General features: G+C 56.3%; 2 protein-coding genes across 2 annotated transcripts; one reads left to right on the plus strand and one right to left on the minus strand.

The window, feature by feature from the left end:
• Positions 1 to 1,345: 1,345 nt before the first annotated feature.
• Positions 1,346 to 8,087, minus strand: ESM1 (endothelial cell specific molecule 1). The gene is made up of 3 exons (XM_054575292.1): positions 7,763 to 8,087; positions 4,353 to 4,502; positions 1,346 to 1,425 (listed from the first exon to the last, which is right to left on the minus strand). Exons 1-3 carry the CDS (start codon positions 8,085 to 8,087, stop codon positions 1,346 to 1,348), a joined length of 555 nt encoding a protein of 184 aa, XP_054431267.1.
• Positions 8,088 to 31,680: 23,593 nt separating this feature from the next.
• GZMK (granzyme K) lies at positions 31,681 to 40,307 on the plus strand. Its single transcript, XM_054575293.1, has 5 exons — positions 31,681 to 31,744; positions 32,064 to 32,211; positions 37,252 to 37,402; positions 38,143 to 38,412; positions 40,146 to 40,307. Exons 1-5 carry the CDS (start codon positions 31,681 to 31,683, stop codon positions 40,305 to 40,307), a joined length of 795 nt encoding a protein of 264 aa, XP_054431268.1.
• The last annotated feature ends 29,931 nt before the right edge of the window (positions 40,308 to 70,238 follow it).

Raw genomic sequence — 70,238 nt, forward strand, 5'->3', positions numbered from 1 at the left:
TCTTGTTTTTTTATTGAACAATCATAAATTTGTCCTTTTAAAACAAATCATAACAGTGTATGCAGTTTACATTCAAAGACCCTTCAATACACATGTTCAAACTTTGAGAATAAAATATAGGTAAATATTGAAATAGATCTTAAATAAGTCTTTATTCCAAATAAAATACTTCGGCAACTACATCCTAACAAAACCCGGGACAACAGCGCTGTCCACACAAAGGCCCTCCCAAGTGCAGCAGAGCTCCACTTATCGGCTCGTTTTAAAGGGAAAAATACAAAACTGAACTGTAAGTTAAAGCGGACACTTCCTGCCGAAAATGGACTCTTTCCCAAACCTCCCCAAGAGCAATTCCCCCCATTACGTTTAAAACTCATCGAAGTCACTCCACGTACTTTAAAGTAAATTCCTTCTGCTGCTTATTTTTGGGCATTTTATAAACCCAAACACTAAATTCTTCTCGGGTTCTCCTCTGCCTGTCGCAATTAACGTCCCCGTAATTGTTAATGACAAGTTTCCGCGCCTGGAATCTCTGAACATCTCGCACAGCTACACCTCTGTGCTCACCAGTCTACACAAGCAGTGTTGATGCCCTGTTCTCCAGAGGGTGATAAATACAGGCACAGAGGAATTGTTTACAAAAATATATAAATATTCCCTTCGCACCCCTCCCAAGGGGGCAAAGCCCCCTCAGTCCGAGGCGGCCTCCTCGAGAGCCACCGCGGCCGAGAGCCGCCCTCCGACACCTCGACCGTGCAGCTCCGGGAGCCGGCCTTCGGCACCTGCCTCCCCTCACGGCTGCCACGCGGGCTCCTGCCAGCTCCAGGCGTGCCCTTCCTGCGGGGGTGGTTTTGATTTTTCCCAAGGTAAAAAAAAAAAAAGGTAAATCCCACTGATGCTATGAGAAGACCTAGATCCCGTGCTCCCCGCCCCAGCCCGACTTCCTCGGCCCGGCACCTCTTCCACGCGGGCCCCGGGCGGGTGGGCCTCCGAGCCCCGGACGCGGACACGCTGCGGCCTCGGCGGGGCTCTCTCCCTAGCTGAGCGGTCTGCCTTCCCTCAACTGCGTTTTTGTTCTTCAGTGTTACTATAAACAGCTATTTAACAAATCTAGATGCACTGAAATGTGTAAGAGCTATCTAAGCGTTCAGTCATATGCATTTTATGGATTGTTAGTAGCCCACTTTTTTTTCTGGACCCACCCCGAATCGTACTTGGTCTCCAAAGATTACGTGTCCATATGCTATAATCTAAACAGTTCCCACAATGTTGGCTGTGTGCGCTGGACGGTCCTTCAGACGGTCTTCGCCCGGGAGCCCCCAGGGTCAGCGTGGGTTTAACCGTTTCACCGCAGGCGTCCGCGCGGCGTTCTCCTTCCCTTGTCCCGGGTCACAGCGTTGCCGTCTCCCGACGCCAGGTCGTGCTCTGAAACAGAAGGCGTTTGTAACTCCGAAGTCACGTGAGCGGCGTCTGTGTTTGCATCTCAGTGGGTTACCATGTCACCTTGGACAGACTCGAGTCCGTGCTGACTGCACCCCCCCACCCTTAGCACCTCCCGCATAAGAGAGCAGGCCCTGAACTGTTTCCCCTCGCCCACCTGCCCCACCTACCGTCACCTGACCGTCACCTGACCGTCACCTGACAGTATCTTACGCATGCACTTTTCTCTCCCTTTTTTTCCCTGTATCATCTCACGCCAACCGCTGGAACACCAGCTCCCGGAGGGCAGGGGCGGGCTTCGTGCCGGCTGCCCCGGTGCGGGACACAGCAGGGGCTTCCCCAGCGCGCTGTGGGCTCAGCCAACGCCGTAAGAAAGGACCTGCGAGCAGGACTTTCACACTGTCTGCAAGGAGGAGCGGTTAGCCTCTCCGTGCGGCTCCAAAAAGCAGAAGGCAGGCACAGGGCGAGCTTTTATAAAGGCAGCTAGCTCTTGCTCTCCGTAAGGAAAAGTTTGCAACGGTTAGAATTTTCTGAAATGAACCTGGTCTGCTCCTAAGAGGGGTGAGGTGTGTTTGCCCCGGCAGCGCAACCTGCAGTGGAAGGCGGTGAGCTGAGCGTCGCCCGGCCTGTGAATGCGTGAAACCTTGCAGGCGCTGCCCGCCCCCACCACCCCCCGCTGCATCCACCACCAACAGAGAAAAAGCTCCTGGGAAGCCCCAGTCTTGGAAAATTGGAAAGCTCCTGACCAGAGAGAGCGCACGCACGCGCGAGCGGAGGCCCACTTGCCAAGAGCGTAGCAGCAGGCGGCGCGTCGGAGAAGCCTGCCTCCCGAGAAGGGCCCCGGGCGCCCAGGCAGGGGCTCCAAGGCTGGGCCCCCGCACGTCTGCACGGAGGGACTGAGCAGCCCAGGCGGTCGGCGGCCCCGCACACCGCACCCCCACACCGTGAACCACAGCACCTGAGCCCCGAGAGACCCCGCAGGGCCGTGCAGCCGGATCCCAGGCTCCTGGGCATCTGTCCCCGGGGCCTCGTCATGAACCAAGACGACGCAGCTGGTCGTCTTTGTTGCTCCTTTTAGCTGATGCAAGGAAACACCTTAGGTCAGCTAACGCTCGTTTTCATAAATGTCTAATAAGAATCTTGATGTCTAATTTGGGAAAAGAAATAGCTTTTGTTGTAACCCATGTTTTCCCGCGGTATCCATCTATAGAGCAGCCATGGTACTCGCAGAACCTGTCCACGAAGGCGCGGAGGAGACCACTCGCGGTCCCGCAGGGCGAGCACAGGCCCTGAGCGCGGACGGAGTGCGGACCGACCGGGGCCCCAGGGGCGTCCAGGCCGAGGCCGCTCCAAGGGCGCTGGCCGCCTCCCGCCGCACCCGAGCACCATCGAACACCCGGAGGGGCTCGTTTCTCCTGGTGGAAGAAGATCAGCGTGAAGAGGGATATCCACCTTGTTTCTTCAGCTTTTAGCCTGTGGGTGTGGGGCACCTAAATAAGATAAAAGAAGGCGCAGGCGCCTGCGGCAGCCACAGCTGGGCCAACACCGTGGGTGTGAGACCCGCAGCGAGTGCGGCCGAGTCTTCGGAAACCCCAGGTCCCAGGACGGGCACCGGTGGTCGTGGGGTCTGCAGGGATGTGAGGAAGCGGGGAACTGGGGTTTTACTTGGGGCTGAGGAGAACGTTCTGGAACTATTTGGAGGTGGTAGCCACTCAACGTTGTGAACATACTAAATGCCACTGCACTATTCGCTTTAAAATGGTTAATTTAATGTGACTGTCACCTCAATTAAAAAAAAAAAAAAAAGTCTTAAAATGCAATCTTCCATTTTGCTTTTCAAGGACTATAGGGACAATTCATAAGTATTTAAAATGTTAATAATGATCCCAATTTCCAGATCAAATATTCACAAAGTTACTCCCCTAATAGGTTAAAAAGGGTTTTCACATAAAATTGATATTTAAGGCAGGGCATAGTCACACTTAAAAATAATAACTCACTAAAAGCTCGGTATTTCCCCTTTATCTTTAGGCACCTAACTGTGTTCCTGTGGTAGGAGGAGGCAGCGCTGGGGGAAACGCACATTTGCCAGATAAATCAAATCTTCATTAATGTGAATGGTAAAGAACCAGAAAAAGAAAACTAAATAAAATGAATTTGGATCATCACGTATTTATATACAAGGGGGGAAACGTGTGTCATTTATTGATGCTAGACGTTGCTGTGGCTATACGTTGTTTTAGATGGTCTACTTTCAGTTTAATGATGCTTTACTGTGCCGGCCATTCATTCAGCAGGACAACCGCAGGCGCGCACAGGGCCTTCTGCTAGACCATGTGTCCCCACCCGCTGACCCCCCGGGGAAGAAACGCTCGTGCACTAGCGAGGGGCGCACGAGTATCGCTCCCTCTTCACTCAAAGGGGCAGAGACAACTCCCAAATTTCAGTCTGATACTGCCTCCTGTCCGCTCCAAAATCCATAAAAAAAAAAAAGCTTGAAATTGTTCCATTTCAATGCTTTCATTTGGTTAAAAATAAGTTTTGTATTTTCTACCTTGACTCTTAAACCTTATCCAATCTCTAAATTCCTCGAAGCACTTTTCAGCGTGAGGGTGGGAGGCGAGAAGCAGCTCCGTGTGGTACGTGTATGAAGCAGATCACTGAAAAATGGAAAGGACTTTGGATATCGTAGTCGGGTTTTGTTAATTACAGATTTTCTTGGCAATCGACCTTATGCATCTTCCATAAAAATTGGGTAAATTTTATGAGAAATTATATAATCTTCAAAATTATTAATAAGATCTTTTTAAAAAACAGCCACAGCACCCCACCTCCCTACCACCCACCTCCCCCTGAAACAAAATCATTCAAACCAACGTCTTAGCCTAGTGTTTCCCTGGGTCAACTCTTACCTGTGTGAGAAACGAGTCTGTTGGGGGACTTGGTCGCCGCGTACTGGAAGAAGGGGAGTTTCAGGCACTTGCCGGTCACCCTGTCACATATGCCCAGCTGACAGTGGCAGGTCCCCTTGCATTCCATGCCGAAGGTGCCGTAGGGACAGTCTGTGGGCAGAAGAAGGCAGGCCCACACAGGCGTCCCTGTGAGCGAAGCTCGGGAACCTTGGCGGTCAGTTAAAACCCGACTCTCCAAACACAGCCGGACTTTGAAAGTGGAAACTTTAAGTCACAAATGTGGAATCCAATGAACAAAAACGAGCGACAGGAAGACTCATGCACACAGAGAGCAGGCAGACAGCTGTCAGAGGGCGGCGAGGCCGTGGGCTGGGTGAGAAGGGCGAGGGGCCTAAACAAGCACGCAAACAAACTCATAGACGCAGGCAGCAGCGTGGCAGGCGGGGGGCGCGGGGGGCAGGGAGGGTAAAGAGGGGGAGATGGTGACGGAAGGAGACTTGACTTGGGGTGGTGAACGCGCAGTAGATGATGTATTATAGAACTGGACACCTGAAACCTATATAATGTTATTAACCAAAGTCACCCGAATAAATTCAATAAAAATATTATTTTAAATGTGGAATCACAGACTGAGACCAGAGAGAGGACGCCTCATGTATTGAGTCCTGCGGAGAGGTTTCGCTGAACACAGCTGCTCATAACTGAGACCCTGGACCAGCCTTAGTTCTGCCTACTTTCTGCGTGGCCTCCTGGAGACAGTGTCTCACAGGCTGCGTCTCTGACGGCTCAGTGACGGTCGGTGACTGAGCAGCCAGGGGCCTCAGCCCCAATTGTTGAACGGAGCGGGTGCTCTCTGCACCCACCGCATCCGCGCACGGCTGACTGTCTCCAAGGCACAGGGAAGGGCTCCGCCGGCCCGGGGCCCCAAGGGCTGCCGCCCTGGCCCTCCACACAGAGCTCCACCCTCGGTCTGCGCCAGTGCGGGTCAAGTTCACTGTCGACACGGCAGGGCACGGGGCCCAACTCCCCCCGGTGCTAAGAGGCTTCACGAGCAACGCCCTCTGCGGAGCCGAGCCCCAAACACCACACGTGCCGGCAGGCCGAGAGGTTGCTCGTCCACCTACCAGACCCAGAGCGCTTTTAGAGCTTCGGGGATCTCACACTTAGGCTGCAGCGCACAAAATTGAGAAAAAGAGGACAAATTCATTTATTAAGAGCACGCAGTTCTTAGGAGACGAACAGCATCTAATAGAGCCGAGCACAACAGATGCCGAATACTTATTCTCTTGGCATGAGACCAGCCTTGTTAAAGGCGCCATCACATACAGGCAGAGCACAAGCTGTGGGCCTTCCAGGTCTTTAATAATCTACTGTTCCACGGAACGGGGTGCGAATAAAGTGTATTTTTAAGAGACCAAGGATTGCGCCCTGCAGCACCGGTCAGCTTGCGGCGGGGCCCGGTGCTCAGCAGGCGGCTCTGCGGGGAAGAACAGTCCCTCCCGCGGTTGCTGAAGAGGCGGCTGTGGGGGAGCACGCAGGGCTGGGGTTTGCCTGTGTCCCCAGTGACACTGAGGACTAAAACTTTAGCCAAATTCTCAGCAACGCTCCTATCGTGTCCCCTGGGCAGATACAGTGGACGTTCAATAAATACGCGTTGGCTGGCTGGCTGTGAGCTGGGCAAGAATCCCAATGCCAGCGTACGAGGGTTTAGAAAACCCCTGCGATGCAGCTGACCGTGCAGGGTTCACATGAGCGGTCTGTGCAAGGGCCGGAGGTGGGAGCTGGCCTCTGGCGAAATCCCAGCCTCTCTCCAGAGTTGCTGAGGCTCACCCAGGCTCCCTAGTTCCGGCAGAGAGAAGGTCGTTCTGAACGAGGCTGGCTTCCAATCTGAAGGGTGCCAAAAAGAGCAATCCTGAGTATCTTTTGCGTACCTTTTTAAACTATATGTCTCGTCCCAGGGAGGACAAGAGCGCCCTAGATGCGGTGCCTAACAGCTCGGTCCCACCCGCACGCGGAGGCTCACTCGCCGTCCGCGGGCAGGAGAGTGATGAGTGCCGAGGAGGAGCGACCCACTGTGGGCCCGCGCCCTGCCCCAAGGGGGACCGTGCTGACCGCTTCCTCCCTAAGTTCCTTATGCAGAGCACTGTGCTCTTGGCCAAGAAGCCCTATAATTTCCAGAAAACACAGACCCTCTCCAGCTGAAAGGAATGTTTGTGGATGTTCACCAAAGAAAATGTTTCCTCAATATCCTATCTCCTACTGGTTATAAACAAAAACAAACTAAGCAAAAAAAAAAAAAAAATCTCCTATTAGTTCACGCCTATGTTTCTCAACCTGGGGCATGGTTTGTGGATTAAACGGTGATGGCTTTGTAAAGTATTTGTCTAAAAGGTAGGAGAATCAATGAGTTAGCTCTTCGTGCAAGACCATCAGTCACAAAAGCATACAGTTGGAGCAAATATATAAAATATAAGAATTATTTAGAAATTTCCCAGTTCCTTTAATAATTTAAAAGCTCCCTGTGTTATAAAACTGGTGAACGAGGCTAGAGTGTATGTTACATTTAATAATAGCTCTTCATGATGAGATCATGCGGTGTCCGCAGACGGCATTTTTAAATAAATCATCATCCTTTTGATTCTCAACATTTTAAACATGTTAAACATTTTTAAACTATAATCACAGAGCTTGACATCAATTCTACGAATGCTTAACGAGACTGCCTGGCTATGATGCCCACCTCATGAACTTCTTCCCTGAGCCTGCGAGACTGCCCCCTCATTCTTTACAGAGGTCCAATTTTTATTTTCCTTTCCCATTATGTCTACGTGTTTCGCGCCATCTGCTGCTTTCCTAGGTGACCAAGAACCTGAGCAAGGTGGAGTGGGCTTGCCTCCTGGCCCCGGGCGCCCTCTTGGCCGAGCCTGAGTCCTTTCGTTAGACGCCCTGAGCCCACCCAGCTTCACAAGGGCCTCCAGGTTCCGGAGAAGAACTGGACCTCGAGAGCTGCCCTCCATCCTGGGGACCCTTTCGGAGTCAAAGACGCCGTAAACCCCAGGCTGGACAGCCACCCAAGAGCTTTCTAGCGCGTGGCCGGTAGTCACGGCTTGCGGGAGAGAGAGCCCCAAGCCCCCCGGGACCAGTCGCCGGCCCAGCACCTGAAGTTTTCTGCAGAAGAAGGCAGCGCAGCCTTCCGCTGTGACTTTGTGAAAAACTCTCCCCGCAGGGTGCGTGGCATGCTGTGCGCTTTCTGTGCTCCCGGGACACGGGGGTCAGCCGCCCCCTGCAGAGCCATCCTCTCTCCCTGTGACAGCACCTGCCTGTGCCGCATCCCCAACCCACCTGCCTTTCCCTGCTACCAAACGCCCCCAGGGCGCCCCGGGGCGGGGAGAAGCCAGGTCACTCTTTACCTTTGCAGATACCAAACTCGTCTCCAAAATCGTCCTCCTCACTGTAAAAATGACAGCGCAGCCCGGGGCCGCACTTGAAGCCGTCCATGCCCGAGACGGTGCGGTAGCAGGTCTCCCCGCGCCGGGCGGCGCACACGCGGCAGCAGCCGCAGTCGTCCAGCACGGTCCCCTCGCAGCGCGGGGGGCTCCTGCACGCGTCCCTGTTGCAGCCCTCGGGGCAGTCCACCGCGTACTTGGGGCTCCAGGCCGCCGCAGCCCGGGGCGCGGGGCCGCGGGGCGCGGGGACCAGGAGCGCGGCCAGCAGCAGCGGCAGGCCGGCCCGCATGCTTCCCGAGGCGCGGCGCGGCTCCTCCGGCGGCCTGCGCGGCGGGGCGGCAGCCGTCCCAAGCGGCGGCGGAGCCTGTGCTCGCAGGGCCGCGAGCTTTACGCACGGGATGCGCTCGGGCCTCCTGCCGGCCGGCGGCCCGTCACCAGTGTCCTCCGGCCGGGAGCAGCTCCGGCCGCTGTCAGGCTCTCTTGTGCTAGTTCACGAAATCCAGGAGGAAGGCTGGATCAGCCGCTGCTGCCATCCAGGAATTGAAAAGCACAAGCTGATGTCATTTGTTATGTTTAGACGGTTGTTTTGCCTGAGGAGCGAAGACCTCGCTCACATCCTTCTGCAGAGCTCAAGGACGTCTGCGAGGGAATAAAGGAGGTCGCCAGCCCTCCTTCAGGACAGGGATTGTTCTGACACCCGCCTGTCCCCCGGGGTGTGCCGGGGGAAAATGATAGCGCCTTGAGTCATCCGGCCGAAGAAGCGCCTTCTGAAAACCAAACAAACATTTGGTATTTCCCCTCAATAAATAGCTATGAGGTCACTTGGGAAAAGCAAGGGTTATATGGTGCCTTTGCAATACTTAGAAGAAAGAAAATATTTTGAAAGGGATTTTTTTAAAGACCCTCTCTTCCTTCCTCCCTCCCCCACCCCTCAAATGTCATGTGTAAAACAATTCCCTTCACATATATCTGAGTTTTTTTATGGATGGAAATGTCTTTCTAGTAAGATGTGCGTCACGGCTGAGTACGTCCTTGAAAATCAGCAGAGAAGCCGCGGGAGAGGTGGGGTGCCAGCCCTGTCCCTGGGCTGCCCAACTCTGGAAGACCTGCCGGCCAGCCTTTTGCTGCCCTACACCTCCCCGGGGAGCAGGCCGTCCACCGCCGGGCCTGCCCGGCCAATGGCCGAGCCCCTGCGGAGCCCCTCCCCTCCCCTCTGGCACCCGCCAGGGCCCTCCCCAAAAACCACCCCACGAGGCAGCCAGCCCAGGGAAACGGGCGGGCCCGCCGGGAAGTCGGAGCGTGGCCCAGAGAGGCGAGCCACGGCGAAGGGAAACATGACCCATCGGGACACTGGTCTCCCTGCCACGGGGGCCGCAGGGCCTGGGTCCCGCCGGGGAAGGCAGAGCCGCCCCCTGAAGGTTAAGCAAGGCTTGTGGGGCAGACAAAGTAAGGCAAGGAAGGAGCAAGGAGCGTCCTGTGCCAGCCCCACGCTGGACTCCGAGAGCCTTCCCCCTCCCCTGTTCACCGCACCTGTCAAGTTCAATATACGCTCACTGCCGCGGAGTAAATAGCAGCCCAGGCAGGCAGGCAGCCCTTGGTCTGTCGCAGGCTTGCGGGGGCGGCCGCGGGCTCCTCGGGGCCTCAGCCTCCCCTCTGCGAACTGCGGTAACAGGCCAGTTGACTCCCAAATTCTCGTGCCCCTGGAAGACACCGCAGAGACTTCTGCATGTGCCTCGGGGGTTAGGTCAGCCTTGGAAGGTGTGATTTTAGGAGGATGGGGGGCGGGGGACAGAATCCGGACCACAGGGGACTGAGCTCCCGCACCTGGGAAGTGGAGGCGAGGCCTTTATCTTCCAGGTGTCCCCCAGGCACCGTGACAGTCCAACTTGGAACAGTCTGTCTGCATCTCCCCAGACGCGAACACACACTTCGCAAACGGCACACCGATGCGCTGTTTCCGACGGCGGGTGAGCCGCACTGAGCACGTAACGCCGGCCCCGCCGTCCTGGCGCACCTGGCGTGTGTCAGTGCCCCTCGCCCCAGCCGCGGGAGGTAGGTGCGGGTATCAGACCCGCTTTAGAAATGAGCGCTGAGCCGGGAAGAGGTGGAACCCCCGGCCCAAGGCCCACGCCGTCACAGCGAGCAGGGGCCGTGGCCGGATCACGGCAAAGCCACGCACTCTGTCGGCCAGGACAGCGCGATCCTGCTTCCTAGGCGGTCCAGGAAGAGGTTCCTGCCGAACACCACTTCGGAGGAGAGAGTGGTGAACCGGAATGGTGGCTAATCATAACACCTAACCGTCATAAATCTTACCAAGCGTCTGGTACCTTCCTACGTAGTTCGTCTGCGTTACCGCTTTGAACTTTCTAGACAACTCCGTGAGCTCAGCGGCACTACCCCTTCTTCATTTTTCAACTACGGTCGCCGTTCAATATCGTCTCGCATCCGTTTCGGGCATGGAGCACGGGGGTTAGGCGAGGCGGCCCCCAATACTGCAGCCGCCCACCCGGCGGCACGCGCAGCTGTCGCAGTGTATCGGCCGTCTCCCCTGCGCTGTGCCCGCGCCCCCGCGGCTGCCCGGCAGCTGCCCGTCTGTGCCCCTCGGCCCTTGGCCCTTTTCGCCCAGCCCCCACCCCAGCCCTCTGGCGGCTGTCACGGTGCCCTCTGCGTCCACAAGTCTGTCTCCGTCTCGTTTGCTTGTGTATTCTGTTCCTTAGATTCCGCGTATAAGTGAAACCATGTGGTATTTGCGGTTCTCCAACTGACTTATTTCATTTAGCATAATGCCTTCTAGGTCCACCCATGTTGTCACAAATGGTGAGAATTCCTTCTTTTTTAGGGCCCTGTAGTATTCCATCGTGCAAATGTACCACCGCCTTTTTATCCGCTCATCTACTGATGGGCACTCGGCTGTTTCCAGATCTTGGCTATTGTAAATAACGCTGCTATGAACATAGGGGCGCATGTATTCTTTCATATTGGTATTTCGGGATTCTTAGGGTACATTCCCAGAAGTGGGCTCACTGGGTCTAAAAGCAGCTGTAGGTCCTTGCTTTCTGTCACTTTAAATATTTCTTGCCAGTCCCTTCAGAACTGAAAGGTTTCTGTTGAGAACTCAGCTGACAGTCTCCCGGGAGCTTGTCTTCTCATTGGTGCTCCGTTCGTCTTTAACCTTTATCGTCTTGACAATGATGCACCTTGTTGTTGGCCATTTTGGGTCCACCTTGTCTGGGGCTCCTTGAGCCCCCTGGACTGATGCCTCGGTCCTTCACCAGGTTAGGAAAGTTTCTAGTCATTAGTCCTTCCCATCAGCTTTCAATCCTTCGCTCTCTCTCTTCTCATTCTGGCACCGCTATGATGGGAATATTGTTATGCTTGATGTTGTCCCCAAGCTCCCTTAAACTTTCCTCATCTTCTTTTTTTCTTTTTCTTTTTGCTGTTTCAATTGAGTGTTTTCCGCTCCTTTGTCTTCCAAAGTGTTGATTTGATCCTTCACTTCATCTACTCTGTTGCTGATTCCTTCTAGTGTATTCTTCACCTCAGACATTATGTTATTCATTTCTGACTTGTTTTTTATTTCCTGGTTTCTATGTCCTTTGTTATATTTACTCTCTCCTTGTTGAAGTTCTCAGGCAGTTCTTTGAGCATTCTCGACTAATGTTTTGAACTTTGTATCTGGCAGATTGCTTGCCTCCATTTCATGTAGCTCTTTTTCTGTAGATTTCCCCTGCACTTTCCTTTGCTCTGTCTCATCATTCTGGCTGCCTCTCTGTTTGTTTCCGTATATCAGGTAGGTCTGCTGTGCCCCCCGTCTGGGCAGGGCTGCCGTACGCAGTAGGTTTCCTGTGGGGCCCCGTGGTGCAGGCTCCCTGGTCACCTGAGCCGAGCCCTCCCGGAGGGGCCCACGCGTGGGCGGTGCGCTCCGTTCTGTTGTAGGTGACCCTTGATTGCTGCTGGCACGCCAGTGGGTGGGACCGACCCACGGACTGATGGCTGGGAGGACGGGCCAGGCCCGCAGCCTGTGAGCGGCTCTGCAGGGGCCGCCCCCACGGAGCTGGTGCACCCGGCGGGGCGGAGCCTGCTGGGACCGCCCTTCGGGGGTGCTGCTTATGGAGCTGGTCGGGCAGTGCTCTGTTCCGGTCTGAGACCAGCCACTGGGTGTGTTGGCTCTGGGGCCTCCAGGGACGGGCTCCAGAGCAGGTCAAGGGCAGAGGCGGCCTGTGGCCAGCCGGGACCCCCGTTAGAGCTACAGAGTGATCCGTGGTTGTAGCTGCCTGTGCCGGACCTGGGTGGGTGTGCGAGAGGCCACGCTGTGAACCGAGGTCAACTGCCACCAGTACCAGGCCCAGACAGGTCAGCAAAAGGCACATGGCACCTGAGACCTTCCAGAAGCCTCAGCCCCTGGAAAAGCCTCAGACGGCACATGAGTTGGGTGAGACAGGGCCTCAGGTAGTTACCAGGGTTGGACGGGGCAAGTGGTGTTCACCAGGTTGGTAGAGATTCATCCTAAGTGTCAGCGCTGTGTCTGAGGCCACTCAGCAAAGGGCTCGGGGCACCCCCGACCGGCAGCCGCCCTCCTGGGGCCTGCAGGCCTTTGCGGCGGGGCAGGGCTTTGGGGAGTCGTCAGGTGGGGCTGCAGACGGCACCCGGCAACTGCGGACTCGGGTGTGGCAGTGTGGGCGAAGGGCTCGGCACAGGAGCGCTGCCCTCGCCTACCTGCTGCCAGAGGCTCAACCCGGGGCAATGGCCCCTGTCCCTCCAGCCCTCGCCCTGAAGCCGCCCGACTCCGTCTCTCCCTGTGTGTCTCCGGTGCCGCGCGAGCCGCTGCCCCGCGGTGAGTGAGTCGGGGCCGGGCCTGGGCCCTCACGGCCTTCTGCCTCGCCCGCACTGGCAGAGCCCTGCTGGTTCTCACAGCCGGACGTCACGCGGGCTCCTCTTCCCAGCTCCAGGGCTCTGGGCGGGCCCCTCCCTGCTCGGGACGCCCCCGCCCACCCTCCTGAGCCTCAGCCTCCGCGGGTGCGGGGCCAGCCCGGTCCGAGTCGCCGCCCGCCCCCCGCCCGCCGCCAGTCTGGACCTGGTCTCTCCCATAACATCCTTCGTTACAGGCCCTGCGCTCAGCGGGCGTTTGGGGGGCTCTCCAGGTTGCCTGCCCCATCGCGTCGCTATAATTGTGATGTGGTCCTGGGAGGAGGTGGGCACGGGTTCTACCTCCTTCGCCACCTTGACCGAAGTCTCCAGAAGCGGGCCTTCTGGGAAGAAGTTGCCACCAGGTTCCCGGACGGTCCCTGTGCCCTCATAGAGATAAGGGCCTGAGCCGATGCCTCCGGGGCGAGGTAGCTTGTCCCAGGGCACACAGTGAGCAAACGGGGAAGCCGCATCTGCAGCCCGGAGACAGGCCATCCCTGGAGCCGGGAACGGAGCTTGCACAGTCACGCGCCTGCGGGCACCTCACCGGCGACCCTGGGGGACGAGGGGACACGCCGTTCCAGGCGCCGTGCGCCCTGCATGTTTAAAATGCCATCCCAGTTTGTTTTTTTTAAACTTGAGACCGTGCCAAGCAAGAAAACAAACTCAGGTGACGTGCACTGAGTATTCTGAGCTTTATTTTGCACACTGCAATTGCTTGTAGCTGAACCCCGAGCGTATTTCTTTGGACTCGCAAAGCGGGGCGGCTCCGGGAAGGGCGAACCCTCGCCGTCGGTCCCGCTGAGCCGGGCTTGCCCCTCCTTCCCCGCCAAGCTCCTCGCCAGGGACGCGCGGTTCGGGCTGGGGGCAGAGGGAGCCGGGAAGGCGGAGATCCCCGAGGGGCAAATGGGGGCATGTGGGTGTGTTTCCAGGTTAGTTCTCTTTGTTTGGCATCACCTGAGAGCCCTCCTGCTGTGCAACCAGCTAATGGCGATCTTGCTGGGCCGAGCACAGGGCCTCGCATACGGTAGGAGCTTCATACTTAATGAACAGGTAAACATCGTCAACCAGGATCATTTTCTGAGAGCTGTAAGTTCAGGTGGGCCCCAGCAGGGTCCCTCGCCCCTCTCTCTCTCGACCGGGAGGAGCCACGAGAGGCCCGGGGTCTTGGGCAGCGTGAGCCACAGCCTGTGAGGCTTCCTTGTGGGAGCGAAGGAGAAGTTTCCAGAGGCAGCAGAAGCAGCGGAGGACATAATGGGGCCCGAGCAGAGACTGAGCCCCACCACGTCAGCCACGGCCCAGCCGACCCGCTTCGCGCCCTTAACCTTCAGCCGTGGGCGTGGCGGCACCCCGCCCACCCTGGGAAGAAGTTCACGAAGCGGCCATGGCTGATGTGCCCTGATGAAACATACCTGCCAAACTGACTGGTCATAGGTCACAGGCAGTGTCACAGGCCCCGGGGGCAGCCCCGGAGCCTGCTGCTGTGGGGACGGCTCACAGGCGTCGCTCGGGGATTTTAAACAAGTCCTGCGACACGTAGCTCAGGCGCCGTCCCTCCTCTGCACCTGAACGGTGGGTCTAGGGAGCCAAAGGAGCCTCGTGACGACTACCATCAGGGGTCTAACTTTGCGAGGGTCGGCTTCATTCTTTAGAAACGATCTTGTGTCTTGGGGCAAATGCTTTCCCATAAAAACTCCCCCCAGTTCTCTAAGTTTCGATTTGATTCTTTCTTTTGTCTTTCAATTACACTTGACTTTCAATATTATTTTAGATTAGTTTCAGGAGCACAGCACAGCGGTTAGATATCTGCATAGTTTATGAGGTGGCTCCCCCGTCGGCCGGGTGCCCGCCTGGCACCCCGGGCGGCTCTCGCCCCGACGGGCGACGTTCCCTGTGCTGCCCTTCACGCCCCCCGACGATGCAGTAACTGCCACGCTCCCTCCCCTCGGGCAGCCATTAGTCCGTCCTCTCTATCTGTGAGTCTGTGTCAGCTTTGTTTAATAAACTATTAAAAATTAAACACAATTTTCAAAGTGATGTTAGAAGTTATTGCTAGGACAGTTGGAACTTTCTCTGGGAATGTTGGGAGGACTGGGATTTCTGACTGACACACGAGTCCTGGGACACGATTCCGCTCCCACTCCCTTTGTCCAGGCATGGCCGCCCTTCGCCCTGCCCTTAAACTGACCCCTCTTATCCTGAAATTAAATAGGAAGCAGGACCCCTCGCCACTCGCCAACTCGCCAGTCTGCCGGTGCCGGGGCCTCCGCCCGCCCCCACCGCCCCGGGACCCGTGGGCTGCGGCCGTGATGGCGTGTTTTCTTTTTTAAAATTAAAGGTAAGCACTTGAAAGAAGAGAAATAAGCATAACTCTCAGGCCCCTTATTTAGGACTTTTTAAGGAATCGGCAGTTTCAGACTCACTCTCTAATCTGGTGTCAAAATATCTTGGCTCTTTTATTCCTGGGATGGTCCCAATGAAGGGCCACACTGTGACCTTTATTTAAAAAATAAAATCCAAGTGTCTCGCTTTATTTTGGCGGCCAGGCACTTCATGCCGTCTCCAAGGCGACGGTCTGCGGGCTCGCCGCGCACGGAGGGGCCTCGGCAGGGGCTCGGACCGCCTGCGGCAGAGCGGCCCGGGAGCCAGTCCCAGTGCCGCGCCGGCCATTCCAGTTGGATGGGTCTGCGCTGGCCCGGGAATCGCCACGTCGAACAGCTCAGCCGCTGCCTTCCAACGAACCCCAACATGAGGGAAACTGCTGGGCCAACGGTTTTCTCAGTCACATCTCTTCACCTTAGCAGAATTAGTATTTAATCCTTTATTTTTTTTACTTTTTAATATGTTTATTGATTTCAGAGAAAGAAGAAGGGAGAGAGAGAAACATCAACGTGAGGGAGAAACATCAATTGGTTACCTCCCACACTTGCCCCCATCGGGGATAAAACCTACAACCTAGGCATGTGCCCTGACCAGGAATCGAACTCCCAACCTTTCGGTGGCTGGGGTGACGCTCCAACCCACTGGGACACCCGGCCAGGACAGCACTGAACGTTCACTCTGGAGATTTCAGACAGGAAAAGCCTGTCTTTGAGGGCCTGTTAACTGTATTAGACGCGCCCCGTTTTTGGCAGCCTCCACCCCTGACTCTAACACCCACGCCCTCACACGTTCGCACCACTGACGTCTGGGAGGGACCGCTGCGGTGCAATTGTCACTGTCTCATCCAAATGTGCAGGGGGAGTGCCTGCCGGTCCCTGGGTGAGACTCTCAAAGGCACAAGCAGAGCGAGGTTTTTAGAAATTTGTGCTACTCATGACCTTGAGGGCCCAGGGGCCTCTGCTCTGTGAGAGAGACACGGCGTGGCCACGGCACCCAGCAAGGTCAGACCCGAATGTGAAGCCGTTCAGGGACATTTCCTCTAGTTTATTGAATTTCTGGTCTCCTTCCCATGAATGTCCCAAGTTCTGAATCAGAGAAATCTATACCCTAAAAGAGCGCTTTTGATAAGTGTAAGTAAAAATTCTAGTGATGTAAAAGTATTATGTCAGAGCTTAATTGAAAGAATTCTTTTTCTTCCTTAGTGATACATAAAATAATGGCACACATCACAGTGACAACGTCGTAGAGTCGATGAAATACCGGAGTCGTCTGAATAAATAGACCTGCTTTTAATTCTGTTGACCCACCGTCAACAGTCTGCTTGGATGTAGCATGGAGTATTTTACCAACCCTTGATTTTCTGCAGAACGTTACATGATGAAATCAAAGACTTTACTCGTGCCAGCTGCCTGATGATCTCCTAGCCTGATCTGACAGGAGGGATTTTAGGGTGAGATACGTGTGCGCTGTAGAGCCCGGGCTCGGTATCTGCAGCCACGACACACACGCACACACACGCGCACACACACACACACACCCCAGCTTACAGTTCTAACACCGGATCCGGAGCTGTGTGCACGCCACGCTTCCAGGCCACATGCTGTGCCTGTCTCCTTTGTAAGTATATTTAGGAAGTACTCACTGAATAAAACACCAAACAATATCTCCACGAATGAAAGCAAGCCAGCATCCTTCGGCTCTCTGTATGCAAAGTGTTCTCAAAAGGGCAAATCAGAATATCAACCTTCGCGTGGTCCAGCCTGGATGAGACCCACAGTTCCTACCGTGGATCCGCTGGTGCACGGGGGCCCAGGTCGTCCTAGAAGTGTGAGTGCCTTCACCTCACTAACTTCACGTAACGGACTCAAATACGGCCACGAATGACACCCGCACCCTGAGTACCCGCATCCAGCCGGGACCCTGCACCGAGCACAAGAGGATGTAGGGTACCTGGTCCTGCAGGGGACCCCGGGGCGCCCTGTGGAAGGGACCTGAGAGGAAAGCACTGAACTGTCTGGAGAACACATGTGGCATGTTTGCCGCGATCGCATCTTCCAAAGCTGAGAGGCCTCCCGGGGCACACAGTCCCGCCCGGTGAGCTTTCCAAACCCTTCCCCGCCGGCTGGAAAGCCACACACCTGTGGCCAGAAGACGCGCCTCTCCTTACAGGTAGGATACAGGGCCCAAGCCCCTCCCATTTATTCAAGAGAGTCCAGGACTTCACAGCCAAAGAGGTGCCTTCCGCCACAGGCAGCGCCCTCGCTGGGGCAGTTGGAACCAATAGGCCATCAAAAGCCTTTAGTCCCTGAAGAGAGGACACCTGGGCTGGAGCGATATGCGCGGCCCCTTCCAAGGCGGAAATGCACCAGGGCTCGGGGTTCAGAGCCAGAAAAAGTCCATTTAAAGAATGGTTCAGGGACAGTCGTTTATTCAATGGCCAAAGAATCCAGGATTAGGAAATGTTGGAGAGGCTGAAATTTTACAATTTCGTTAATTTTTTAAAAAAGATTTTATCTATTTACTTTTAGAGAGAGGGGAAAGGACGGAGAGAAACATCAATGTGTGAGACATACATCAATCTGTTGCCTCTTGCGCCCCCTACTGGGGACCTGGCCCCCAACCCAGGCACGTGTCCTGCCTGGGAATCGAACCAGGTCCTTTTAGGTTCGCTGGCCGGTGCTCAGCCCAATGAGCCACACCAGCCAGGGCATGTAATTTATTTTAACTAATTATGTTTGATTTTTGTTTTCTTTAATCTTGTCTTTTAGTCATTATACAACATTGGTACTGACAGTTGAGTAAGTTACTAAATATGTTTCTTCTTAAAAAACAAACACAGCCGGGCTTCAGGCAACCCCGTCTGCGCCGCATGCCCGCCCGGCCTGCTCCCGTGAGCACCGCCCGAGCCCTCCTCCCCGCCTGTCGGCGCGCCTGCCGGGAGGCTGGAACGCCAGGGGCCTCGCAATGCCTGCCTGACCCCCAGGCCAGGGTTAACCCCGCCCCCACCACCACCAACTGCATCTCTGGGCCCCCCCCCCGGCACCCCTCCCCCACGCCGCTTTCCTCCCGGGCCGGGGGTGCCTCTGACTCCCGCAGCAGGAGCCAGTTCCCCGCTGCTGGCAAGGTGCTCACAGCACACCTCTCAGGCCTCCAGAAATGGCCTCGCCTCTAAGTTGAAGAAAATAGCAACTTCCCAGGCAGCCCCCAACCCCAGGCCTCTGGGCGAGGCGAAGGGAGCCATCCCAGCGCCCCCCTTCCCGCTCCCCCGCCCGCCCACCTGCGGTGCCAGGTCTCAGGTTGCATCCGGAGCCCCTTGGTGGGAAAGCCGATGGGATCCCTCCCCTTCCCCCAACCCCGTGCCTGGGCCCCCTGACCGTCCGCCAGGCCCGCCAGGCCCGCCAGGCCCGCGGACCCCAGCCCCGCGGTCGGGAAGGGACAGGAGGTGGAGGCCGCGGAGGGGCCGCTGTCTAGAGCGCGCCCCGCCCCCCCACGCCCGGAAGTGCAATTTGTTAACAGAGGCAGCTGGACACCACATTTACATCTGTGAGCTTTGATGTCCCCCTTGGGGGGACTCGAAGCCAGCGCACTGCAGGAAGGGAGCGCTCCGAGGGGCGGGGCGGATCAGCCTGGGCCCTCGCTGGGCGCCCCTATGCCCCGGCCACCCCTCCCCGAAGACTCCCCGCTCGCCTGGTTCTACGTGCGCCCGACCCTGGCCTCCACACCGCGCCCGAATTCCTGACCACAACGAGAAAAGGGAGACAGAAGGTCCCCGTGAAGCGAGGGAAGCTCAGGCTGTATCTCCACCCACAAAAGCCTTTGATCCCATTTACGAATGGGGGCGGGGCGGGGGGGCAGGTGTGGATCAAGCTCAATTCCTGCAGTAGAAAGCCCATTGAACCCCAGACTGTCGAGCGGCTCTGTCTTCATTGACTGGCCATGCGCAGGCAAAAAGCGCACTGGGGCCTGGCCCAGGGTGCAGGGGGTTCTGGGGGCCCCGGGACTGCGGAATCCAGACACAGCCTGAAGTTCAGGGCGCCAGGGCCTGGCCGTTCCGGAGGCCGTGGAACAGCAAGACCTCGCTCGGGAGAGTCACCACGACCAGGAGACCGGAGAAGAGATGGTGGGCCCAGGAGCCACGAGCCTCGGGCGACCGGCTCCCGGCACTGTGGCGCGCTCACGGGCGCGCTGGCGCCTGCCGCCTGGTTTTGCGCGGCTGAGGCCAGAGCAGGGGGCAACCTCTGATGAAATAGGGCGTCTGTGGGCGATAAAAAGCCTCATGCCCCGCGATCCTCTTCCCAGTAGAATGAATGGGAGTCCAAGCGCTTCCTCACGATAAAGCTATTAAAGACGTCACCGAGCGACTTCGAAGTCAAAAATAAATATGGGCACAATGGAGCAACTCAGAGTGGGCCACAAATAACCGTTGCTAATGTATTCAAGAACACGCGCGTCGCTGTTCCGTTGCTGCTGTTCGTTTGGCGAACAGATCTGTTTTGCTCTCCCTGTGGAATTCTTCGTCCTGTTGTGACGTCTGCCTACCAGCTCCAGGGGAGCGGTCCCACCATGTCACACGTGCTGGGTCCCGACCCCCAGCACTCAGCCTGGGGACATCTCACTGGAGAGCCCCGCGGGTGAGCACTGCACCGTGTCCAGGCTGAGGAGGCGGCTCGCAGTTGGTTGAAGGACACGCTGGCTGGAGGCTGGGGACCGGGGGCTCCCGATGTCTGCCGCAGCCTGTCGGTTCCTGCCTGGGTCTCTTGTACAAGGGCAACCAGCAAAGTGGCCGATGCACGGGATCCAACAGGGCAGGGCGGGGCAGGAGGAGCGGCGTGGGGCGGTCTCCTCTTGGCCCATCCCAGGGCAGCGCACCGGGGGTCAAAGGGAGCAGACCTGGGCTGGCTGCTTAGGAAGCACTGGCTCCCTACCTGGAGCTCCCAGAGGCAGGACAGGGGACAGTCAGAGCCCCATCTCAGCCCCACCCACCAGTTCAGCCTTCAGTGCGGGGACAGGCCGTCCTCTCCCTGCAGGACAGGGGCTGAGGCCTGAGTCAGATGCCATGCGCTCACTGCAGCCGCTGAACGAGCACACGTGGTCGGCGAGGCCACCAGTGCCTCTGCCAGCCAGACCCTGGGCTGACCGGGACTCTGCTGTTCCACGGTGGCATCAGTGATGCAGAGAGATCTGATCGGATCCCTGGGGAGGGGCCGTGGGAGGAGGCTGCCCTGCGACGTTAGATATGCAGGATCAGCCATGGGGAAGGTGAACGCCGCCTCCAGGGTGCATGGAATTATGGGCCACAAGATTTAAAATTAAAGGAGGGCAGAGAATGGCTCTCCAGCCCTCTTCCTGGGGGCGCTGGATGGTCTTGCTGCAGCTGCCCACGTTCCCCAAAGGACGGTGTTTTGGATGGGAAGGACCTCTGGGTGCAGCCTAGGGTCGGCTGGCCTGGCAGAGGGGGCGGGGTTGTTCTTCGCGGTTCTAGAGGGGACAGGACGGGCTCTGAGGCAGAAGCCTGCCATTCTGCCAGAACTGTGTAGCTTTTGTATCTTTAGTCTGTAAACTAACGCTACAGAAATAAGATAATTAAAAACTAACGGGAATGATTGGGGAACTCAGGAGTTAAAGAGCTTAGCCTTAACGGATAGGCCTAAGTGATTAAAGCTGTAAGAAAGAGTTAAAGAGCTTAGCCTTAACAGAACGGCTTCAGGACTAATGCCTGTAGAAAGCTGTCATTCCAAAATTGCGTAGCCTTTGAATAAGGACTCCCTTTATCACCACACCTTTGCCGCAGAATTTTGCCCAGAGGGTGGCGGCAGGCAGCGGGACCTAGCCTGCAGGTCTCTATGGAGAGGCCACTTCTTCTCAGGTGGGGGGACAGCCTGCTCCCATTTAATAAACACTTAACTCTGCCAGCTGTAAGCTGCTTCAGACAGTCACACACCTGACACCCACCCGGCCCCCTCCCCCCCGCCCCCCGGGCCCTGCCTGCGACCAACGAAAGGACGTGGAGCATCCCATCTGAGCACCGAGCACCTGTTCCTAGGTGCTGCGCGTTCGCGCCGTTTGCCCCGCCCACCCCTCCTCCGCCCTTCCGCGCCCTCTGCGTACCGCCCCGCCCAGGCTCCCCGGCCTTCCGGCTTCGCGTCTCGGAGCCCGGGTGCCTCCTACCGGAATCAGAGGAGGGGAGAAGGGCCGCGGCGTGTCTGCCCCGCTCTCCTGCTTTGCCTGCGCTGAGGGCAGGGCGCTGATGGCAGAGGGGGGCATCCCTCCGCGCTGAGGGTCCCCTGGCGCCCTCCTAACCACCCGAGTCAGGTCCTATGCCCTGACGAGGGCTGACCGAAGCAGGCATCCTTCCGCAGCAGCATCGTGTGATTTCAAAACCTCTGGTCCGAGCCGCTGTGCATACGCTTTGCTGAAACGACGTCCTGAAAGACACTCGTGTGGGTGCCGGGGCGGCCGCCCCGGTGCCGGCGGCTGCTGCTGTTCCGCGTCAGCCAGCAGCCCCGCCCGGGCTCTGCTCCGGCCCAGGACCTGGGGCGGGAAAAGGGGGTGTCGATAATGATTGAGCCCAGCCATAGCAGGTTTGCTCCGCGGTCACCACGCAGAACACGCATACACACACACAGACACGGGCTGTGGCCGAGAGCCCGGGGAGGGCTCCGGGACGTGCGGGCGAGGCGGAGGGTCCTTGGATCGGCAGGCGCGCGGCGCTGCCTCGTGGCTCCGCCGCGCGCCGGCCACGCCCCGGCGGCCCTTCTCTGTGGGTTTCGTGTGGATCTTGTTCCGTGTCCAGGACTGGATGCGCCGTCTGAGCGACGCGTTCAGCAGGGACCGAGCCCTCTCCGCTGCCCTGCCGGGGAGCCGTGGCTGCGCTCTGCTGCGCTTGGCGGGACGCCCTCTGCCGGCCCCTTCCCGTCCGTGCTTTCCCACAGGAAGAGGCATCTTTGTTTAATAACTTGAAAATACAGCTGGAAATGCCAATGGTTGTTATTACTACGTCCCAACTTGAGAATGAAGAGATTTCCTCCAGAAAATGATCTTTGACATAAAATACGGGGTTACCATGTGTTGGTTTTGAGTCACAGGTTTTACACCGATTTTCCGGACCCTTGTCTCCAGGAGGACCGGTCATGGGTGCACATAGCGCTCTCATCACGGGCTCCGGTCCCTCTGGGTCTCTTCTGACACTTTCACAGAACATTCTGGGCTCGAAAGCCTGAAGAGCGAGCAGCGGGGCTGGGCTGGGCTGGGCGTCTGGGTGGGGGCGGGCTGGGCGGAGGGGTGCCCCTCCCTCCCTGCAGGAGGAGCTATTCAAAGCCCCCCCTCTCGGAGACCGCCCTGAGCGCTCTGACTTGGATCCCGCAGCGCGTCCTTGGCGTTGCGTGGGCTGGGTGGCCCCTGCATAGTGTCACCCGGAACTGCCACGTGCCAGCTTGGGTCCTGTCACGAGGACACTTTCCTCAGACTTCTGACCACAGGGACTCTGTTCCTACCGCAGAGACTCTGTAGTTCCTAGCGAAGGGAGAGTCACCCAGAGAAGACTCTTATTCCCGAACGTCACACTACCCACTGCCTGGCTTCCCAGGGTCTCGCTATGTGTCGCCTGGGCGTGGCCTCTGTGAGCACGCGCATGTGTGCATACGTGCGTGTGTGCACGTACTGTGACCGGGAGCACGTGTGCTTTGGGGCCCTCGCCCTGTGTGTTCTTTGTTTCCTCCGGGAAATGTTTAAAGCTCATTCTACCAAGAAGAGACTTCTCTGCTTGAAATCCAAACTTTAAAATCTCTCTGGCCACCGCTCCACACACATTAGGCAGAAATGCCTGTGCCTCAACGCGTCCAGCGTTTGACCGCCCCCGCCCCGCCCACAGCAGCAGGTGAGGGACTCCTGGCTTGTCGATTACCCAACCACAGCAAAAACGAAACGTCAGTCCCCGAGGCAGCCTGTCTGTACTCAGAGTGGGGGCCGGCCATAGGGAGTGGCCGATCGGAAGGAGAACAGCCTCCGCCCGCGCCCTCTCCCCGCCTGCTCCAGACCTGAGAGCTCGTCATGAGACTCTCCCTCGGAATCTTTAGGTTTTTATTATTTAATTTTCATTTAAAAACATACAAATGAGAATACACAGTGAAGTGGCCCCACTTTCATACGTTCTCGAGCTCTGAGACATTGGCGGGTATTTGCTGACCATCAGGCCTTGCAGATGAGGGCCCTCGAGAGGAACCGGAACGGCGAGAGCAGGGACGCCAGGGCCCACGGTGCGCTTGACCTGCTTCAGGATTCGGCCTCGAGCAACTCTGACTGTTGGGGGGGGGGGGTGGCTTTGTTTTTTATTTTGTTTTGTTTTGTTTTTGTTTTTGCAAATCACAGAAAGCATCGGGAGATCTAAAAGACATGTCGACTTCATTTTATCTGTTAAGAGAGAAATGGGCAGAAGTGGAGTTCGAAATATGTCCTTTCCTGTTGACACATGTTTAAAGAATGTCTGCAGGAAATACTGAAATAAAGTACAGACTGATTCAACTATTGGCATCAAATCACTTCCAATGAAATATGGTCACTCTCTTGAATACAAGGGAAAAGAAAAAGAAGCTTCCCCACATTCAAATTCTGGTGATGAAAACAATAAAAACCTTAATTTAGACTCTACTTAATGTTATTTTGACTTTATCATGGCGAATTCCCCTGACATCTACTGAAAACGGCGCCATATCCCCCAGCTCCTGATATTTATTACTGGTGGAAGGAGCGGATGGTGGAGCGGGGGGAGCCTTGATATTCCAAATATAGAATTAGCAAGTCTGAGTGTTCCCCTATGAATATTCTTTTTCATAAAGTGAATTTTGAATCGCCTTCCTGGACCGTCAGGAAAGGCAGTGAATGGGTCACAAGTTATGGAATGTTGACCCGACACACTATCTGGCGCAGGCCCTCTCCACCCTTTCCCTCCCTTAGCCAAGCCGTGGACCGGGGCGCAGCGCGCTCCGTGGGGGGCTGAGTGGGACGGCGACATACGAAGCCACGTCTGCCCGTTCCCACCTGGCTAACGGAGGCCCTACTCTGTTCAGGTGTCTGTGTCTCATCAAAAGGGATCAAACCCCAGCTCCGCAGAGGCGGCCGAGCCAGTCCAATGCCAGTGACTGGCGGCAGGAAGTCACGTGATCTCGTTCCGTCCAATGAGATGTGGGAGGGCGGAGGGTCGGCACGTTTCTGGAGAAGGGGTTGGAGCCTGAAACGCACCTGCAGGAAGCGCGCGCGCCTTACCCTCCCCTTTAATCTTGTAAGCAGGCGTGACACCGGGGGCCCAGCCGTCGGGGCGTAGGGCCGTGGTGCGCGCCCCACAGCGGCGGTGGCCCCTCGGTGAATCGCCCCGGTGCCGCCGCGCCCGCGCGCCTTGTCCGATGAGGCAGAGAACCTCCCTGTGTCCGGGTCCTTTGGGCTGGGTTTTCCGTTGCAGCGCTTCCAGTTCAAAGGGCTCAGACAGGGTCCTCAAGCCGCTGAGGGTCTCAGAGCATAATAGGCTAAAGACGGAAAACAGCGCCATAACATCGAGCAAGACGTTCACTGTTACTTCTGAAGGTTGCTTTTGCTCTGGGGAGGGAGGAAAAAGTGCATCCCCCTGGAACGAGGAGGGAACGATTCTTGGAGAAGGTGGCATCTCCGACAGGACGTGAATAACAGGGCGAGTGCTTGAAAGGCAGAGAGGCAGGAGGTAGAAAAGAAGCTACTTCCTCTCTCTCGATAGGGGCCAGAGGAGGGGAGTGGGCCAAAAAGTTGCTGGAGCAACGTTCCGGAGAGAGGTCAGGGTGGCAAACTGGAAAATGTACAGTCTTCCCACCGTGGGGTCCGGGGATCCAGGTCCCTGGACGTGCCCTATGGAGAGGAAGGCGTTGCGGCCCCACACGGCTGAGCACAGAGCGCCCTATGACCCCTCACGTCCCCTTCGGGGTTAGCCGTGCACATGAGCATTTAAAGGCTCGGAGAGGCCCTGGAGGCGAGAACTGCACTTAACACCTCGTCTGATGGCCTACATGTTCCTGAACTTCTTGAAAAACGCAAGTCTTTTCCCCCGCTCAGGACAACTGTGACATCACTCCTGTGGCTGGTGCTGGGTGGTACCCACTTCGGAAAAGGCTGGGCTAAAGCGAGCAGAAGAGACCGACAGCACGTGGAGAAAGGACGGGGAGGCGGCCGTAGCAACAACCCAGGGGCTGCTGAAGGGGTGAAGGCTGCCAGGCCGGGGGGCGACCGGCATCGGGGCAGAGGGCGCTTTCCGAAGAGCAGGCCCGCGGAGCGAAGGGACGCAACGCTACCAAAGACGAGGAGGTCTGAGAAAAGCCCCACGTGTCGCCGCTGTGTCTTGTCAATTCGGTAAAAAATGCAAACGCTTGGTCAGGATGACGAGAGAGAGCAAGAAACAGGTTACAAAAGAAAAACACTGATTGTGGAAGAAACCAAAGGAACGGTAATGTGAGAGACATCCCCGGTCATGGAAGCACCTGCCAGGACGAGACAGTCTGCCCCGCTCGCTCACACAGCGGGGGCGGGGGCGGGGGGGGGGGCGCGGAGGGGCGGGCAACGCTGCGGGGGTGGGCTAGTGAGCGTGGAGAAATTCAGGCGGCTATACAAAAGAGTATTAAAAGATCAGGTCTCCTGCAGACGAGGAAGAAGCAGAGGTCACCCTCTCTGAAGGGGTTTCCGCTTGCCCAGGAAGAGAAGACGGGCAGCTAGATAAACAGACGGCGTTCGCCTTCAGCCTCGGGCGTAGAAGGTGAGGTGGTGCCGCCGGGTACGGCGGGCAGCCAGGGCCTGGGAAAGACGGAGAGAGTCTGGAAAGGCCACTGTGGTCCGGAGAATGACCAGGAGGTGAGAGGGCGCATTTCTAGGGTTCAGGGGACACCCTCCCCTTGAGCCGCAGGGCGGGCCCCTGGGTTCTGTCCAGCAGGACCCTTTAAGCTGGAACCTGAGAAGGCAGTTGATGAGGGCCCGGCAGGGCTGGGCAGCCCCGCAGCAGCAGGTAGGGGAGCGGGGGGTCCCGGCGGGCGCGTGGGGGCCTCGTTCCCACGACTGGCTCGTCGAGGCCGAGGAGCGGTCAGGCGTGGCCAGAAGAGAGCGAGCGCATGTGGCCTAGCGGCCGGAAAGCCGGCGACTGGAAATTCCATGTGAACACAGAAAGTGTGCGTTTCAGATTTGGGAAAGAGAGAGAGGTGGATTGAGTTGTAGAAGGAAAGAGGAATTGCAAAATTCACATCTGACAGAAAGCACAGTAACTCCATTGCTGCCAAAGCCCAACAGCGGAGTCCCTGACTGATAGTAAGAATTGGGGCGTGCGGGGCGGGCGCTGGCTGGGGGGCAAAGGAGGGAACACGGGGGCGCCTGCCACAGCGGCGACGATAAGCAAAAGAATTCAGATTACGCTTTGGTTGATTTATCTCGTCTCGACGTGGTGGTCTTTTTATCAGTACTTCCTATGCTCGTGCTATTAGTGTATCAAACTTACTAAGACTTACAAAAATGTGCAGTGTGCTTTATGTTTAGGCTATCATCACCAAGACTTTTTATTTCTATGCTAGGTTCCTAATCAGAAATTTAACTACAGTATTATTTTTCTTGTATTTATGTTGATTTGTTGACTATCAAGCCCATTTATTATTCTTAACTTATTGATTGATCTGCAAGAGCCCTTCATATGTTAAAGATACTGCCTTTTGGGGAAAACGTTCTTCAATACAAATGACAAACATTTCCTCACACGTCTGGCTATTGCCCATGGCCCTTTTGCCTTACAAAAGTCAAAGTTTTACACACTCTCACCGGTGGGCGGTTTTCCTTCTGCTTCTCTCTCAAACATTTTTAATTTCCCATTTCATTTAGTGTTTCTACTGATTTTATTTTTTCGTAGAGAATCTCTGATCCACCTGGAAGTTGTTTCTGATAAATTGTAGGATAGGCTTCCAGGAATCAGTGGATTTGGGGCGGGGGGATATGCAAGTATGTGTGTGCGTGATATGTTTGATCAGCCATTGGCCTTTGCACAAAGTATTGCTATCATACTTAGAAGTGTGTGACAATTTCAGCTTGAATCTGTTGTAAGGGAAAAATTAAGGAATACTGAATCAGCCAACGTACTGAGCTCCAGCTTGGCCATAGCATTTCCTGCGTTTCCCTCAGTAAAGAATCTGCCCCCCTGACTTTGTTATGTGAAGCCGTTCTGACTAGTTTGCACAACTGAATTGCTTTCAATATGACCAGATTATTCCGTTTAACAGATCTGTTTCTATTTAAGAAGATGATGTCTTTGGCTCGGGACATGTGGTATCAGAGATGTTCAAGTATAAATGGCAACGTTCCATTAGAGGGCCTCCCATCCGCGATTGATTGCTTCCTTTTCTCCTCTGCAATATTTCACTCCTTCCTCCCCTTCCTACTTCACCTTTCTTCTGGCCTTGACCACCGGGTTCTTTCCCGGGCATCTTCCCCTTAACGTGACCCCCTGACATTGACCGCGGTTTTCTCCCTAAAACCGCACGAAGTCCGCCCAAGTCCTCCATTCCTCAGAGCAAGGCCAGGGTCCCGCAAGCTGCTGCCTGGGAGGGAGATCGGGGCTCAAACCTTCCTTTGGCGGCCATCCCTGGTGGGAAGGGTTCTCACATGTGTAAATCTTCTAGGACAAACATTGCAGACAGGGCGAGTGACCTGCCTTGGGCCCCGCGACACCACGGGGACCACCCCGTAGAACTTTCCCATCCCTCCCATACCATTTCAGCTCGGTGAGAGGGAACAGCGAGAGCCACCCGGAAGAAGCAGACAGAAAGAGGGCATGTCACAGGGAGCAGGGCGTCTGAGCCGGCAGCTGGCGCCGGCAGCCCCGGGGCACCCCCTTGGCCGGCGTCTCGCGCTGCCTCCCCGTGGTTAGTCCTCCGCCAGCACCTGGGCTCGGCCCCCCCTTCCCGCCCGCCGGCTGCCGCCGCTGGGCTGGCTCCCTTGGACAGGACCCGGGGCTGCTGTGTTCTTTACCGCACAACGTGGGCAGGCAACACACCCATATCTAACCAAGGAGGAGAATTCATACGGAAAATATGTCCTGGTCAAAAGTTACGGTGGAAGCAGATAAAACAAATTTCCCTCCATCCCGTTGTCGCCACCATCTCCCCTCCGAAGGTCATGGGGTGGCTCCCTGAAGTGCTTAAACTTGAGCAGGTAAAGCAAAGCCCCAGCCCAGCCTCCCGCGTCGAGGTGAAGGCCACAGCCCCCGGTCCAAGCCCGGGGGCACTTAGCTTTCCTCTGCAATGCGCTCTCCGGCTCATCCGTCTTCAGGCGTCTCCTGGGAGGGACGGCTGCCACCCGAGGTAAGATTTCTATGTTCTCGGTACCGTCGGACATAATGCCGCCACCGAGCACCCAGTACAACAGCCCTCCTCACTCCAATTTTCAAAGCTGCCATAGTTTCGCCATAACTGTTAGCAGATTCATCTATCAAGTCGGCTGCATCATCGCTGGACAGAAACCAAGGCTCAGAAGTGGCCGGCCGCAAAGGAGGGACCCGGGGGGATTCTGCCAAACCCTGATCTCAGGTGTCTGGGGCTGGCGCGGCTGGGACGCTGTCAAGGTCTCGGAGACGCTGACAGTGGGAAGCGCTGTCCAAGGAGCCGACGGGGAGAGAGGCGAGGGCCCGAGAGAGGCGCGCTCCGCTGTGGGGCCCACAGGCCCCCGCCGGCTCCCTGTGGGGACGCGGTGTGCTCGGGGATTTTGTTAATTTAGTTGATACTTTCATACACTGCAACACAAGTGAAGGGAAAAGTTAGATTAAAAACAGAGGCCTATGAAATACATACCCCATTTTATGATTAGCTCGAATAGACATGACCTTTCCCTGAGGAAAATACACGCGCATAGAGCTGCGCCGGCTCCCACAGCGCGACTGCCACCCTCAGCCCTCGCCTCGCCCCAGACGGGCGGGGAGCAGGTCACAGACGGGCACAGGGCTGGCGCCGCGCTCTGAGTGACAGGGCTCTGGAGGGCGTAGCGGCCCCCCACGGGGAAGCGGGCGTCAGGCTGGGAAAGAAAGGCCGCCCCCGGGACAGACTGCGCGTGGCCTTCGGAGGCTCCGAACGTCTCCTCTCTCCGGGGCTCCTGTAACACAGCAGGGTCAAGAGAGGCGGGGACGGAGGGAAACGAAGCGCCAAAGCAGCCTCGCCAAGAGCAGCGGAAAGGGACGGCGGAACGCAGCGCGGCAAAGGCCGCGGCGGAACGCGGGGGCCAGTCCCGCCCGACGCGGGCGGCCGCGCTCGCTCCGCCTGGCCGCTGCTGCCCCGCCCGCCCGGGCAAACACGGCCCCCCCGCAGCAGACTCGACAGGGACCGGGGAGGCCCTCCCGCTCATCGGGTCACACGGCCCCGTTCTCCGTCCGGGGTCCTCAGCAGAATAACAGAGGAGGGTACGTGTCCGTCTACAGCAAAACCAAAGAGCTTGGACCCAGAAACCAATGCGGTTCTCAGCATTTTTCCAGGTCAGGTGCGAGGAAGAGCGGCGAGGCTGCCCGCCCCAGCGAACTAAGCCTCACCCGCGTGTGACTGCAGGGTGGACGGCTCTGTCCTTGCCCCTGGCCCGGCCGGCAGCCTCTGTCTGAGCCCAGGGACGGCTCTGGGCAAGGCAGTCTAGGCGCGGCTCCGGGAGCCCGGAGCCGGCGCACAGCGCGACCGCCACCTGCATGGCCGGCCGGCCCCAGGAGCCTGCCCCACGCAGCGAGACTCATGACGGCCACCTCCCCGAGAACATGGTGAAGATGCTGCGCAATGCGTACAAAGCCATGTGATGTCGGTCCTTACTACTCAGAAGTAACGCACTGAAAAGCACTTTAAACCGCTTCCCCCCCAACCCCCGCCAGAAAGGCAGCTTTGTCTTGCACAGCTGTCTCCCCCCCTTGGTTCAGATCACCTCCCTCTTTATCTCCCTCATCATCCTGACTGGGTCACGGCAAGGAGCTGGCCTCTTCCTGCCCCTTTGCAGCACGGAGAAGTGGCACATCAACTGTGACCAAGATGACTCGAAAATTCACAGGGATGTTTGGCTGCAACTAGCACATTGGGTTAAGTTTGTGGCTTTTCTTAATCGAGACCCTCCTCGTCCCAGCTGCAGGCCTCTGTGGCAGGAAGTCCTGCTAGTTCTGCTGACTTACTGTGCAGGGAGGCGTTGCTCTTGCCACATCCCTGCAAAGTGACAACAGGATGTTTTCTCCGATTCTGTGCCCTGGCCATGGATTTATTAGCGGGCAAGGCGTCGGGCCCAGGGTGTGTGCTGCGTGGCGCTGCGTGCGTTGCTGGCCTTCTCTGAGCCTTTTCTCATTTGTAACGCGGACGTGATAGCTGTTTCTCCTTCCTCACAGATGTCAGATGTGAAAACACAGGCGCGATTCTGTAAAAAAGAATGTTGGAAGTAACTTAAGGCACTTATTAAATCGTAGTGTATAAAATATAATACTAGCCAGCAACGATTTGGTAGGCGTCTCTTGCAATCTGGCAAACATAATAGCCCTGGATTTTGATTCTCCTTTACAAAAAGAAAGCAGAAGATAGGACGCATGTGTCTTAGAAAAAAGAAAGGAAGGTTGTTCATTGAAGGTGATTTGGTCAGTGTTTCTGGACAGCAGTTAACCCTAACTGGTGCTTGGTGCGTGGGTTGTCTGTCTGCACTCATCTTACGGCGCTCGTGACAGGAGCCTGCACCCAGGGGAAATCGAGTCTCGCGGAGCCTCAAGTGCGGTGCCTTGTGCAGTGAAGGAGCAAGGCTGGAGCCGCCCGGCAAGGCATGGCTTTCTGCTCCTGCGGAGAATGTGGGCACCGAACTGAGCCCCTGATTTTTAAAATATAGTATTATTAAAGCCCTAGATAAACACATGATCATTTTCAATTAAAAATGAGTAAAAGAGAGATTTAGAGTTAAAAAATAATGTTGCCAATGTTCTCCTTTAATAACATTATGAAATCTTCCAAAAATGTAACTGAAATTTAACCACATTTGGTCAAACACGGAGAAAATGGCAAGAGTAGGAATAAGTTTGCTACGAAGCCACGGGTCTCCCTGGAAGAGGCTCAGGCTGCAGTGAAGGCTTAGTGTGACACAGCGGTGACTCGCACGAGGTTCCGTGTGTCTCCAGGCCATAAATCGGTGTCCACGTGAGAAAGAGAGAGAAACCAAATACGGCAGGCACCCTTTCCTGCCAGGAGAAATAGTAAGCATTGCTTGCGAGCAGCGAACAGCTCTGAACTCTCTCTGCAGCGTCATTAAGTTCCTATGGCTCGGCTCTTTCTCCTTTCACCCTTTAGGACACGAGGACTCACAGAGACGTTGAACGTGGCTGAGGCCAGGGACAAACTCGTTATTGCAGACAGGACTCCCCCCCAGGAGTGCCAAAAGCACAGGTCTGAAACAGCCCATGCTGACACACCCCTCCCGAGTCAGGTGTGAAACTGTCGCTCCAGCGCGCTCGCTGCAAGCAAGCCAAAGCTTGCCAGACCCAGACTTAGCCTCAGACTCTTCCTCCTTCACCGATTTGGTCAGACTATTGCGTCTGGGCTTCTTAAATCAAAGCCATTAGAATGACTAAGTTTTCATCCTTGTCTCTCTTTTTCCTGGTAGCTGGAGCGCATATGACTCTGAAGTGTAAGTATCTCCTGTACCTCCCACCTGGGAGTGTTAAATGAATTTCTAGTGACTGTATTGTCACATTGGGAACAGTAATTATTTTTCACAACCATGTCTATGGCTCTGAACTGTAATATGTTATGCAATTGTTTGTATACAATTACATACTATTGTTTATAAGGACGATTATGCATCTTAGGCGACTGTAGGGTTTTTTTAAATCTTTGAAAAAGAGTGCCTGTCAAAAGAAGTACATGAACTCTCCTGCTTAGGCCTTTCGCATTCAACCTGTCGGTCTTCCTCGCAGGCTTCGGCGTGGAGGGCTTCGGCGTGGAGGGCTTCGGCGTGGAGGTCATCGGCGGGGAGGAAGTGCCACCGCACTCCCGGCCGTTCATGGCCTCCCTGCAGTACAAGGGCACCCACATCTGCGGAGGGGTCCTGATCCACCCGCAGTGGGTGCTGACTGCAGCCCACTGCCACCGCCGGTGAGTCCCCACGCTGCCTCCCCCGTGGGCGAGGGCGGCAGCGGGCCCCTCCCAGGAGGGTGTCTGTCCCCGCTTCGCTCCCTTGGCCGCAGGCCAGCTGGGGATGGTCACTCGCCCTCACACGCACCCACGCTTCCTGCCCTGCGGGTCCATTTTCAAGCCAGGCTGGCCCACCTTTCCCACCAAGCCCTCAGACACGGTCAAGGCCTCAGGGAAGGCGGCCGCTGCCGAAGGGACCCGGAGGCCCGAGCTTGTGCCTCCCGTCCCCCTGACAGAAGGACCTGCTTCGTGGGATTTTGAGGGTTAAATAATATGTGTGTAAATATTTGAGTATGCTGAGCACGTAGTAAGCGCAGACAAAGAGCAGGCAGGAGCAGTAGGCGCAGCAGGCGCAGCAGTACGAGGAGCCCGCCTTGCTCTTGGACTTCAGACCCAACATCAACGCCCAGACCCCGCCCTGGGGGGGCCGCAGCTTGGGAATTACAGCTGCAGGGCAAACGTCTTCCCGGGTGGGAAAAAGGCCGTAGATGGTTTATGTAGATGGTTTATTGAGAGAGGGGGAGAGAGAGGGAGGGGGAGAGAGCGAGCAAGAGAGGGTTCTCTCTCTGGGACCCTCGGAATGAAAGCTTCCCTGCAGACAGACCACAACCCTCAAAGCCCGTTTCAGCCTGAGCCCCTCTGCCTCCAGCTGAAACCGTCCAGACCCTTCCTGGGGTTCCCACCACCAAAGGGGAGCAACAGAAAGCAGAGCCGGTGTTGTCTGGCTTGTTTGCAGGGGTGGGTTTCTTCTTCGCCGAGTGGTTTTGTTTGTACGCTTTCTCCCTCACGCTCCTGACCTGAGCGCGCGGAGACGGGGCCTTCGTTCCGTACTCGACAGCCAGGGTTTCCCTCAGGGACCCCAGCCCCTGACGCTTTGCTCTCCAGGCACCCGCTGTATCCACACGAGCAACTGAACGGACTGTTCCGTGTTCTGGGGGTTTGGTGCGATTGTTCCATTGATGAGACTGTGTGACCACAAAGTAGAAACTTTGAAGCCCAGAAACAGGGCGCACTTCTGTTTGATTCCTGCCCAGCCAGCCCCTCATTTCCCACTGGATACGGCTACTCCACTCCAACGAGCTGCTCGCCGTCATGGACACCGCCCTGCGCCCGCCCTTCCGCCCTTTCGGGGGACCGGGCCCCGGGGGCCGGCTAGGCCGAGGGCGGCTGTCAACCAATGCTCATTCCGTTCAAAACATGCACCTCCTCAAAGAGGCTTTGGGGCATGTAAACGGACTCAAATCTTCCCAGACTCAGAGCTTGACGTCTTATAAATGTTCAGGAACTGCTGAGTAGAAAAAAAGAAAAGAAATTGGAGGACTTTTATTTATTTTTATTTATTTATTTATTTATTTATTTTTGCTGAGCTGTAAACACAGGGTGTAACGTCCTTCACAAGCCACAAAGCGCAATCAACAGTAAACAGTATTATTAAGTTGAATTTTAAATTTTGTCCAGTGACCTTGACTCAGTAGGGGTGGATTGCCAAATTGCCAAATTAGGGAAAAGAAGTCTTGGCTTTTTTTAGAAAAAATAGCTAAATATCCTTTTAAATGGCTGGAGTTTAGAGAACTGCAGAATATGTGGATCGAATTTCGTCTATGGGACACTGGGGTGTAAAACTGTAGGTGGATTGGTGCTTGGAAAAATATCAAGCTTTATGAAATCTCAAGTATTTATGAAATAGCTCAGTGGTGGCTTCCCACAAACGCATTCCCGCGCACCCTGCGGGGTCGGCTCGCTGCCGAACGGCGGCCCCTCTCGGCCAGCGCTGGGGGCAGCCAGACCTGGGCGCCCCTGCCCGCCACCCGTCCCCGTGGCTCCTCACAGAGTCTCCTCGCTTCTTTCTTAGTCACCATAGCAGTTACAAAAGGAAACTGGTAAAAAGAAAAAAGAAAAGGCTTTCTGTATAATCTTATGTCCAGCCTTTTAACTTCTCAGAAGCACAACCCTTACCAAGCCTTGCCCACGCCTTCCCGAGCCTCCTCCAACACCGTTCTTCGTGGGCACGCTCCCTCCTCGCCTCAGCCGAAGCCCCCGCCACCCTTCCACGTGGCCTCACGCCGTCCTGAGTCCCCCGGGCTCCCTGGGAGGGAACTTCAGGCCCAGATCCAAACCCACGGAGCTTTCGTGCCTCCGCAGCCGCATCCTTACGCTCCGTGGGACAGTCTCAAGTCTGTCCCTTCACCTGAGCCTCAGCGTCCTCATCCGCAGAATGGGAATGATCATAACACCGCCCTCACAGGGCTGCTGTGAGGTTTAAATGAGAGAGAGTGTGTCAAAGGCCCAGCACAAGCCCCGGCCTACCCAGGGATTTAGTAACAGCGACCTGGTGTTATGTCGCTCTCTGCACCTGCCATGGCAGTCGCTGAGGAGCAAAGCCAACGGCCTCACCACGCTGATAGGACGCAGCTGTGCCAGCCCCCCTCTGGCAGGCAAGTCACTTCCTCCGCTCATATGCGGAAGAGACCACCAAGAAACAGGGACGCTGCCTCCCCAGTCGGAGCTGGGGGCATAGGTCCCAGTGGAACCCTGCTCGGTGCCCAGGCAGACGGCAGACGGACAGAGGACACGGGAGGCCTGAGAGGGCTGGGCTCAGGGCTCCCGGACCTGCGGTGGACAAAGCACTGGACAGAGCCACAGAAGCTGCGTTTGGGTCCTGATTCGCCAATGCAGACAGGGACTTGGGCCAAAGAACCGTTTCGTGGGTAAGGCACACACCGCCCGCTGGCGTTAGCAACACCGAGGGGGGCCACCGGGAGGCTCAGGGGCCGCCGTGTCTGTGGGCACCTTCGCCGGGGGCAGGGGGCCGGGAAGCCACACACCAGCACCGCTCTGCAGGCGGTTCTGTCCCGGGCGTGTCCAGGGGGCGGCGGCGACACAGAAAGCTGAGCTCCAAAGGAACATCTCCAGAAGATTCCCGAGCAGGCAGTCCAGAGACCAGGCTGGAGAAACCCGAGGCTGTACAGCTGTACAGATGGGTGTCATCGCTCCTCCTCTGTGCGAGCTCAGGCCCAGCTTTAGCGAAGGAGCGGGGATCCTGGAGCTCAGGTCATTGCAGGTGGCCCGTGAGCAGAGAAACTGACGTTTGTGCACAGATTACAGCTGCAGTGTGTCCAGAAATGGGCAGTTCAGAGAGCATTCACAGTCTGCTTGCCTTGTTTTTCATTTTTTTTTTTAAAGATTGTATTTATTTAAAAGAGAGGGAAACGTGGGGAGAGAGGGAGAGAAGCGCCAATCAGTTGCCCGTTGTGCGCTCCCAGCCGGGGACCAGGCCTGCGGCCCAGCCACAGGCTCTGACCTTTGGCTTTGCAGGACCACGCCCAACTCACTGAGCCACGGCAGTCAGGGGCTGTTCGCATCGTTTTCAGTATTAACATGTCCCAATGGAGATGAAAATAATCAAAACACTTCAAAGGCATTAACTGACCAAGGAAATTGGTAAAAATGAAGGCAACCCAGAAATCTCTGCAGCGCCGTTCCCCTCGTTAGAAATCATCGTCCGCAGCCTCACCGCCTTCCTCTGGCCGGTCATTCGCGCGCGCGCGTCTCGTCCGTCAGAACGAGGCCCCGGGGGTTCCAATGGCCCCCCAGCGTTGGGTGCAGGGGCCAGGCTGAATTTGAGTTCGAGGCAATCCTAGGAAGCCCAACCCACGTCGTTTGAGAAATTTCACCCTAAGCCTTATTGTGCAATAGACAGACTTTTCGACAAATAGAGCTGGAATCCCAAAAATAAACTCTTTTGGTAGAAATCTAAAAGGGGTGATTCCTGGCAGTCCCAGCCTCCTGTCAGGCACTCGGCCCCCGGACCTGAGGCCGCCCCCGCGCCTTCTCTGCGTTCCTGTGCTCTTCGGAATTTGTATTCATCTTTATTGATCTGTACGTAGGGGCCTGGGGGGCTTCGTAATCTGCCTTGATCCCTTTTCGAGGGCCAATGACCTATTTCTATGTAAACAAACAAATATAATTCTTTGCGTCCAATTTTTTGTTCCAAAAAAGGATGTGAAGAGTCGCACATTAAAATGGAGTGTTTTGCAGCGCGCGCCTGGCTCTGGGGCATGGGCGGGGCCCCCAAAGTATCCTTTCTATTTTCATGGCTGGATGTGAGTGAAATGTTGTTCAACACACAGTAAATCAAACCAGTGTGGTGCTAGAACTCTCTATGGCAAGGGATACAGAAACAACAACAACAACAACAAACCACCTGGTGCCTCTTCCAAGGGCTCCCCGTGGATACCCTCTGAGGGTCCACAGTGGAGCTTCCAGTGGCACCAGCCCCACGCAGCCTTGCCCCAAATCAGCAGCAGTTTTTCGCCTGGGGGACAGCTTGCCTTTGCCGTCCAAACCCGCTTCCTGATGGGGGGACAGAGCGCAGGAGCCCGTGCGGCAGCCCCGTGACAGGCCTCGCTTCCGCGCACGGCCTGAGAGCGCGTCTCGGCGCACCCGATGGGCAAGGGTTAGCGGTACTGCCCTGAGCCCTGGGGAGCTGAGGAACTCGAGCGACAGATGGTAGCGAGGGGTGAACAACGTAAGTGAGTGACTGCCACAGGCTGTACATTTGCAATGGTTAAAAAGGTGAAGTTTGTGTCATGTATATTTTACCTCAATTAATAAAAAAACTTAACCATGGTGGCTATCGATTTCAACCCACAGCCTCAAGAAACATCATTTCTTCTGTTTTGACCTGAATTAACAGTTTTGTTATAAACTTGAGGTCGCTGGATTAGGCTGTCACGCCTCACCCGCAGCAGGGCACAAGCTCGGACAGGCCGTTGCAGTGAGGGGAGCGGAAGGGGGTGGGCCGGAGGCGGGCCAACGGGCCCTTGGTGGCCCCCATCCCTGCTTGCGTCCACGGAGACCCCCATCACACCACCTCATCCCAGACCGGTGGCCTGGGAGACGGTCCTTGTCCCTGTGTGTGTCTGACCTTCGCCATTTCATCTCTCCACTGGGGGAGCTGGGAATCAGCTTGTTGATTCTATATGCTTTGCTTTTTTTTAGGTTTACCAGATGCCAGTCTTTCAAAGTAGTTTTAGGAGCGCACTCTCTCTCTAAGCACGAGGCCTCCAAACAGACCTTTGAGGTTATAAAGTTCGTCCCACACCCAGGATATGCGTCAGCTCCCGACTCGAAAGATATCATGCTGGTTCAGGTATGCAGCCTTGCCTCCCTTCGGTTTCCCCGACGCTCTTACGTAACACAATTCGGTCGTGAAGTCACCCCTACAAAGGCATTTTGTTGGCACCGCCTTCATGCTGCGGTCACGGGGACCTGCTCTGTAGGAGCCCATTTTACTCCGTTTACCGCCTTGAAGGAAACAAGAATCAGTCACACAACCCATCAGGGCCGCGTTCGCACAAACAGAAGCAACACGGATGCCCACACACGTGGGAGGGGACAACCCAACAGGCCCAGGGGTTTTTCATTAGCAAATGAAAAATCCAAGTCGTTTATCCAACAGAGCCAGCCACGTGACTTCAGGGACACAGAAGTGAGTTGCGACTTGGTCTAGACCCCACTTAGTCTGGTCCAAACGTCCTCAAGGATCCTCTCCAACAGGAAACAGCCCAGCCCTCCAAGCCACGACCCGGGGGCGTTATTCCACAGAAAACCACCGAGTGCAGGCGGAGGCCAGTGCACCGGAGCTGGGGCCACGTTCTTGCTCTGTGTCGGCCCCCACCCCCTCACCCCTGCGCGTGGCTGAGCTCTCTCTGCGGGGCATGCGGAGCAGGCTCCGAAAAGCAGCAGCCACCAACACAGCTGCAGGCTCCCCCCAGAGTAGATTCAAGAAGAGGGCTGCCCCGAGAACGGGGACCACACATAGGCCGCTCAGGCTGATAGCGGAACACGACTGGGGACCAACGGCCCTTTACTCTTTTTTCAATCTGTCAGCTTCACACGGCCGCAAAACTCGACCAGAGTGTCCAGCTGCTCCAACCAAGCACCAAAAATGATATCAGAGCCGGAACAAAATGCCAGGTCACTGGCTGGGGCGCCACCGACCCAGTGCTCCTGAGCCTCTCTGATACCCTGCGAGAAGTCACGGTCACTACCATCAGTCCAAAGCTGTGCAACAGCCCAAGCTATTACAACCACCACCCCGTCATAGTTAAAGGCATGGTGTGCGCAGGCGACGCCAGAGGCCACAAGGACTCCTGCCAGGTAAGTGCCTGGCTCAGCGCGCCGGTCCAGGCCGAGGCTCCGTGTCCTCGCCGGCACGGGGGACGAGAGGCGTGGAGAGCATAGGACCGCAGTCCCCAGGGCTCCTCTCCCCTCCCGCACAGCGTCCTCCGTGTTTCTCACCCCCCTCCCCGCCCCCGTGAGAAGGCAGCTGAAGGACAGCCCAGCACAGGGCACGTGCCCAGTGCCCGCGTGTCCCCCAGATGGCGGACCGCGTCCGACGGTTCCCCCAGGCGTCCTCCTGGGGGTCTTACCATCCTGGGGAAGCCGGCACCGCCGCGCTCACTGCTGGCGGTTAGCAGACAGCTTCTCCCAGAACAGGGCCTCCCCTGAGACTAGTTAACTTGTAGACTTGAGGTCTGACAAGACTCAAATGCAAAAAACTCAAATATATAGTATGTGTTTCTTAACTCATGTAGACTGACTAACGAAAAGGAACAACAGTCGAACTTTTCAAAATCTTGTTTCCTGAGGCACTGGGAAAAAAAATAGGCGGGTGGTTACAGGTGACGCGTGGGCAGCACAGGTGGATTCCCAGCTGTTTTTTACCCTCGCCCGAGGACGTTTTTCATTGCTTCAGGGAAAGAGAAGGAGAAACATTGGCATGAGAAAGAGTGATCGGTTGTCTCCCACACGTGCCCCAGGAATCAAACCAGCACCCTAGGCACGTGCCCTGACTGGGAACCGAACCCTCAGCCCTTCAGTGACAGGACAACACTCCAACCACCGAGCCGCACCAGCCAGGGCACGATACCCGTTTTTAAAAAACTAGGACACAGCCCTGACTAGCGTGGCTCAGTGGGTTGGGAGTCATCCTGCAAAACAAAAGGTGGCCGGTTCGATTCCCAGTCAGGGCACATGCCTGTGTTGCGGGCCAGAGCCCCAGCTGTGGACCTGCAGGAGGCAACTGATGTACGTCTCTCTCTCACATCGATGTTTCTCTCCCTCTTTCTCCCTTCCTTTCCCTCTCTCTAAAAATAAATAAAATCTTTTTAAGAATTAGAATACAATGTTCATATCACAGTGTGTGTGTGCGGTTACGGGGCGGAGGGTACGGTGAGCGCCAGGATCGTGTGCACGCGCAGTGCCCCAACGCGGCCGCTCCCTGACCCCCCGGGTCCGGCGGGGGCGGCCACCCCGTCGCTTTCCGCGGCAGACCTGAGTGACGCGTTCTGTGGTCTCAGGGAGTCCTCAAGAACCGGCTCGCCGAGCAGGATTTGCTGAGTGTGGTGTGTGTGCAGGGCGCTCTTTTCAGCCCCATGAGGGCACCAAGCAGGAAAAAAAATAACCCAGGAGACAGAGGCGCTGCCACGGAGACCTTTACCGCAGCGCTGTCCTCTGCCCCTGGCTTGGACCCCTGACCGCCGAGATGAAATCCACCGCTTAAAATCCTTCCTTTGTTTCAGTGAGTCATTTCAGACTTTGGGTCTACCCATTCCTTGATGAATAGAGTTCAGGGCCACTGACGGCCACAGGATGTGTATAGACGTAGCCCTAGTCCATGACGGGGACATGGGCAGACAGACAGATGGCACTGCGGCCTTGGGCAGACAGAGGCACAGACGCCCTGCACCGAGTAAGGGGCCGAGCCTGCCTGTCTTCAGGACACCAAGGGACCGAGGACCCCGATAATCATTTTTTGAATCACCGGCCGTGGGCGGTAGGAAAAGCTCATGAGCTTCTCACCAAGTCTCTGTCCCTTTCCTTGTTTTCAGGGTGACTCGGGTGGCCCCCTGGTCTGCAGCGGCGCCTTCTATGGCCTGGTATCTGCAGGTCATAAGTGCGGCAAAGCCAGGAAGCCTGGAATCTACATCCTCCTCACCAAAAACTTCCAGGCCTGGATCAAACGCAGGCTGTCCCCGCCTCCCGCGCACTAGCACAGCCGCGAAGGCCTCAGGTCCGCCCAGCGCTTGTCCGTGCGGTTGGTCATCTGCCCACTGTAGTGCTCCAGGCCGCGTCCGGCTGCAGAGGCCGCCGGGTGCAGCTGAGGTGGGGCGCGCCCGGGGCCCCTCCTGCCCCCTTAAGACTGATTTTTTTTGACGGAATCGAGTCCTGTTTCACAAGTCTCACAGATGTGTTTCTGCTATGTTTGTTTCATTCTTAATAAAATGTAGAAGAGCATCTGTTTGTCCGTTATGGAAATCACTACAGCAAATGATACATCCCCCCTGCCTCACCCACAGCCCCCACCAGGACGGAAGGTGGTTAGACCAGTCACCCTGCCGCCTTCCCCCAGCTTCACGGTGTGACTCCTGCCGGGCCAGCCTACACTGTCTTTCCAAAACAAGAGACAGTAAATTCAAATACCCCCCGGCAAGTTAAGAAAGAATGATCAGAGTCCATACAAATATTTACAACAGTGCTTATTATTTACTTATTCATACTTCCTCCCAGACTGGATTTAAAACAATGTACAAAAATACCTGCAATAAAACAAAATCTGAAATTGAAAATAATTTCTCCTCCAAAAATTGAAAATAGAAATCCTGTACAACCCAGTGATTCCAATTTTGGTATTTATCGGAAGAAAGTGAAAACACTAACTCGAAATGATGGCTGCACCCCGGTGTCTACTGCTGCGTTGCTCCCAGGACCTAAGGCGCGGAAACAGCGTGCGTGCCCATCCATGGATTAACGGGACGAAGCCCGTGATGCACGCACAGGCTGGCATGTTGTTCAGCCATGAAGAAGAATGGAGCTTCACAATTGGTGGCAACGCGAACGGACCTCCAGGGCGTTATGCCCAGTGACACGCGTCAGACAGAGAAAGGCCAGTATCACATGGTCTGTTTGAGATGGGGAGACGCAAAAAGAACAGTAAGTTCATGGACACAGAGAACAGACTGGTGGTTGGCAGGGATCGGGGCGGAGGGATGGGAAAAACAGGCGGAGGGGGTCAATAGGTTAAAAAGCATTTTAATTAATTAAATTCTTAAAATAACAATTTGGGGAAGAAATCGAGACGCATCCCTCCCGACAGCCTCAGGGTCGCGGGAGGGGATTGTCTGATGGGCCGACTACCCTGACTCTGCCCAGAAGTTCAAACGGAACAGGCCTGCGGTGGGCCTGGCCGCCCACATGGTTTACGAGCAAATCAGCTGATTCTGAAAAGGGGGCAAATCCGAAGTCCACTGCGGAAGAGCGTCCCTCATGCCATCTTACCGAAGGGGCGGGGAGCAATCGGTGTCGTGGGATTTTTTTCTGTGTAAGCCCTTCAGGGGGGCTGACGTCGGGAGACCGGCTGCCGGCCGGCAGCGCAGGGGGCATTGGCTCTGCAGGGCGTTTGGTCTGCGGTCTCCATGGCGACAGCCTCCGACGTGGGTGGGCAGCTTCTCTGTCAAGAGGCAGCGGCCGCAGGGCCGCCTGGGCCTTGGCGTCCGCAGGCTGAGGGCAAACAGCGCTCATTCCCAGGCGGTAGCACCGAGCCTTCCTGCGTTCATACAGATTGGGCGCTTTGATCTGTCTGTCTGTCTGCCTGTCTGTTTTCATGGTTTGAAGAAGCCGGTAACCAGCACTACTGACCTGTGAGTACGGTGCACACAGGATTAGAGGGCAAGCTGGCTAAAACTACAGAACGGCTTTGAGGAAGAAGTAGTGAAAAAAAAGCTCTTCAAATATTCCACTTTATGTCATTTTGATTCCGTAAAAATATACTGATCATGACCCAGAAATCGCAGGCTACGTTTCCTCAGAAAATAACAGAGGGGGCTGCAGAGACTCCAGACTCACCGCTGAAAACAACCCGGCGGGCCTGGCGGCAGTGCCTGCCTGGGTGTGGTTAGCAGGGAATAATATGGGCATAATAATTTACAGTTCTCATGCGAACATTTCACCTAAAATGCCACCTGCTGTGCTTGCGTGTGCTATTCTGTTACAGAACGACACGCTGACGATTTTGTGATAAAAAAAGGGCGTTATTTGTGCCAGACTCCGTATTTCATCTAAAGTTCCAATCCATGAAACATACTGTTGTAAATCCCTCTAATCAAACAACAAGACTCAAGGGTTCTTCAGCCTGCAGCCGGCGAGCCTCTCAGAAAGCGGGCACCGGCCGGAGAGGGGTGTTTGACGTCATACGCTCTCGGCGGCCGCCGAGCAGCCCGGCCAGCTCCGCTGCCGGCCGGACGCCCTGCTGACCCTGGCGCGCGGGCCGGGCGACTCGCACATGGCAGGTAAATAGTTTCTCCAGCAGCAGCTGCTGCTGAGCCCAACGCTGAAGACCCGCTCACCCTTTCAGGAAAGTGGCATTTATCACACACCCCGAAACCTTCCCGACATCGCCCGGAGGACATAGCGACGTAGTTTGGGGAGCGTGTCTTTGAGAGACGGTTTGATCTCATCCATGGCCTCGAGTACAAGCTGGGAGTTAAAATGAGGCAAAAATCCATTTTAAAACTGCTCGAAGGTTTCAGAGGCACACGGCTGACTACTGTTACTCTGAATTATCCCGCTTTCTCCCTTCCTCAGGTCTGCGGGCAGAGCCCGCCTGTCTGTCCCGCACACAGAGAGAGAGGTCACGGGCTTTATTCTCTGTCCAGGCTGCTGTCCTAGAAAGCAATGGCACCAAAAGTAGGACCTACGAGAAAGCAGGTCCAAATGCAGGGCATGAATTCGATCAATGCCGATCCAGGGCCGCGACGATACCCGCCCAGAGCCCAGCAGCAGGGTCGGTCCTGCCCCGTGACCCGCCACGGTGTGGCACAGGATGAACCTCAGCCCCGCCCCGAAGCGGCGGCAGAAGCGGCGCTACCTCCCGGGGGAGGAGGGAGAGGACAGGGCTGCTCTGCCTGGACCCTCCCACCTCTCCAAAACCTTGCAGGCCCACAAGGTCACTGAGCCACAGCGGGGGAGCTGCTCGCAGGCTGTCCCCCGAGCTAGGAGTCCGAGTGCCCGTGGCGGAACCTAGGCCCCTTGAGTCCTAGTGACAGGCCCCCCTGTCCGTGGGCACATGCCCACTTCCTGTTTACAAACGTGAACACCAGCCGGTGCGCTGAGTCATCTCAGTGGGGCCTAGACTGACAGCGCCTCTGATCCTCCCCGTGAAGATCGTGCTCATTTTCGGGTCTTCACCGTAAATGTGGGCGGGCCGGCCCGCGAGAGGCAGCCTGTGGGGTGCGCCCGGAAGCTTCTCCTGAGAACTTGGGAGGAAGTCAAGGGACATTGCCCCCTGAGGGTTCACACTTAAGCTCTATACATATTGTCAGAGCCAAGACACACAAAATCACTCTCAAGAGGCGGTGGGCTCCCCAAGTCTGTAGGGTTGGCTCTGTCTGCTTGTCAACAAACAAGTGTCTAGGTCAGACGTGGGGGCTCCAGCCGTGGGCGGGCGCAGGAAAAGGAGGCATCGCAGGCAACAGGCGGACAAGGACGGCGGGGGGCCGGGGGGAGTGAGCCCCTCCGCCTGCCTTCCGGTTCCGAGGCCCCCACCCGCACCTCGGCCTCAGCCCACTCAGGGGCAGCTCCTCGCCTGGCCTCTTTCTAACCCCGCGCTCACCAAGCAAACCTCTGTGGTCATTTTGCTCCCGTGACAGTTATTTCTCATGCAAATTGATGAACATCTAGCTTTTGTACATCTATTATTCTTATGCATCGAAGTTGGGTCATTTGAATTTCTCTTTGAGGCTCAAATTCACTTCTGCTGTGCTGGCAAAAAATCAAACTTCTGTCCCTGCACTAAGGAAGGGCAAACCCTGAACCTGGGCCAATTCACCAACACGGGGCCTATTAACGACGCCACGAGACTTCAACAGGCTGGCAGCCTGCCTCCCCTGCGGGGGCTCCCGGCCTCCCCGCTAGGGGCCCCTGCGTGAAATGCGCTCGTTAGGCCCGTTAGGGCTCGGCGGTCCGATCGCTCCAAGGAGGATTAGGACCGTTTACCAGGGCTCTGTCTGCTCCCTCAGCATCAGAGGACGTGGTTTGCTACGCAGCTGCCGCCGCTCCTCTTCCCTACAAACAAAACTCAAGCCCGTTTGGGGCACAAATACGCACAGCTAACGAAGGCTGTTTTCCGGACCCCTCCCCCCCACGGCTCATGGTGGTCAAGGAGACGCACATGAGTGCTGTGGGTCGCAAGCGTCCATGGAATTCCTTTAAAGAGAGCTGACTCAGCAGGAAGCAGGGGCCTTTCCCCTCCCTCCTTTCCACCGCCCGGGTTGCCGATGTGATGGCTGGAACTCTGGCAACAAGACTGGACCCGTGAGGCAAGCACGAATAGATGCCAGGTGTTAGTGAGGGTGAAGCAGGTAGGAGGGGACTCTGCGCCCATACTGGCTCTATCGAGGTCTCCTTTACTGCAAAGAAAATGAACAGCTCTACATTCGATCTGCTGTCACTCAAAGTTTTTGTTTTATTCATCCCCACCTAATCCTAATAGATAAAATCAGAAACCTATTGAGAAAATTTCTGTCCCTGATGTATACTCCTAATGATGACAAGCATACGCCTTCATGTCCTTCTGCCCAAATCCTCCAAAATCCCAAATGGTTGTAGCTTGCTGCCTTACCCCATGAAAGCGAGAACTGATTCAGAAAAGGAAATTTTAAATATTGGAAACAATAAGCCATTTCCCCCTCGCTGTGCCATGCTGCGGTTTAACGTGGAGAAACGCCCCGGCTTGCTTGAGGAGATATTTTTGTCCTAACCACCCACTGCCAACGGCAAACATTCTTGCCCCTATTATAAAAATCATCCAAGGCAGCCTGCAGCCTGCAACACTGTTTTCTCCATTTGCGTATATTTTGTAAGTGGATCTCGTAGAACTGTTTTTTTTTGTAAAGTTCCATGAAAATAATGTTTTCTGGCATTTGAGGTTATTACTTGTTCTATTATTTCACAATCATTTGAAATAATACAGCAGTTTTTCCATCCCAGCCACAAGCGCAGCTCCATTGGAAGACAGCTGGATGCAGTAATGCCCTGAATATTAGCAATGTTGTCGGAAAGCAAAGCAGGCCCACCGGCTGGCCAGCAGCGCAGAGAGTGACTGCGTTGACAGCCAATCCAGAGGGACTCCTGAACCCTCATTGCTGAGCATTCAGAGATACTCCCTCATTCGTTCAGTCAGTCAGCAGTCAGCCAATCAACAAACGCTTGCCGAGCACCAGGCACTGTACTGGTCACTGGAGACACCAAGAAGAAAGGACACCGTTCCTGCCCTGCAGGAACTCATAGACCAGCGAGCAAACATAGACAGGCAAGTGCAGAAACAGGTGACCCGTATCAGTCATAGTGGACGCAGGCACGAAGCAACTACACTAACTGCCACGATGGCAGCGTGAACGTGACACAGCCCACGCAGCGCAAGTCATTCAGAGCCCCCGCAGGACCACCCGCGGGCCCTCTCTGGGCCTCTACACGCGAAGCCTGCTTCCCCTCTAGTTTGTCAGCGATGTCCCGCAGTGAAGAAAGATCTAGACCCCCCGACTGTACTAGAGTCTCTGACCCAATAAACGAGCTACAGCCATTGCGGGAGGGAAACCACAGCAACCAGGTGAGCACAGCCCCCTGGGACGGCTCAGCCCTCTCCGCCCGCCCCTCCGCGGCAGAGGCGCCCGACCTGCGTGCTTTCTCCAGAGGAGCAACTCATTTCCCTCGGCCAGAGATGGCTCAGCTCACCCTCTGGCTCAGGAAGGATTATGCTTCTGCCCTTTTAGAAGCTTTGGGGGCCGGGAACGGAATTCGTGCACCCTAGCTTGTCATGGGAACTCGAGGATATCCTCACCCCAAAACCTGCCTTCCCTGTGTCTGTTCTCTTAATCGTGAAAAAGAAAAGAAAAGCCACTGCACAAAACAGCACTGAAATGGAAGTGGGCCCCGCCCCATCTTGCCAGGCTGGGAATGGCTCTCCCCAAGGTGCGCAGCGCGATCCAACCACACTCGCCTGCAAGGGCTGCAGGTTTGGGTTCGCTGAACTGAGCCGCATGGGCGCCAGGCCTCTGTTCTCTTTCCAACTGTTCTCACCTTGGTAGCTGGAAAGTTTAAAGTGTTAGACCTCAGATTAACTGTCTGAGTCTTAATTAGGAAACATGTATTTAGAAAAATATTTTAGGTAGAAATGGAATGCTCGCAGAAATCTTGCTAGAACAGCTGCTGGAGAACTCACTGAACCATTAGCTCCACGGAGGCTCGCTCAGGACGCCTTGGCTTCAGAACTCGTCGAACCCTGCGCTCGCCGTATTCCGACGAGCAAAAACGTTTCAGCACTGGGTGCTGGCTTGGGACTCGTCGCACTCCTAGAACTCGTAAGAGTCACGATGCTGCCCCGCAAGGGAAAGTGCCTCATCGTTCGGTGCTCGTTGGTGCCGGAGCGCATCACGCAACGAATTAATGGTGGGTGCCGAGGTGCCGCTGCATTGGAAATTGTGAGGCTACCTACTGTCTCATAGGGGAGTCCTCCTGGTCATGCCCTCAGGCTGCCACGCGCCTCCAGTCCCCTCTTCGGTCACAGCCAGCAGTGACTGGAAGGCGGCAGGCGCTGGTCGGAGCATTTGACTTGTATGAACTCTCTCAGCCTTCACCATCAGCCCACCATGCCGGTGCCGTCCTTATTTAATGACGAGGTACAGAGAGCGGTAACTTGGCCAAGGTCACACGACTGGTCAGCGGTAGCACAAGGGCTCACAGGCACGTGACCTGATCCCGGAGCCTGCGTGTCCCACACACTCCTCCTGGACCCGCAGGATGAGCTGCGGCTCCCACGCGCCGCGGTGCTCATGCCCAGGCGTCCGTCCCTGCTCCCCCTAAGGAGTGTCCTCCGGCCGGCTTGGCCACCGCCTTGGAGGTCCCTGCCCCCACCAGCACACCCCTCAGCGGCCCTCCCCCTCATACTAAAGGGACTGAAAATCCCACTTTGTGGTAGCACGTTGCTCTGGAGAATGAGTGGCCCAGCTCGTCAGGAGTTCAGACCAAGACAGAAGAAACAAGCCGAGGCCCCGCCACCCCGCCGCCGACGCCGTGCGGAGCAGAGCGCCGGACTCTGGCAACCGATGAGTCGAGGGCTCGGAGCCGAGTCTCCCGCAGGCTGCACAACCTCGACAGAGCCCCTCTGCCACCTGGGGCGTCCATTTCCCCACCTGCCACAGTGATTTGGACTAGACAAGCTGTGAGGCTCCTAACAGCCCTGAACCCGGTGGTCCGGGTTCAGAAACGCTCCTCGGGTAGACGGCTAGACGGCGGCACCATTTTGTCCCTCGTTTTTGAGCGGTCGACATGGCCCTGCTGTGGCGTTCCTGCCGCGGCATCCCCAGGCCACAGCTGCAGGTGGCTGCTGGGCTTCGGTGTCAGACACCAAGCGCAAGACGCGGAACCGGAACGGCCAGTCAGCACCCACGTGGGCGCCCCGCCCCGGGCTCAGTTCACAGGCTCGCAGCCCCCGATTTCTTACGTGCCGGGCGCTCACTGAGAAGTACCTCGGCGAAGTCGCTTTCCTTTTTATAATAATGCTGGCTGGTATCCAAGGACACGGGACCCATGACGGGTCCTCAGCAAGGTCCAACCAAGCATTAATGAACTCAGAGAGCCAACCTCGCGTTAAGTCGACTGCCTCGTTTTGTATTTAACTTCTGCCTATGAACATTTTCAAATGGACACAAAATTAGAGGCAATGCTAGAATGAGTATCCATGAGCCGCTCACAAGGCTCATTTCCATTCATGGCCAATCTCGTTTCCTCTGCCCTGCCTCGTCCCCACCCCCACCCCGGGCTACTCTGCAGCAGACCCTCACCATCAAACCCTCACCGTCAGACCGTGCCGCCGATAAATGTTTCAGTGCATATCTCTCCTGGACAAGGGCTCTTTTCTAAAGCATAGCCATGACTGTGGCTTTTTAAAATCTTTTTAATGAGTCTATTATTAAATTACAATGAATTGTGGAACATCAAACAACATCTGGTCCCTACTCCAGTTTCTCCAATTGTCTAGTCTGGAAACAAGTAACTTCCCCAAAGCAGTGTCCAAATGCGGCCCACGTATTGAAGTTGATTAACATGTCTCAAAGCTCTTTAACGAGATCGCTTTTTCTGCCGTCATTTGCCGTTGGTGCAGTTTCGTTGCGGAAGAAGCGGGGCCGTTCTTCCCAGCCTCCCAGAGCGGGCTCTGACTGTTGCACCCCCAGCAGGCCTTTTCACAGGTTCCTCTCTTCGGTCTGTTTTCTGCCGGTTGGCGGTGGCATCCAGAGATCTGATCTCCGGGAGGTGTCATTCGGGGGCGGTGCCTGGCTCGTCCTTCCGTCCAGAACACAGCGCCTCGCGCGCTCCCCCCGTGCGGCGTCAGCGGCTGTGGAGCATCGCCTAGATCCCCTCCTTCAGCCTAGATCCCCTCCTTCAGCCTAGATCCCCTCCTTCAGCCTAGATCCCCTCCTTCAGCCGCTGCTACGGGAGCCGCCCTCGTCTCTGGGCCTTTTCTGTGGACGCGGCTCGGGGCAGGGTTCCTGTGCGCCTTCTCGCATCCCTTTGTTTGACTGTTGAAACACAGAACCAGTTGATGCTGGTGCTTCCTACTTCCATCCACAGGCCATTTACTGAACCCCATTCTTGCATTCGTATCTCCTTTTCTCACGCTGAAATCTCAGCTTTCAGGGACGAAAGACGTAATGGCCCTCTTCCTTTTTCACAAAACACACACATAATGGCCCCATAATGATAATATCAACACTACCACCAAAATACGATTACCGAAAACAGGGTAAGGGTTTTTTTTTCTTCCTTTTTGGGTGTATCCCACTAGGAATTTTAGGGACAAATGTCTGTGTTTTACTAGAATTTTTTAGTTGCATGGTTATGCAACCAGCTTGGTACATTGTTAGGTTTATTTGGTTTTTATTGCTTCCAATTTTGAGGGATTCGTTTCTTAAATGGAGTTCTGTTGTACGGTTATGTAAATGTTGTGTAAAACATTTATGGGGTTTTAAAGGCAAACCTCTCCCAGGAAATACTCAGAGGAGCGGCTGTGATCCCAGTACGGTTCCCTCCCTTCTCAACAGGTAACTGCGTTTCTGTTAAAACTTGCGTTCGCTCTCCCCTTCCTTTCCTCACTGTTAACACGTTCTTAATTCACGCCGCTGCCGCTCCTCTCCCAGAGCGCACTGCGCCCCCTTTCGGCCTCCGCACCCGGGCTAGCGCCCCGGTCGGAAGGCGGCCCCACGGCAGCGCGCCGGCCGGCCCTCCTCCCCCGGGCGCCCGCGCGGCCGCGCCTCGCTACCCAGCCCTCTGCGGAAGGCCCTGGGCTGGCGGCCACCCTTTTTCAATCCCTACCGCTGCTGCGACCAATGGCAGGTCTCTTTCTGGGCCAGCTGGTTGCTCTCTGGCCAGGTTCGCACCCTGCGGAGGGAGCCGCCCTCCCTGCCGCTCGCCGCCGCCCCCTGCGCCGCCCCCGCCTCCGCGCCCCCGCCGCAGACCTTCCCTCGGGAAGGTCCCAAGCACCACGTGTAAACTTTACCTCTACACCAGTTAACGCCTGGCTGAAAATTGGGAAATGCTGGCGAGGTTAGTGCAAATCCTATAGGTTAGTGAGTATTTTATATGCTCCAGGACTCCTTCGTTGAGTCACGTCCTGGGAATACTCGACAAGGATGTCTTTTCTGAAAGGCACGTCCCAAGTTTCATGCAACCTTGGCTTCCTGTCTGGGCCACGTTCTGACCGAGCAGTTCAAAGGGGTGGGGACCAGCGTGGGAGACGAGCGTCCCGCCCCGGGTCGGGGGGCGGGGGGGGGTGCGCTACCCCGGGGCGCGCGGCGAGCGCCTCCGAGGGCCCGTGACGCGGCGGCTCCCTTGCTGCCCCACTGCCGTCCTCGTCACTGGACTGACTACGGCATCAGGCCAGGGCGGGCTGGCTGCGCTGAGCCTGTGCTGCCTGCCGCAGCGGCAGTTCTCCGTGGGCAGGGACCGCACCTCCGTCCGTGGCGTCCTCGGTTCCCCCTGCGCCTGCGCGGAGCCTGGCACATTTTGCGCAGTCGGTGAACGTGGCCGGCTCAACGAATGGATCCGGGGTCTTCACAGGGAGCGCCTCTCTCCGGGGCAAACCAGAAAGCCTCTGGGTGGCACGTCCGATGGTAACCTTCGGCCGTAGCCGGTCCCCTGGTGCCGCTCCAGCATCGGCCGGGGGATAGCACCGCACCACCGTCCGGACGAGGCGGGAAGGCCAGGCCTCCCGCTCAGTCCCATGGATGCCTGGGGGCGGGGGGTGGGGAGGGCGCCCACGGTCCGTGTCCTGCTCGGAGGGTCAGGAGCCCCCCCACTCACCCCCCCCACCGACGTCATGTGGGCGCCGTGGGCCTCTGCCACTGGGGGGTGGAGCCCAGCTCCCCACTCAGCTTCTCCTGGCGCCTCGTGGGCTCCCCCTGTCCTGGCCCAGGGACCGGAGCGAACAGACCTCTGCTGGGACTTTTCCATCTGTGCACCCGGCGGTGTCCCGGTTCCCAGCTTCCTCAGCTGCCCGTCTGGGGCGTGGAAGGAAGAAGCCGCCACTGAGTCCCTCCAGCGCCCAGCCCCACCCAGTGCGCCTTCTGCACGCCTGAGGGCCTCCGGACGGGTGCTCTGTGGCTCCCAGGACAGCGGCCGGGCGGCATGTGTCTGCGCCACCGCCCAGGCAGGAGAGCCCGGCGTGGCGTTTCGTTCTCCGCTCCCTTCTAACCCCGGGGAGCTGGGCAACGTCTGGTCATGGCAACACTGAGCGCATCCTCTTCCGCCGATTGTTCCTTCAGTGAGGACTTACTGAGCACCTCACACAGGCCCAGGTACAACCAGGCCCTGAGGGTATCAGGACAAACAAGACCTCACTCCACAGTGCGGTGGAGGAGGCAGATGCCGGCAGACCTGCACCAGGCGCCACGGCGGCGGCGGCCGCGGCAGAGAGAGCAGCCCCGGGCGTGGGGCCGAGCCAGGGCCGGGCCGCTTCAGCAAAGAAGCAGCGCTGAACTAGGTGAAGAGCGAGCAGCGGTTTCCAGGTGGGCAGGAGGGGATGCCGGTACAGGCCAGATGACCACCTGCGCCGAGGCCCGAGGCCTGAAAGAAGAGGGACGAGACAACGCTCCTGCGGAGGACGCGAGAGGGAAGTGGGGGGGACCTGGCGGGAAGGCCAGCGCAGCAGCAGCTGCCCGCGCGTCAGGGGATGGGTACTCCCTTCACCCAGCCCAAGCACGGCTCGGTCAACAGCGGGTCAGCGCCAGGCTCTCCCTGCCCCTGGCCGGCCCCCGCGCTGCACCAGGGAGGGCTCCGCAGCGTCTGCCAGCAACTGAGAGCCCGCAAAGTTTCCCACGAAGCTGATTTACTCACTGCTGCCCTAAAAATGACAGCGGTGGAACAAACAAGCAGGAATGTAAGACGCTGACAACAGTGGGGCAGGGCGGAAGGCCTTCAGCAGAAGAGCCAGGCTTCCTCTTGTCTCCGGTGGGTCCCACAGGTGGAAGAAGGGGGCTGGAGCTGGAGGGCAGGGCGGCCGCGTGTCCAGCTGGCGGCCCGGGGCGCAGCCGGGATCCAGGGCAGGGTGTGGCCTCCGCTGCCCATCGACGTTGCTGTTGGGGACGGTCCTGGGCAGCGTGCCCCCCGCTGTGGGCTGCCGGATGCCCCTTGGACCCTGAGATGGGACCACAAACTCCTCTCCTATTAGATCGAGTTTTCCTCCCTTGCTGGAAGGGGGGAAAACCAAGAGCAAAGCAACCCGGAACCTACGGAGTGTTCTCCCAGCGCTGCGCCTGCGGCAGGGACGTAAAATGCTGGCGGTGGGGCGTCCCAGTTCGTTCCTCGCGAGACGGGGAGTGTATTATATTCATCGGTAGTTTCGCTTACTACGCTCTTTCTTCCTCCCGGATGTCCCAAGGGTCCGTCCTCTCGCACTTCTTTTCTGCTTAGAGAACCTCTCTGTTAGCCCTTCTTTTAGGACAGGTCAGAGGAGTCTCTTAGTTTTCCTTCGTTCCCAAAAGATACTTGCCCTGGATATAGGATTCTGGTTTTTCTCTTTCAGCACTTGAAAAATGTCACACTGCCTCCTGCTGGCCCCTGTGGCATCTGAAAAGCGCCCCCCCCCGACCCCCGCCCCGCCACTTGCATTGCTTTTCCCCCGGAAGGGGAGGCGTTCCCCCTCTCCCCCCCACCCGCCCCCGTCTCTCTCTGTTTTCGAGACTTTTGCTGTGGCTTTAGTTTTGGAGATTTGACTGCGATGTGTCTTGGCGTGGCTTTCTTCGGACTCAACCCGTTTGGAATTTACTCGGCTTTACGCGTACGTGCGCCTTTCGCCAAATGTGCGCAGCAGTCAGACCCTGTCCCTTGCACTCACGCTCCTCGGGCCGCCTGCGTGCTGCTGTGCTGCGCGGCACCGTCGCGAGTGCGCAGTTGCGAGTGCGTGCCCTCTGTCGCGCCCCGCCCCCTCTCCGGTCGGGGTCGTTGCTGCTGCTCTGTGCGGCCTCTTCGGTTGTCCGGATCCTCAGGTCGCAGGTTCCTCCCCGTTCCCACCGCCTGGCGTTCAGCAACACACCCCCCGCCCCACCGCCCCGGGGGGATTTTTATTTTGCTGATTGTATTTTTCAGTCCTAAAATCTCCACGTGGTTCTTCTCTAGATCTTCTGCTTTGTGTTTGTGACTTTTCTATTCATTAATTTGTGCCAAGCATATTTTAAATTGTTTATTGAAGCACTTTGTGATGAATGGGTTTTTTTTTTTTAAATTTGTGTCATGTAATTCTAATCTCTCTTGTTACCCCAGTATTGGCACCTTTGTCCTTCTCATTCAGTTTAAGATCGTCCTTGTTTTCGGTGTAGTGAGTGATTTCAGACTGAAACCTGGACATTTTGAAGATAGGCAAGATTCTCTAGGTTTTATTCGGCTCTAACTTAGAGACATGAGTGCAGGATACATATCATGATCCATTTAATTCTGCTCTAAAAGAAACAGCAGCCACAGCACAACGATACAAAGTAATTAGTACCTGATCTCGGTGGGGAGAGCAGGGGGTGGAGGCGACTGTGACAAACTCCAGAGCAATTGCTCCACCTAAAGGTGGCAGCTGCCACGCAGCTCCTACCGGGTGCTGACGAGTGGAGGCCTACTGTTTCCAGACGCTCCGATTTTTCTAGCAGTCAGACATCCGGATTCTATAGGCGACTTCTCTATTTTAAAGTGATAAAAACTAATTTTTATCATCTAAAACAGTGCGTCACTCCATGCCACGAAGACCAAGCAACCCGTCACTGTGGTCAGAACACAGCTGTGTGCGGCCAAGACAGAACTGGGCACCGGAAACTCATGTTTTGTTTGGGAGTGAGAGTGTGTTCTCCTGCGAGTGGCTCACAGGAAACCGGGAGTCAAGACGTGAGTCCCCATCAGCGGAGGGGCCCAGCCAGGCAGCGCTGCCTGTGGTTTGTTCAAGAACCGCCCGGCCCTGGCAAGAGGAGCTGATGGAAGAGTCCTACCAGCGAGCACAGGCGCTGTCCGCGGCCTCAAGGGAAGACCGGCCCACCCCTGGGCGCGGGGAGGGTTGCCCTGAGAAGGGAGGGCCCCCCAGCGCAGGCCACCGGGGAGGGAGGGGCCCGGAAAAGCGAGCAGAGGTCGGACGCCGAGGCCTAGACTGGACACGGCGGCGAACGCCGCCGACAGACCTCAGCCACTCCGTCAGCTGCCCACACCTCGGCTCTCCCGGCGGCGGCCGTCCGCCCGCGCCCTCCCACAGCCTGGGCCCCGCGGCACGCACGCCCAAGACCCAGCTCTACCGCCGGCGAGGATCGTTCTCATCGGACAGGACCCAAAGCGCTCAAGCGTGTGTGCGGGAGGCCCCGGGAAGTCCTCCATGGCTGCCCAAGTAAGCAGGTCGCGGGGAAGCCCCCTTCCTAGGTAAATGCGGTCACCTTTCGAGGGCATACCCAGAGAAGCTCCTGCTGTTCACGGGACAGCGCAGTACCGGCGGTCCTGGGCCCCGAGTTCGCCCTGAAGGCTCAGCTCCCCCACCCTTCTTACTACCCGCGCGGGCAGGGCCAGGCACCCCCCGCGGACCTCAGCGTGGCCGGCTGGTCAATGAGAGTGGTCCCTCCCACCTGCTCTGCCGCTCGCCCAGCACCTGGGCACAGTCTAGCCGAGGACCTTTGAAGTGCTCCTCGCCGCCACCTTGGAGGAAGGTCCCCTGACCAGAGGCCCTCGAGTGCTAACCCCCCTTGAGTGTAGACTCTTCACCCAGGCCGTGGAGCAGTGTGATGCCCATGTGCACGTCTACGTGACCACACACTCAGTCACGTGCACCCAAGCACAGATGGGTGTGAGTGCACACGCACGCACTATACACTCGTGCTCCATGCGGCCCCTAGAGCTGGCTTTGGGGTCCGGACACAGGCCGTGGCCAGTGCGCGACCGCAAGCAGCCGCCAGCCCTCTGTGTCCCCAGCTCACCTCCTGTGAACTCAGGAAGGTAACAGAGCCTCCCTTGCCGGATGGTTCTAAAGACTAAATGGGTTAATACACACAAAACGCCTAGGACAGAACTGACATATAGTGAACTCTATAGAAATGCAGGCCGTTGTTTTTTATTATTAATGTTACTATTTTGGTGATCAATTTTAAAGCAAATGAAAGGCCATGGAACAGCGGAGAACTCCCCCCTCCCTATCGAGGTCGCTGAGAACCTGACTCCGAGGAGTGGAGCTCCGGCGCAGGGGTGGGGGGCAGCGGCGGGGAGGGGAGCAGAGACCAGGGCAGAAGGTTCCGGGCCTGTGGCCCGAGCGCGGCCCCACCCAGGAGCCGGCTAGTGGTCGCTCTTCCCGGCAGAACTCCCTTTTCTTACCCTCGGCCATCAACAGGATCTTACTCAAATTCGCTTCTGTGTGTGCAGGCAGCTCTGTAGGGCGTGAAGGGAAAGGCTAGGTCCACACTAAAGCCAGAGACATGAAAGAGGAAATGGTGGGCGCTGCCGGGGGGCAGCCAGGAGGAGCACCCGCAACTCCAGCCCCGCGGCCTGGGGCTCAGCGGGAAGGCGGCCGCACCCGGGGGCTGCGAGGCGCGAGTGCTGCGGGAGGGGGCGGGGACAGCCGCTGGGCCACGCCCAGAACAAGCTGCGGGGCAGGGTGAGGCCCTGAAACGGGCCAGCGCAGGGCCTGCCCTCGCCGAGAGGGGGCGTTCGCCCGGCTGCAGATTTCACGTCATCTCCTTCACGGACGCGCATTCCAGCGAGCGAGCGACACCTAAGGGTCATTGGGTTCACGCCCGGGTTACAGGTAAGTGAACTAGGGCTCGGGGCTGACAGCAGCAGTAACAGCCGGTAAACAGCAGAGCTGGCATTCGCACCGAGTTCGACCAACCTCGGAATCTAGACTGTGCTTTGAAGGCGCGGGAGGAATTGCGGGAAATGCGCGGGTCCGGGGGACCGAGTCGGACTCCCCCCGAGCAGCACGGGAGGACGCTGCAGGCGAGGCCGGACGTCGAGGAGCAGGGACACCGCTCAGACGCCGCGGTGCAGGGACGGCGCTGCGCTGCGTGGGGAGAGCGCGCTGGGAGCTGCGCCCGGGCAGCTCCAGGTCGGCGGGCGCAGGGCCAGCCAGCCAGAACCGAGGGGCCCCGCGATCCCTGGATGTGCTCGCACACGGCCTTCCCGACCGCGGCGCTCCCACGAGGCAGCAGGCACTGACTGCCCTGGAAGTCCAGGATTTTAGGGGAAACACAGAACATGAAAAGCACGCTGTCCAGGAAGATTGGCGCTTGATGAGTGGATCCCCAAGAGATCCCATGGCCACGTGGCCCAGCCTAAACCTGGCCACCAGCCACGGCCTGGCCATCCCTGGCCATGGCTCCAGTGCAGACAGAAGACGTCCTTGAGCCGCCAGACTGAGCCCGAGGCCCAGATCTGTGGCTTCCTGTGTGTCTCAGTGGGCCGGTCGGCCTCCAGAGGAGGGGTCCCACTGGATGTTGGGGGGCTGCCTCGGGCTTCCCAGTGACCCCAGACCTCACAGAATGTGAGACTGAGTGCAGCGCCTTTCCGGACACAGCAGTGAGTGGAGCCCTGGTCTGCGGTTGGCAGGTCCGGGGGTGGGGGCGGGCCCTGATGCGCAGTGTGGGTCCGGTTCCCTGGTCTAAGTATTTCTCCGTGGCCCATCGCAAGCCGACGTGGCGTGCACTGTGCTCTGGGCGCACGCCCTTGCACACACAGGCAGGGCTGACAGCCACCACCTTACGAGCACAGGATCTGCTGGAACATAGTAAAATATTTAAGACGTGGTCCATTTTGACTATGAAGGACCTTTGTTTTTATGTTGTTTATTTCATTGTAAGTTTGTCTCATGTACTTCTTAACACTGACTGTTGAATGCTGGCTTACGGGATCCCGGAGAACGCTGCCACAGGCCCTCGCGCGTGGTGCGGGCTCAGAGGCACCGGTCCCCCGCAGGCCGGTTTTCTTTTATGGGCAAGTCTTGGCTGAAAGGTGAACCAGGAAAGGGACAGGCTTGTTCGACAGGGCAAATTCTCCAGGGAGGTAACACACACACACACACGCACACACAAAGGCTCCAGTGCAATCGCGGAGGGTTTTTCCATGTATGTCAGAGAAGATTAGCAGGTTTTGATCATCATTTGCCGTGTTGTTTCACTTCATGTAAACGATTTGTAGGACTGGGACCTCCCTGGTCTCCCGAGCCCTTCCTGGAATAAGTCATAGGCCTAGTCCAGTCCTCACAGGCGTCCACTCTAATAAAACGTAGCCAGTGCCATCTTTCCCGTTCCATCCGCCCCAGAAATTACGCAATGGGGGGAGGGAGGGTCGACGGGGGACACTGGGGATGAGGATAAAGTGGAGGTTTGGCAGCGCTTTGCTCACAGGGACCGCGGGCCGTGAAACGCTGCTCGCGAAGCTCACAGACAGGCACGCGTGGGAGCCGCCAGGGCGCGCCAGAGCCACGGCAGTCGAGGCCGCGCCAACCCTGCTCGTGAGGACTGCGGTCGTCGGTGCGTGCCGCGTGCCGGCTCCCTCAGCGGGCGCTCGGCGGCTCGCGCAGCGCCCGTGGCCCTCCTGTCCTCCCGGCGCAGAGCCGGCGCCTCGGAGGCAGACCGGCCGGCGGGAAGCGGGGCCCGACAGCCAAAAAGGACGGCCCCGCGGGGCAATTCGCCCCCTGCTACACCCGCCCAGGGTTCTGAGCTTCTTCGGGGTATTTATACTATTGGGAGGCTCACGCGAGTTTATAAATCACACCTGCCCTGGCCTGGTGGCTCGGTCGGCTGGAGTGTCATCCTGTGCAGCGGAAGGGGCTCACGCTTGGGCCGTCGGGCCGACCCCCCGTCGGGGCACCTACGGGAGGCAACCAATCGATGTCTCACATCAATGCCTCCCCTCTCTCCCTCTCTCTTTCTCTCTCTCCCTCTCTCTCTGTAAAGTCAATGAGCATGTCCTCAGGTAAGAATTAAAAATACATACATACATACATACCACACCTCACCTCCAAACCACCACGACAATCCTACTACCTGCCGTCTTCTAACAAACCACCACAGCAGCGTCAGTTCCTCCTTAAACGGGCAGTGGCCTCATGGCGGTGGGTCTAGTTTCTGCAAGAACGTCCTCAGGTAGGTGCGCAGGCCCGCCACCCACCAACTCAGTCTCGCCGCCACCCAGCCCCAAAGCTTTAGGGAAAATCCTCTTTTCCCTCGGGAGCTGCCTATTGTCCCTGGACGGGGCCTCCTTCCTGAGCTCCTGGCTATACGTTTCGTCTGATTTAAAAATTTCTAGTGAGGCTGCTGTGAATCATTGAGACTACCAGAAGCACCAAGAAAACTAAAAGGAACTCCTTGCCCACGCGCGTTTCACGTTCTGCGTAAATCCTCCCTTAGGCAGAGGGAGTGTACAACGCACGGCCACAGAGTTCTCACGCGACCAGAGCAACGTGGCCAGGGGTCCTTAACTGCCTTCCTCCTTGACATTTGTAACAGTAACGTATGGGAACAGGAAATTCAAAGGAGGCTCTATCAGAAGAAAACTAAAAAGATTGCCCATTAGAAGGGCACACGTTTGATTGGGTGAGATTCCTGAAATGTCACAAACAAGACCCTTAGCACAAAAGGAAAAGGACTGCGGTCCCCGGGAGGCACGGGGCCAAACTGCTCCGCCGCCCCAGCACCGGCCCAATGCCACACGCTTAGTTAGGGCGCGTCCCTCAGTGCTGGGCAGGCAGCGCCCATTCCTGGGTCCCGGCCCTGCCCTGGGACAGTCGGCTGGCAAGTCCCTTCTCTGAGCTTCGATGTCCTTGTTTTCTAAGTCTGACGGAACCTCTGAGAGGACACCCGCAATCCGTGCCCGTGGCGCCCAGCATGGCAGCTGCGCACCGCGTGCCTGGGGAGCGTCTGAGGGGCGGCGGCTGAGGCGAAGGATCCGGGTTTTACATTTTAACTAACCCATCGTAAATGCGAATCCTCCGTGCGGCTAACGGCTGCCAGACTGACAGGACGGCTCTAGGACAGGGCCTCTCCGGACCCAGCCAGCCCTGACATTCTAGAACTCTCTAAATAACCCTCCCACAACCCCGCTCCGCACGCACGCACACACGCACGCCCGCCCAGGACCGGAACAGGAATTCACGGGACTGAAGTTAGCTGTCATCCTCAAAACAAACAGCAGGGGTCTCCATGCTCTCAGAAACTCCAGTGATGGACGCCGCCCTCGGCTTAGCCAGCAGCTGTCACTCAGGGGTCACAGGGCCCGGGAATCACGTCGCTGTCCAGAGCGCTCCCCTAAATGCGGACTATGGGGCTGCCTCCCCAAGGAGCAACGGTCAGCCATGCACAGGCCCCCCTCCCACCAGCAGTAGCCCAGCCAGTCCCCTAGGGGGGTCTCCCCCAGCCCTGGGCCCCAGGGTCCCCTCCACGCTTCCTCAGAGATTCCCACACTCGGTCTGGACAAAAAATCACAAAAAATGTAGATCAGGGTACAGTTGCCCACCACTACTTTCTGCAAATTAATTTCCAAGGCCTCTCCCCAGCCGCTGAGGAAGCGCAGGCGCTTCACGTCTGACCACCCTCCCACCCGAAGGACAGAAACGGTACCTGCAGAACAACATAAACGGACTGGGGGGGGCGCCATCCACGGTGCACGCAGACACTGAGGCCTAGAGCCCTGGCTTCCTGCTGCTTCACCCCCTGTGCACAGGTGACTCGTGGGCCAGCTGCCTCGCTGTGGGGAAATCATTTTTAGTGTCACTGTTGCACGCACGTCACCATTGCACAGACTCACTATTGCACACACTCACGATTGCCCACTCACTGCTGCCCAGACTCCCCACTGCACACACTCTCTATTGCGTGGCCTCACTATGGACAAACTCACCTTTACACAGATTTCACCATTGCACAGACTCACCTCTGGACTGTCACCAAGGCACCGACTCACCATCCCACTGACTACTGAAGCCCAGCCTCACCGGCGCCCTGGCTCACCGCGGCAGAGACTCACCGTGGCCCAGACTCACTGTTGCACAGACCGGCTATTGGAAAAGACTCACTGTTGCACAGACTCTCTAATGGCACAGACTCACCATTGGCGAGACTCACCCATGCCCAGACTCACCTTAGCACAGATTCACCGTGGCCCAGACTCACTGTTCGACAGACTCGCTATTGGCACAGACTCACCATTGCCCAGACTCAACGTTGCCCAGACTGACAGTTGCCCAGACTCAAATTTGCACACACTCACCGTTGCCCAGACTCACTGTTGCACAGACCGGCTATTGGCAAAGACTCACTGTTGCACAGACTCTCTAATGGCACAGACTCACTGTTGCCCAGACTCACTGTTGCACAGACCGGCTATTGGCAAAGACTCACTGTAGCACAGACTCTCTATTGGCACAGACTCACCATTGCCACTCTCACTGTAGTAGACACTCTCTATTGGCACAGACTCACTCTTGCCCAGACTCGTCTTTCCACAGACTCACCGTTGCCCAGATTCACCTTGGCACAGACTCACTGTAGCACAGACTCTCTATAGGCACAGACTCACCGTTGCCCAGACACACCGTTGCCCAGACACACTGTTGAACAGACTCACTGTCGCACAGACTCAACTTTGCACAGATCAACCGTCGCACAGACACACTTTGCACAGACACACCATTGCACAGACTCACCGTTGCCCAGAATCACTGTTGCACAGACTCTCTATTGGCACAGACTCAGTTGCCCAGACTCAGTTTTGCAGACTCGCTATTGGCACAGACTCACCGTAGCCCAGATTTAATGTTGCACAGACTCTCTATTGGCAAAGACTCACCGTTGCAGAGCCTCACCGTTGCCCAGACTCACCGTTGCACAGTCTCACCGTTGCACAGTCTCACCGTTGGCCAGACTCATTGTTGCACACACTCACTATTGGAACAGACTCACTGGTCCACAGACTTTCTTATGGCACAGACTCAAGGTCGCACAGACTCTCTATTGGCACAGATTCACCATTGCACAACCTCACCGTTACACAGATTCACCTTTGCCCAGACTCCCTGTTGCCCAGACTCACTTTTGCACAGACTCTCTATTGCACAGACTCACCGTTTCCCTGACTCACTATAGCACAGACCCACCATTGCACAGATTCACTGTTGCCCAGACTCACCGTTGCACAGACTCACCGTTACTCAGACTTACCGTTGCCAAGACAAACTGTAGCACAGACTCGCTATTGGCACAGACTCAATGTTGCCCAGACTCACCGTTCCACAGACTCACCATTGCCCAGACTCACCTTTGACCAGACTCACCATTGCACAGACTCACCGTTGCCCAGACTCACCGTTGCACAGACTAACCATTGCCCAGACTCTCCGTTGTCCAGACTTATGGTTGCCAAGACTCACTGTAGCACAGACTCGCTAATGGCACAGACTCACTGTTGCACAGTCTTCTATTGGCACAGACTCACTGTTGCCCAGACCCACCGTTGTCCAGACTGACCGTACCCAGACTCCCTGTTGCCCAGACTCACTGTTGCACAGACTCTCTGTTGCACGGACTCATTATTGTACAGACCCACCGTTGCAAAGACTCACTGTTGCCCAGACTCACCATTGCACAACCTCTATTGCACACACTGTTGCCCAGACTCACCTGACCCTCCCATGCCCAGACCCACCCAGACCCACCATTGCACAGACTCACCGTTGCACAGGCTGACTGTTGCCCAGACTCACTATTGGCACAGACACGCTATTGGCACAGACTCTCTATTGCAAAAGACTCACTGTTGTCCATACTGACCGTTGCCCAGACTCACTGTTGCCCAGACTCATCGTTGTCCAGACTCATTGTTGCACAGATTGTCTATTGGCACAGACTCACCATTGCACAGGCTCAACGTTGGCCAGACTCACCATTGCCCAGACTCACCGTTGCCCAGACTCACCGTTGCCCAGACTTACGGTTGCCAAGACTCACTGTAGCACAGACTCGCTATTGGCATAGACTCACGGTTGCACGGACTGTCTATTGCCACAGACTCACCGTTGCCCAGACCCACCATTGTCCAGACTGACCTTTACCCAGACTCACTGTTGCACAGACACTCTATTGGCATAGACTCACCGTTGCCCAGACTCATCTTTGCACAGACTCACCGTTGCCAAAACTCACTGTTTCACAGATTTGCTATTAGCACAGATGCACCGTTGCATAGACTCACTGTTGCACAGACTCACTGTTGCCCAGATTCACCTTTGCACAGACTCACCGTTGCCCAAACTCACTGTTGCACAGACTCACTATTGGCACAGACGCACCGTTGCATAGACTCACTGTAGCCAGACTCACTATTGCACAGACTCTGTATTGGCACATACTCACCATTGCCCAGACCCACCATTGCACAGACTCACTGTTGCACAGGCCGACCGTTGCACAGACTCACTGTAGCCCAGACTCACCGTTGCCCAGACTCACTATTGGCACAGACACGCTATTGGCACAGACTCTCTATTGCAAAAGACTCCCTGTTGTCCATACTGACCATTGCCCAGACTCACTGTTGCCCAGACTCACTGTTGCACAGACTCTCTATCGGCACAGACTCACCGTTGCACAGGCTCACCGTTGGCCAGACTCATATTTGCACAGACTCACCTTTGCCCAGACATACGGTTGCCAACTCACTGTAGCACAGACTCGCTATTGGCATAGACTCACTGTTGCACAGACTCTCTATTGGCATAGATTCACTGTTGCCCAGACACACTGTAGCACAGACTCACCATTGCCCAGACTCCCCTTTGCACAGACTCACCGTTGCCCAAACTCACTGTTGCACAGACACACTATTGGCACAGACCCACCGTTGCACAGACTCAACTTTGCATAGGCCAACCGTTGCACAGACTCACTGTAGCCAGACTCACTATTGCACAGACTCTATATTGGCACATACTCACTGTTGCCCAGACTCACCATTGCACAGACTCACTGTTCCACAGACTCGCTATTGGCACAGACTCACCATTGCCCAGACTCACCATTGCCCAGACTCACCGTTGCCCAGACTCACTGTTGCACAGACTGGCTATTGGCACAGACTCAATGTTGCACAGACTCTCTAGTAGCACAGACTGACTGTTGCACAGACTCTCTATTGGCACAGACTCTATGTTGCCCAGACTCACCGTTGCCTAGACTCACCATTGCCCAGATCACCATTACCCAGACTCACTGTTGAACAGACTCTCGATTGGCACAGATTCACTATTGCCCATACTCACCTTTGCACAGACTCACCGTTGCCCAGACGAACCGTTGTCCAGACCCACCGTTGCACACACTCACCGTTGCAGAGACTCACCGTTGCCCAGATTCACCTTTGCACAGGCTCTCCGTTCCACAGGCCGACTGTTGCCCAGACTCACTATGGCACAGACTAACTATTGGCACAGACTCTCTATTGGCACAGACTCACCGTTGCCCAGACTCAGTGTTGCACAGACTCTCTATTGGCAGAGACTCACTGTTGCACAGACTCCCTATTGGCACAGACTCACCGTTGCCCAGACTCACGTTGTCCAGACTCACTGTTGCACAGACTCTCTATTGGCACAGACTCACCATTGGCCACACTCACTGTTGCACAGACTCGCTATTGGACAGACTCACTGTTGCACAGACTCTCTATTGGCACAGATTCACAGTTGCCCAGCTTAACCGTTGCACAGATTCACCGTTGCCCAGATCACCGTTGCACAGACTCATTGTCGCCCAGACTCAACTTTGCACAGACCGACCGTCGCACAGACACACCTTTGCTCAGATACACCATTGCACGGACTCACCATTGCCCAGAATCACTGTTGCACAGACTCTGTATTGGCAACGACTCACTGTTGCCCAGACTCAGTGGTGCACACACTCTCTATTGGCGCAGACTAACTGTTGCACAGACTCACCATAGCCCAGAATCACTGTTGCACAGACTCTATTGGCACAAACTCACTGTATCACAGACTCCCCGTTACCCAGGCTCACTGTTGCACAGACTCTCTATTGGCACAGCCTCACCGTTACCCAGACTCACCGTTGCCCATACTCACTGTTCCACAGTGACTCACCACTACACAGATTCACTGTTTCCCAGACTCACCTTTGCACAGACTCAACGTTGCCCAGACCCACCGTTGTCCAGACCCACCGTTGCACAGAATCACCGTTGCCCAGACTCAACTTTGCACAGACTCACCCCTGCACAGGCCGACCGTTGCACAGACTCACTCTATCCCAGACTCACCATTGCCCAGACTCACCTTTGCACAGACTTTCCATTGCACAGACTCACCTTTGCACAGACTCACCGTTGCCCAGCCTCACCGTTGCCCAGACTCACCGTTGCCTAGACTCACCGTTGTCCAGACTTATGGTTGCCAAGACTCACTGTAGCACAGACTCGCTATTGGCATAGACTCACTGTTGCACAGACTCTCTATTGGCACAGACTCACCGTTGCCTAGTCCCACCATTGTCCAGACTGACCGTACCCAGACTCACTGTTGCTCAACTCTCTGTTCACAGAGGCTCACCGTTGCCCCGACTCACTGTTGCACAGACTCTCTTTTGGCACACACTCACTGTTGCCCATATTCACCGTTGCCCAGAATCATCATTGCATAGACTCTCTATTGGCACAGACTCACTATTGCACCGACTCACCGTTGCCCAGACTCACAGTAGCACAGACTCTCTATTGGCACAGACTCACTCTTGCCCAGACTTGTCTTTCCACAGACTCACCGTTGCCCAGATTCACCTTGGCACAGACTCACCGTCGCACAGACTCTCTATTGCATAGACTCACTGTAGCACAGATTCTCTATAGGCACAACTCACCGTTGCCCAGACTCACCGTTGCCCAGACTCACCGTTGCCCAGACACACCATTGAACAGACTCACTGTCACACAGACTCAACTTTGCACAGACCGACCGACGCACAGACAAACTTTGCACAAAAACACCGTTGCACAGACACACCGTTGCCCAGAATCACTGTTGCCCAGACTCTCTATTGGCACAGAGTCACCGTTGCAAAGACTGGCCATTGCCCACTCACTATTGCCAAGATCACCTTTGCACAGACTCACCGTTGCACAGTCTCACCATGACCAGACTCATTGTTGCACACACTCACTATTGGAACAGACTTACTGATCCACAGACTCTCTTATGGCACAGACTCAATGTTGTACAGACTCTCTATTGGCACAGATTCACCGTTGCCCAGACTCCCTGTTGCCCAGACTCACTTTTGCACAGACTCTCTATTGCACAGACTCACCGTTTCCCTGACTCACTATAGCACAGACCCACCGTTGCACAGACTCAGTATTGGCACAGACTCGCTATTGGCACATACTCACTGTTGCCCATACTCACCGTTGCCCAGACTCACCGTTGCCCAGACTCAGTGTTGCACAGACTCTCTATTGGCAGGGACCCATTGTTGCACAGAGTCTCTATTTGCATAAATTCACCGTTGCCCAGACTCACTGTTGCCGAGACTCTCTATTGGCATAAACTCATCGTTGACCAGACTCACCTTTGTACAAACTCACCGTTGCCCAAACTCACTGTTGCACAGACCCGCTATTGGCACAGACTCACTGTTGCACAGATTAACCGTTGCTGAGACTCACCTATGCAGAGATTCACCGTTACCCAGACCCACCGTTGCCCAGACCAACCGTTGCCCAGACTCACTGTAGCACAGACTCTCTATTGGCACAGACTCACCGTTGCCCAGACTCACTGTAGCAGACACTCTCTATTGGCACAAACTCACTCTTGCCCAGACTCGTCTTTCCACAGACTGACCGTTGCCCAGATTCACCTTTGCACAGACTCACTGTCGCACAGACTCAATTTTGCAAGACTGACCGTCGCACAGACACACCTTTGCACAGACACACCTTTGCACAGACTCACCGTTGCCCAGACCCACCATTGCACAGACTCACCGTTGCCCAGAATCTCTGTTGCACAGACTCGCTATTGGCACAGACTCACTGTTGCCAATACTCACCATTGCCCAGACTCACCGTTGCCCAGACTCAGTGTTGCACAGACTCTCTATTGGCAGAGACTCACTGTTGCACAGACTCTCTATCGGCACAGACTCACTGTTGCACAGACTCCTTGTTACCCAGACTCACTGTTGCACAGACTCTCTTGCACAGACTCACCGTTTCCCTGACTCACTATAGCACAGACCCACCATTACACAGACTCACTGTTGGCCAGACTCACCGTTGCACAGACTCTCTATTGGCACAGACACCACTGCACAGCCTCACCGTTGCCCAGACTCACCGTTGCACAGACTCACTGTTGCCCAGACTCACCGTGGCCCAGACTCACCGTTGCACGGACTCACCGTGCCCAGACTCACCGTTACTCAGACTTACTGTTGCCAAGACAAACTGTAGCACAGACTCGCTATTGGCACAGACTCACTGTTGCACAGACTCACTATTCGCATAGACTCACCGTTGCCCACACTCACTGTAGCACAGACTCTCTATTGACACAGCTTCACCGTTGCCCAGACTCACTGTTGCACAAACTCGGTATTGGCACAGACCCACCGTTGCCAGACTCACTGTTGCCCAGACTCACCTTTGCACAGACTCTCTATTGGCACAGACTCACCGTTGCCCAGACCCACCATTGCACAGACTCACCGTTGCCCAGGTTCACCGTTGCACAGACTAACCGTTGCCCAGTCTAACCGTTGTCCAGACTTATGGTTGCCAAGACTCACTGTAGCACAGACTCGCGAATGGCATAGACTCACCGTTGCCCAGACTCACTGTAGCACAGACTCACGATTGCCCAGACTCAACTTTGCACAGACTCACCGTTGCCCAGACCCACCGTTGCACGGACTCACTGTAGCCCCGACTAACTCCTGGATAGACTCTGCACTTCCACATACTCACCGTTACAGACTCACTGTTATCAGACCCATCGTTGCCCAGACCCACCATTGCACAGACTCACCATTGCCCAGACTCACCTTTGCACAGACTCACTGTGCACTGGCCAACCGTTGCACTGACTCCCTCTTGCCCAGATCACTGTTGCACAGACTCGCTATTGGCACAGACTCACTGTTGCACAGACTCTCTTTTGGCACACACTCACTGTTGCCCATATTCACCGTTGCCCAGAATCATCGTTGCATAGACTCTCTATTGGCACAGACTCACTATTGCACCGACTCACCGTTGCCCAGACTCACAGTAGCACAGACTCTCTATTGGCACAGACTCACTGTTGCCCAGACTCACTGTAGCAGACAGTCTCTATTGGCACAGACTCACTCTTGCCCAGACTCGTCTTTCCACAGACTCACCGTTGCCCAGATTCACCTTGGCACAGACTCACCGTCGCAGAGACTCTCTTTTGCATAGACTCACTGTACCACAGTCTCTCTATTGGCACAGACCCACCGTTGCCCTGACTCACCTTTGCACACACTCAAAGATGCCCAGACACACCGTTGAACAGACTCACTGTCGCACAGATTCAACTTTGCACTGACCGACCGTCGCACAGACACACCTTGGCACAGACATACTGTTGCACAGACTCACCGTTGCCCAGACCCACCATTGCACAGACTCACCGTTGCCCAGAATCTCTGTTGCACAGACTCTCTGTTGCACAGACTCTCTATTGGCACAGACTCAGTTTCCCAGACTCAGTTTTGCAGACTCGCTATTGGCACAGACTCACTGTTGCCCAGACTCACCGTTGCCCACACTCACCGTTTACCAGACTCACCGTTGCCCAGAATCTCTGTTGCACAGACTCTCTGTTGCACAGACTCTCTATTGGCACAGACTCAGTTTCCCAGACTCAGTTTTGCAGACTCGCTATTGGCACAGACTCACTGTTGCCCAGACTCACCGTTGCCCACACTCACCGTTTACCAGACTCACCGTTGCCCAGACTCACATTTGCACAGACTCCCTGTCGCCCAGACTCACCTTTGCACAGACTCCCCGTTGCACAGACTCACCGTTGCCCAGACTCACCGTTGCCGAGACTTACTGTTGCCAAGAATCACAGTAGCACAGACTCGCTAATGACACAGACTCACTGTTGCACAGACTCTCTATTGGCACAGACTCACCGTTGCCCAGACTCACCGTTGCACAGACTCATCATTGCATAGACTCTCTATTGGCAGAGACTCACCATTGCACCGACTCACCGTTGCCCAAACTCACTGTTGCACAGACTCTCTATTCGAACAGACTCACTGTTTACCAGACTCACTGTTGCACAGACTCACCGTTGCCACGACTCCCTATTGCACAGACTCACCGTTGTCCAAACTCACTGTTGCACAGACTCGCTATTGCCTAGACTCACTATTGCCCAGACTCACCTTTGCACAGACTCACCGTTGCCCAGACTCACCGTTGCAAAGTCTCACCATTGGCCAGACTAATTGTTGCACAGACTCGCTATTGGCACAGATTCACTGATCCACAGACTCTCTAATGGCACAGACTCCCCATAGCCCAGACTCACCTTTGCCCAGACTCCCCGTTGCCCAGACTCATCTTTGACCAGATCACCATTGCACAGACTTATGGTTGCCAAGACTCACTACAGCACAGACTCGCTCTTGGCACAGACTCACTGTTACACAGACTCTCTATTGTCACAAACTCACCGTTTCCCAGAACACCGTTGTTCAGACTGACCGTACCCAGACTCACTGTTCCACAGACTACCTATTGGCACAGACTCACTGTTGCACAGACTCTATTCGAACAGACTCACCGTTGACCAGACTCACTATTGATCAGACTCACCGTTGCCACGACTCCCTGTTGCACAGGTCTCTATGTGAATAGACTTACCACTGCCCAGACTCACCTTTGCACAGACTCACCGTTTCCCAAACTCACTGTTGCACAGACCTGCTATTGGCACAGACTCACTGTTGCCCAGACTCACTGTTGCATAAACTCGGTATTGGCACAGACCCAAAGTAGCACAGACTCACTGTTGCCCAGGCTCACTGTTGCACAGACTCTATTCGCATAGACTCGCCATTACACAGACTCACTGATGCACAGACTCACCATTGTCCAGACTCACATTTGCACAGACTCCACGTCACCCAGACTCACCTTTGCACAGACTCACTGTTGCACAGACTCTCTATTGGCACAGACTCACCGTTGCCCAGACCCACCGTTTCCAGACTGACTGTACCCAGACTCACTGTTGCACAGACTACGTATTGGCACAGACTCACTGTTGCACAAACTCACCCTTGCCCCGACTCACTGTTGCACAGACTGTCTATTGGCATAGACTCACCGCCCCCCCCCCCCCCCCCACCCCCCCCCCCCCCAACCCCCCAAAAAAAGTTGCCCAGACCCACCATTGCACAGACTCACTGTAGCCCTGACTCAGTGTTTCACAGGCTCTGTACTGGCACATACTCACCGTTACAGACTTACCGTTGCCCAGACTCACCGTTGCCCAGACCCGCCTTTGCACAGACTCACCGTTGCACGGACTCCCTGTTGCCCAAACTGACTGTTGCAGAGACTCTCTATTGCACGGACTCATTATTGTACAGACACTCCATTGCACAGGCTCTCTGTTGCCCAGGCTCACGGCACAGTCCGTTATCAGCACAGGCCCTGGGATCCGTCTGGGTTTGCGTCCCAGATGCACAAGTCACGAGCCGTTGTAAGCGAGTTCACCGCCCTAACCCTCCGTTTCCCCCGGCGTGAAGTGGACAGCTGAGAAACTGCAAGAGATGCTCCCAGTGCTGGGTTCTGCGCGTAAATGGGCAGCTATTCAAAGAGAGAAGTGCTCCCCTGCAGCTCAGCTCTGCGACAGCTCCCTCCCATCTTCACTCTTCACAGGCAGGGCGGCTCTGCAGGTGTTTCTTTTAACATCTGAGTAGAGCGGCCTCGTTCATTATTTTCTCAGCCTAACTGGAATTTTTTGCTTTGGCTGAAGACATCTCAACCGAGCCTTTGCTCGTAGTTAGGCGGGTTACAGTGCGCGCACGCACACATACACACTCGGCTCCCCTCACGCCGTGCCCCCGCCAAAGCCACGGCCCCGGCCCCGCCCCGGAGACGCCACTGCATCCCTTCCAGGCGTCCGCTAAGAAGATAAAGGGCCTCACTCTCCGCTTACCCTCTGGCTTCTTCCTGAGCGGTGAGTAAGTCTAACCAAGAGGTCTGATGGGCACAGCAAACACTCCCCAAGCTGCCAGGTGCCCCAGGGTCCCTGAACAATTAGCTCTATTTGCTACAACGTCAGATGTGGTTTTCAGCCTCTGAACGTTTAC

Source organism: Pteronotus mesoamericanus, unplaced genomic scaffold (genome assembly GCF_021234165.1).
Source record: "Pteronotus mesoamericanus isolate MK-2021 breed Mesoamerican mustached bat unplaced genomic scaffold, CSHL_Meso_final contig_29, whole genome shotgun sequence".
Taxonomy (NCBI): Eukaryota; Metazoa; Chordata; class Mammalia; order Chiroptera; family Mormoopidae; genus Pteronotus; species Pteronotus mesoamericanus.

What these genes read in the sequence shown, in the direction of transcription:
- ESM1 (XM_054575292.1), bottom strand. Translation starts at nt 8,087, where the DNA reads ATGCGGGCCGGCCTGCCGCTGCTGCTGGCCGCGCTCCTGGTCCCCGCG. An exon ending in CGAGTTTGGTATCTGCAAAG is followed by an intron (nt 4,503 to 7,762) that starts GTAAAGAGTGAC and finishes TTCTGCCCACAG; the next exon opens with ACTGTCCCTACGGCACCTTC. An exon ending in CAGACTCGTTTCTCACACAG is followed by an intron (nt 1,426 to 4,352) that starts GTAAGAGTTGAC and finishes CTTCTGTTTCAG; the next exon opens with AGCACGACCTGGCGTCGGGA.
- GZMK (XM_054575293.1), top strand. Translation starts at nt 31,681, where the DNA reads ATGACTAAGTTTTCATCCTTGTCTCTCTTTTTCCTGGTAGCTGGAGCG. An exon ending in GCAGCCCACTGCCACCGCCG is followed by an intron (nt 32,212 to 37,251) that starts GTGAGTCCCCAC and finishes GCTTTTTTTTAG; the next exon opens with GTTTACCAGATGCCAGTCTT. An exon ending in AAGATATCATGCTGGTTCAG is followed by an intron (nt 37,403 to 38,142) that starts GTATGCAGCCTT and finishes TCAATCTGTCAG; the next exon opens with CTTCACACGGCCGCAAAACT.